The following is a 71084-nucleotide window of genomic DNA, read 5'->3' on the forward strand; positions in this document are numbered from 1 at the left end:
GGATAGGATAGGATAGGATAGGATAGGATAGGATAGGATAGGATAGGATAGGATAGGATAGGATAGGATAGTTCAGCTGGAAGGGACCTACAAAAATCATCAAGTCCAAGTGCAACTTCCCCTCTTCATTATAGTTTATATATCAAGCAAGCCCCATACTTCAGAATTATTGTGTTTTTCCCATTTGCTTTTCAAAATTTGCATAATTCATGAAATGTATGGCAATGTCATATCTGTTCTGAATAGGTCCTTGGTACCCAGATACCAGCACTGCTTAAGATGAGAAACACTGATCTGACCTAATTTCCTTTGTGAAAACATGTCAATCCTCATGCCTTCGGAAAGTGTGCAGGTCCTGGTTTTGTATTGATTAACTTATTTAGAAACAGGTCTACAGCCCTTTCCTTTGTTCTACAGCCCCAAGCTCCTTTCTTACATGAGTACATTCTTGTTGCATCTGATCATTTGTGTTAATCAGCACTGTCTGCTCACATTTGGTGCAGGAGCATCTCTGAAGGGTTCCAGCTCTCATAACACTTCTGTTTTCAACCTCTCCTTCAGAAATTCTGGAAATCTGGGGGTTAAGGTGTCATATTAGCTCTTTCTGTAGCTCTTCAGTATGCATCTTCACGTGCCCCTGTAGGTCTTGCATGCTTTCTATCCCCAGTTTTACTGTTTGACTGTAAAACAGAGGCTCTGGAAAGAAGTGCTGGGAGGCATCATGACTCCCTGCATTGCCCTTTACAGCTTAACACACTGCAAACTCCAGAAAGGACTTGGAATAAATTTCCAAAACACCTGCTCTGCCAGCCCCCATTACTCCTTTTAAAGTCAGCCTGGAAGTTTAACCAGCACGGAGGAATGCTGAGGGGCTGCTCCAGTGCATGCTCCCAGAGCTCGGGGTGAGCCTATGAGGGAAGAAGCCCCATCCCCAAGCATGCCCAACGTTGCTTGGTGCAGGGAACACAAGCACAAACACGAGCCCATGGCTGCTGGAGCTTTGGCTGCTCAAACTCCTTTGTAACCCCACCAGCACAGGTGCTTTTCCCTGTAAGTTCAGCTTTTTGGGTCTTGCAGTGAGATTCGGTCTGCAAATTGAGTTTGCTTTTGGACTGATGTCTGGGATTCTAACATGTACAAGAAAAAATAAAGGAGTGTAGAAGAGCCAAAATAATCATAGAATCAAGCCTGATGCTATTTGAATTTCTTGTATAAAAAGTCTCCATCTAACTTTCTGATGGTTCACTTGTACAGTAGATGCTTTGAAGGAACAAATACTTAGTTTGTCTAGACTTGTCTAAGTCATTTTGGTGGCTTCTTAGATCAATAAAACAAGCTCGGACTTTCATTGACAAGTTTACTTTACTTGCATTTTTAAAGGTAATCCTACCTGAAAATTAAAGAGGCCATTTCATTCCTGAGTCAAACAAGACCTGAGTGGCACTTGGGCTGACACCCATAGCTGTGCAGCTGCAGAAAGTGGGGTGGCCTCGGCGCTAAGAACAGCGTTTCAGATAAGATGGGATTTTTAGCAGGTCATGTCATCAATTCATTAAAACATATTTAATTTACTTAATTTCAAATTAACCAATCACATTATTTTTACCACAATTTGTAAAATAATATCTCACAGGTAATTTAAGATGACACGGGGAAATTAACTTCACAGATATACATGTCAACTTAAGGACAATTAGAAATAAATCTACTGGTGTTAACTAATTGCATGAGATTAATTAAACTAAACCATTCTGTTTTGGCCAGAAAACTTAATTAGAGCAACCCTGATTACTGAATCAGATACAAAGAAATATGGCATTCAAATGCTTTGTTTTTCCCTCATATATAAAATAGACAATTACTTGCTGCATTGCATCTTGGTGAGGAACTCTACAAAACATTTAGGAACGAGATTTTAAAAAGTCCACAGGGCTGTTTCTCTCTTTTGGCTTGTGCCCATTATGTGGGATTTTCATATTTTTTTTATGGGAGCCTTTTCCTATCAGAGGCTGTATTGAATGGTACTGCATGACAGATAGTATCAGAAGTGATGAGAGTCTGTCCGACATCATCTTCCCCGATGTCCACCTGAGGGTTACAATGATGTCTTATCAGTGTATTTATTCATACCGCTAGGTAACTTTGTATGTGGACTTTTCTCCTTCCAATTGAAGAAGTCTTGTTCTCAGCTTTGTTTGATGTACTTTCACAGATGGGAGAGGAGTTTCAAAGAGGGAAAGCAAAACCATCTGTTGCAAACCTGTAACCTAGAGAAGAAGGATACCGAGGAAGACAGAAGGAGAGAGGTAGACCCAGCTGATGCTCATTCTAACTGCGAGGGTGATGGAGAGGTTCCACTTCCAGGAGACTGAGATGGCACTAAAGTGGGGGGGACAGAAGAATTATCAAGCTTTTCTTAATGCAAACACTTGCTGGATGATTTTAGTATAGCTGCCACTCTCATGTGCTCTGATTACTATGAGGTTATTTTATAGTAGCAAGCACTGGGGCTAGATGCATTACATACAACTGCATATTTTAAGAAGCACTGCTATTCCGAGTAAAAATAGACAGGTTTTCCAAAGTGGGGAAGGTTACAAGGTTCACTTATACAAATTATCAAATATTCCTCAGGTGCTAGAAGTAATATACACTGTCTTTTTCTTGGCTATTTTATCTGCCTGCTTGCAACACAGAAACTTGCTATTGTAGACAAGCTGTGATCAGAAGATTACATGCACTAAGAAAAGAGCAAGGGACTGCCTGTAATCTCAGTCCAGTCATTGCAAAGCAAGTGAAGGTCTGCAAGTTTATCCTTTTTCCATTTCTTATTGTCGCTGCATTTTTGTTGCTGGTGGGATGTGAGAGGAGCTGCTTTCACTTCTCCAGTCTGGGGTTGTTGCATGCCTTAGATATGCTCATACAACTGGGGGTGAGATTGGTATTGTCATCTTTAGTGACCACAGGTGCTCTAAGACGACTGTGCGACCTGGGCTGCAGGCGAATCTGTCCCTCCTGGTGGCCGGGAGGAAACCACTAACTCACAAAGCTTTTCTGCAGATTCCTTGTACCACCTCTGCTCTGCCTCTCTTCCCCTCAGTGACCTAACAAGCCAAAGTTCTGCACTGCCAAACTGAATGTTATAGCTGAATATATAAGTGAGGGAAAGTGGGAAATCTACCGAGCATTCAGAGAGACAATAACGCTAGAGGTACCGGGGTGTGCTTTGGTCTGCATGAAATGGTTGCAGTTACTCTAAAATAAATTGCATGAAATAAGGCTGAAAAATAACTGTGCACAGGGGACCTTGCTCATAGAAAAGGCTGATAGAGATACTTCGTCTAGCCCGAAGCAGGTGGAAAGTCTTGATTTGCTTTGGTGAACTGCATTGCACAGGGTCCGTGTTCAGCCACAGTGGCTCTGTCATTGATAAATGGCTTCACTAAATTAGAGTTTTATGGGAACAGATATTCCAGGAAATACGTCACTGACATAAAAGTGAAAAAACATATGCCAGGGAGTAAATTACTTGTAGCAGTTGCAGGCATATACAAGTAATGGTCTCTGGAAAATTGATTTGTGGAGCCAGGTACTGGATATCAGAATGGAGCTGCTCAAGGACAGCCTTGCTCTGATCTAGAGAAATGTGTCAGTTACCTACAGTATTACATGCTGATTGTTTAAACGATATTTAGAAACCTTTTTTTTTTTTTTTTTTTTTTTTTTTCCTTACTATGACAAGAATAAGAGGCCAAAAATATTAAAGCCTTTGCAACATAGCTTTTCATGCCCACTGCCCAAATGTGTATTTAGACAGGCAGCATTAACGGAGTTTATTTTCTTACTGAAAGTCAGTAAATGAAGCCAAGCTGCCATTAGTTTTTAAGGTGATTATCTCTGAGCCTTTCTGGTTTGAAGAAACTGGTATTAATTCTGTTTTCCAGCACAATGACAATGGCTATGTCCTCCAAAAATGTATATATGTATCAAATTTGTTTTAAGGTAATTGCATTTTTCTCTAATCATGAGCTGAAGTAAGTAACCTGCAGGATGCAAGCAATGCTGTATATTTAATAAAGTCCGAAGGAATAAATAATAGACCTTTTATGAGAGGTTACTCTTGAGTAAAGAACAGATATTAAAATGATTTCTTTATTTAATTTCTAAACAAATGGTAGCTATTGAAAATGGAACACATCCTTTTAACCTAATGCATTTCGATACTTTACAAACAGGACAGTGTTATGTTTTCTACTGCCAGAGAGTGCTATATAATTGATGTAAAAACAATATGAAAGAGGCTTTAATAAAAAAATCTTTGATATAACCTGGGTCTTATTTATACAGTCTTTCTGGTATATTGTGGCTATTGTTCCTGCACCCAACCTCTTCAACTCAGATTTTCCATGGGAAATGGTGATTTATGTGATTATGAGAAACAATATTGTTTTAGTCTTTAATAGACATCTACCTTTTGGATGGCTCCAGGCAAGATTTACAGGCGTGCACAGCATACTGCTGTGTATTAGGATCCTTAATTGCACATACTTAAGCTGATATCAATATGCACTGGATATTAATCACTGGAAATTACAATTTTCTGACGATAACGTCTCATTCAGATAGACCAATTGAATTAAGTGGGATTAAAATCTGTGCCTCATGTTAAAAAGGCATTTACACCTGAATAGGGATGGACTGCAGCCTAACCATGTAACTATCTGATAGCCTTTCTTTCACCAGCCTGGACAAGCTTCCGCTGCACTGGTATGCATGAAGTCAGTTGTTCTGAACCAGCAATTTTCCAGATCATTAGACACTGAGCAGGCATCAATCTGAGTCTTTCAGAAGATTTATTTTTAAAGATTTTTCAAAGCAGCAAATTCAACTGCCTTTAGAAATAATATAAGAAGCAGTTATATTATATTGGAAAGCCTAATTTACAGTCTGTGGGAATTACATTGCAAACTTAGAGGTGTGAACAAGTTTTAAAGCAGATCTTTTAAGCAGATTTACAGGCATTCTTCACTTTTCTCCCCTGTACTGTGACAAGAAGCTTTTCTTCTAGTGAGGCACAAGAAGCTTCATGAAAACAGGACTGCCTTTACGGAGAAGGCCCTTGTAGACCAGGACTCACAGGAGAGATGCCTGTAATTATTATCTAGAGTGGCAGGGAGAAAAAGTCAAATAGTAACACTAATGGCATGACAGCAGGTGTTGAAGTCTACCTTTGTATGAATGAGATAAGTGAGAACAGCAACATAAAACTCTGAGAGGAAACATCTAACACTGACCCAACTGGCACCAAAGCCGTGCACAGTGAAATCAGTTATGCTCAGCTTACAAGTATGAAGTACTCTTGTCTTCTGTTCCTCACTTCAGAATGAACTTGTTTTCAAAAAATGAAAAGATTATTAAAAATATATATTTAATTTTTTAAAATGAAACCTGTTATTTAAAAGAAATCTTTTATTTTTTAAATGAAGCCTTCCACTTCGCTTCTTAGCAGGACAAACCCAAGGTAACACAGCATTGTTTGCAGCCTAAACACATCTAACATAAACAGTCAAAAAATTATAGTTCATTTGTGATTACACATCAATTGAATAGCACTGACACTTTCTACTTTACAGTACTGTAATGTACTGTATGAATTGTTATGGTCTTTCTAGAAAACAAGATGTTTCTGTCACAGCAAATTGTTTGGCTTTTAGTATTTTCCCTTAGTATTCATTATGCACTATAGTTGGTATTCATAAGTAGTTGTGATTACAGCTAATAAGCATCTTTGTATTGTGTGGGGGCAAATTAATTTGTTCTCTTTGTGCTGTACACTAAAATTATATAAAGATATCACATAGCAAGTAAAGTTTCAGTTAGATCACCTATGTGATATTTTAATCATGAGGCATGAGGATGATATCACCAAGTGATGTAATTACATCACTGAGGGTTGTGATGAAGGTAGGCATTGCTGCCTACCTAACCGTATGAGACAGGCACTCTTCTACTTTTTTTTTTTTCTTTCTTTCTTTTTTTTTTTTTTTTTTCCAAGTAGTGCTAGTGGTTTCCATGAGTTTTATTTATTTACCTTTTTTTTTTTTTTCTTTTTTTTTTCTTTTTTTTCTGTTTGACTGAAACCTGAGTCTAACCTTCCCTGTCAAGCACAGCGCCCTGGTGGGTTAAGGCAGCCTCTGATAACTTTCTTCACATGACAGAAATGTCTCCATCCGATAGGGTAAGAGCTTTCTGACTGAGGAAAAAAATGAGATTTTGGTTCTTTGAGAGCCAAAAATAAAAATAAATTTTTGCTCCTGCCTTCTCCTGGCAAGAAAATTTTGAGTGCAAATAAGCCAAGACATTGACAAAAATTGTGATTTTTGAGCAGGTAAGCCTTACCCCAACTGTCTCAAGATTTTTGGTCATTTGCAAAACATTAGAAGTCCAGAAAGAGCAACTTGGCTTGAAGGATTACATTATTTCTGGCTTAATTTGAACTCAGAAATTCAGGGATGGAAATATTTTGCAAGAAAAAAAAAAAAAGAATCCAACCCTTTCACACCTCAGAACAAGCTTGGACTGAATCGAAGTTAGATTATGTTGTCATTTCCATATCTGAAAAACTTTGTTCCTCTGGAAAAGTGGCATTGCAACTCTCCAGCTTTTATAAGGGTAGCTCCCAGCAGACAGAGTTGTGGCAACTGAGTGTGGGATGTGAAGGCCATGAAAAAGGAAGACAACTCCCTTTGGTGATGGAGTGGAGAATAATAACAAAGAGGTGGGATCTTAACCTCACTGCTGAACAACAAAGAGAAGATAACTATTGAAAAGACAGTAAGTTGTGTGCTGTAAGAGGTTATAAGAGTGTGTGTGCAGAGCCAATAGACCTGGGAGCAACCAAATGTGAGCATTCTGTGGAAAGGCAGAAATAAGACCTCTTCCCAGCTGTGTGCCAGAGCTGGATGTCGTAGCAGTGTCCTCAGTGTGGGCTGGGTTTTGGTTCCCATGGGTCCACAAAAACACTCAGTGCAATATCAGGACTGATATACAATGTGACAAGGTCATGTCTTGCCTTTTAAATCTTGCAGAAGTCACCCAAATTTAAAAGAACAAAACCAAAAACTTGATGAAAGGCTTCCGTTTTCAGAAAGTTTAGGAGAACAAAAACAATTTATATAAATCAAGAGAAAAAAAACCCCACTGTTTGAGAATATAATATGAGTTGTTCAGTACTATGCCATGCATTTTGACAAGAACAGATGTACACACTCAAATAAGATATTAAATAAAAAAGTTTCTCCTCAGCCACAAAGTGAGTTATTTACCTTCATATCTTTCTCAAGTTTCTAGTGTTTCTTAATGGCAATGAATTAACACTTCCTTGTCTTCAAAGGTTTGTAGATGAAGCCTTTAGATGGAAAAGAAAACCTGACAGAGGATATCTCCTTTGAAATGTGTTTCCATTTTATTATTTTTCTCCCACATTAGTTAAAGGAATGTAGATTTTTCTTTATATTTAACACAAATCTCTTGATAGCCTCTCATTCTTCACAATTTAAGCAAAGAATAAAAGGTTCCGAATTCTCCATTCTGCCTTGGAAATGTATTTCTCTTAATTTCCTTTATAAGCTGTGGAGTTTTACATCTCCTATGCCATAAATTAATGTCTTCCATAAAACATATTCAGTTGCAAAATACAAAACACTTGCCTTTTGTACAACTTTTGTTGTCTCATGTCTGGTTTTCTTGCTTGCCTTGATGAACATGAGAAATGTAACCATCTGCCATGATCTATTTTATTCTGTGAGGGAGTGGGGGAGGAAAGCAGAGAAAGTGAAGTGAGAGAAAAACAAAAATTGTCACTGACCTGTATTTTTTTTTTTTTGTATTAGTTTGAAAGCAGGATATATTTGAGACACATTAGGTTGGTTCCCATAACTAATAAATGTGTGACTGTGATCCAACTGGGGCCAGTCACTTTGTTGATATAAGCAGTTCTGGTGATCAGATACCACATCTCTGCCAGTTGGTTCTCCGCTGAAGTGTTGCACAGTATCTCTGAACACAGAAAAAGTCCAAGTAGTTAGAGCAAAAGTGCATAAACTTCATAGAGCCCTTAATTAGGGGCAAGTGTGGTGTCACCTGGCTTTCCCAAAGGGAATGGAAGACCTGAGCCTGTCCTTTCCTTTTGCATGGTCCCACTGGGAGGTTCTGTGCCCAAGGGATGCCTGCTGGGAGGAGGCAGGGCAGCTGAGCCCACTGCTCCCATGTGGCACAAACCAGTAGCCTAGAGTAGGACTAGACCCCTACAGGATGGGGGGACAAAGCCATGGACTGAAGAGCCAGAGCCAGAAGCTGATCTTCAGCACATGGAAAAAGACAGCGAGTTAATGAAGATGTCTGTTGTACTTTGGTATGCTGCCACTCAAGATTTTAATCAAGACCTCAATTACTTGTTAACATGGAAATTAACAAAGGCACACCTCTTGCAATCTAACTCCACAGTATAGTCTTGAACTCCTCTAACAAGGTGCTGGTGCTCTCTGGACAAAGCAGTTTTTTTCACTGTTTACTCCTGTATTGTTCAGCTGTCAGCCCCAAACAGCTCTAGACCCTCACTACTTGCAAAGTCCTGTTGCAAATGCTGCTTTTCAATGTCCCTTGTAATTTTATTTTCCAGATGGTTGCAGGACTCCCCGTGACACCCAAACCCTGTCTCGTGACAGTGGATAGAGCTGCAAGTACTTTACAATTAGAATATTATGGAAAATCTTTTCCATTTACAAGATGATGAGGCACCCACACTAAGAAGGAAATGGTTTGAAAAACACTACCGCAGTAGCAAAGCATACACTACAGGCAGCTGCTTTGCAGTGGAGAATCATGCAGGTTATGAAAAGGAGACAATTTTAGCCTTATGGACCTAACAATGGCAACAATTTCATACATTCCCAGCACTGAAGTTTATTATGCATGGGTTTAACAATGAGGGAGAAATGAAAGTAAAAGAGCTAGAGGAGTCATTAACAGATTCACAAGATGTTTAATATGATACAAAAACTGCTCAAGGTGTTGAGTACCCAGTCAGGTTTGATATTTCTTCCAGTGTTCTGATGAGCACGGCTTGGATCAGCAAAGTGCATTGGCTGAAATGGTTAAGTCAGGTCCATTCTGGACTTCAGTGGGACCAGGGTTCAGCTCAGTTTTCACCATTTTTTTTCCCCCTTAACTTTAAACTTTTTATATTTTCCCTTATTTTGTAAAACAGATCATAAATATTCTGCTCAAATAGCTTACTTCCATTAAGAAAGTACTGAGGTTGCGCTTTAATATAAATGCATAAGACTGTATTAATCCTCCACAAAGGTGGAAACTCCCCTGTTATGTGGCTTCCAGGAACTTCATTTATCTGCCTTAAAGAAGCTCCAAGGGAATGGAAGCTGCAGAGAACGAGAAAGTTTCTGAAGACAGTGAAGATGCTCATGGCTTTTTTGTCATCGTCTGTGTCTCGATACAGTTATTGAAATATGGATTTGTGAAATATACAAGGCTTGGATACATCCCACCAAGCCACAGGACTTGGTTGTGTCTCCCCTTATAATCCACTTGGGCAAGGATATTGGAAGGAATGCTATCATTGTGGTAACATGCCTCCGTTTTTAGGAAACAAAACCATAGAAATATTCAGATTATTTCTTCTGTTCCCTCTCTTTCTGACCAGACTTAATATTTCAGTGCCAACATGTGGTCCCCAGGTGACCATCCCTCCATGCAAGCAAGCTAAAGCCAGTAGGTGTAAAAATCTCAGTTCAGAGAAACATGGAGAGACGGAAAGCCTTGCGGTGGATTTGGTTTCCTTACTTGTCTCATGTGGTTGGATGGGTGGGGCCCAGAGAAGGATGCTGGATTCTGGCCAAGATGTATTTCAGTCATGACTCAGGGTGGTCCAAGCTCACCCAGTGCTGGTGGATGGATGTCGCTTATGGAGCCTGTGGTTAGTAGGTTTAAACACTGGGCTACAGGCAGTCGCAAAGCTCTTGTGTGGTTTTACCCGCTGATCTGACCGGTGAATCTCTTCTCCTCAGAGCAATGGGGTCATCATGGAGGGGCACCTTCCATGAGCTGGGTGAGGCCCACAGCATGCCTGTGAGACCACCTTAGTGTCTCACTTTCTTAAGGCAAAAATACGAACGTTTCCCAAGCCAGCCACAGCTCAGTAAGCTTCCCTACTAACACAGAATAAGTTACAATTTCTTGACTTTTAGCTTCTGCTCCTCCTCATTGCAAAGATCCCTCAAACTTTCCACCTGATCAGTCACCAGTCAAGTATCCAGTACCTGCTACATGCTTGAAGAACCCCAAACCTTCACAACTTTCTGGTGGGTTAAATTCTCTAAATTGCTGCAGCTGAAATGGAGGGAGGGTCATTTTTTGATAACAGTCATCTGCTGCTAAGGCGTGCCTCTAAATGGAGCCAAGTATCTTAACAAAGAGCCCTCAAAGCAGATCTGCAATTTCAATTACCACTCTTTTGTGGGAGTTTCACAGCGCGGTGAAATCTCATCTTCACAGTTTGCTGCCCTCTCCTAACAGCTTGTAGCAAAGCTCGGTCTAAAAAACTTCAGTCGCAATGAAACCAGTGCTGAATGCTGGCTGCTGTTATTCACTTCCATGTCAATGGGAGCTGCACAACCTTCTCTTGACTTCTGGAAAGGGGCGGCCGGTCCTGAATGACCTGATCCACCAGGATGTGCCAAAGTTACTTCTGCTTCTTATAAGCCTCACTGTGATTATACTGATGCTTTGAGGGAGCTGATGGTTTTTACTTTCAACACTAGCAACTTTTAGGAAGAGTTTTGTGGCCACGTGGTACTTGGGAAGAAGCAATATTACAGACAAGACAGATGGGATCAGAAGAGTTTAGGTGTTAGTTCGGGCCTGTGTGGGCACCTGAATTAACCTTCATTCCCCAGTTCATGTGTATGAATTACCCAAATGGGTAATTCATACCCAACACTGAACTGTCTGATCCAGGAGAGTAATAGTAACAAGGTTGGGTCCCTACAAACCCCTCTGATTTCCTTGTCAGAAAATGTGTGACTACCATACAGCTCCGGTACTCTGTGTCTTCCTCCTGGGTATAGGTATAGGATCATGTACCCAACCTTTAATCACATATATCAGTTTTTCAAATAAATATAGAAAAGTAGGAATTTTCAGGAACACATAGTTTAAAAAGGTATTCAGAAAACAAGGAAACAAACTAACAAAAACAGCTATATCTGTCTTCTTGGTAATTCTTTGTTCTCGTCTGCCGTCTTTTAAACCATGTTAAGTTCTCTCTGCACAGGATTACAAGAGACTGAAACCATGAGACCTACTGGAAAACTCTGCAGTTCATTTGCCATCGTAAGTCCCCAGAGGAAAAGGAAATAACCAAGAAAGTCCATGGGACAAAGCATTTTGTGAATATGACAGGGAAAAATGAACAGTGTTAAATACATAATGATTATTTTTGGCACTAGAAATTAAAATTTGGCTTTTAGAGTGGGAACAATGACAAGAGTTGAGAAATAAATTGATCTCATTAGCAATGCCTCTTACTAACCGAACAGCCTGTCTGGATTTGAGGGTACCAAGCACACTCTGAATAAATTGTAAACCACAGAGAGTTCTGTAATATATGTTATGAAAACAGGAAGAAGAGAACATAAAAATTCTAGTCCTTGATTTTTTTTTTTTCTTTTGGTGAAAATTCACATTATATCAATGTAAATGTGCATGAGATGGCTGAGGACTAGATTAGATTCATTAAACTGTCAGGTCTGAGCTGGGCAGTCTGGCTTTCAGCTCCCAGTCTCCATTCAGACTGCTGCCCAGCGTCATGATGCTCTGGTTGCACAGCTCATCACAGCAATTCCTGAGCAGCACCGGGAAGCAAAACTGGCACAGACTGCAGATCCAACAGGTCTAGACCAGATCCTGAATTATTGTGCTAAAGGGAAAAACTGGACTGCACCTATTCATGTTAAAAATGATTATGTCACGTCTGTGCACACTTTCAGCAATATGTTCCTACCTATCTATTGCTGATTTTATTCACTTTTGCCAACGTGCATTGCCTGTAAATTTCAAGTGACTTCTCATTGTCAGGAGTGCTTAGCATACATCTTTGTTGTTGTTGTTACCCGATGATGAATTATTTTATTGAAATGCAGAGATGTATCAAGAACGTGCAGACCCAATATGTTGTTTTGATCCAGGTGAAGCCAACATGGAGCATTTTTCCAAAGGTTTTGTCTGTGTCATGTGCTCTGATGATTTGTGTTCTTCACTGCCTCTGATATCTCTGCAGCAAACATTTTTCACATTTAAATGGCTCCTGTCTTGCAGCATGATTATTTGCATTTCAGAAGAATTTAATTGACATCCCTGAAGTAAAAGATGCAAGACTTAATGGAATCTACTTAATAATGTAAGTTAACAAAAATTCCCACTCATCTCCCAACTTCCCCATCATGTACACGGCTCAGTAAAAGGACGTCAACATTAAATTACAGAGCAGTGATTGGCTCAGTGCTTGGTGGCAGGAACGGAGGATGTATCCACAGAGAATAATATCTTTAAATAAATCCTTGAATAAACCATTTGGTGTTTTGGAGGAAAAAAAAAAAAAAAAAAGATGAAGAAGAAAAAGGAAAAGAAAAGAGGAGAAACAAGATGTCACAGTCAGGTTGCAATGGTCTGATCTGAAGATCTGATTTCAAGTCTCACCTGAATGCCCTGGGGGGCACATTCTGGCTTTTGGCTCTCAGTCCAGTTCAATGTCATTCATGACAGAATCCCTCACAGAGATTTAGAGAAAGACTCAGTCTTTGTTCACAAGAACTTGGTCCAGGAAAGGACCACACAGGGCATGGTGTCAACACGCCATGTAGTTAAAGTGAGGGACCGCACATCATGTCAGAAATGTCACTGTGACAGCAGAACGTCTGGCGTGTTGGGAGATGGAAACCGAGGGCATGCAGAAGGACTTGTGAGCCTGCTATCTGTGCTTCCATGGGCAGTGCTCATGCTTTGTTCCCTTTGATGGAGAATTCAGTCAACAAGTTTTCTAGTAACAGCAAGAAATACGTAAAAAAAATGCTCAGTGAAGCAGGTGCATAATCTCTAGGATGTGCCAGCACCCTGGGTTTATAGTAAAAAGAAACAAAAATATCCTCAAAGCTCCATACCTTTTTGTCCTTCCAGGGAGTTTTTCTTCCAGAAAAATTTATTTTGGTGATATATCCTTACCATCAGTTGTAATGTGGAAGCAATCAATCTAAAGATCCTACACAAACGGCCACAAGCTGTGGTGAAATAAAACTATATTTCAACACATTGAGTGATATTTTGAGATGGTCTCTTGGGGAGTACATTACTAGTGAGGTGAGTCCACAATGTTTACAATTAAAAATTTGTTTTCTGGAGCTCATCTGTTTCTGGTGAGGCTGCTACTCTGCTCTGAAGTATTATCAGAACGAAAAACTACCATACTTCATATTTTTAAACCTCCTAAGCAAGGTACTTCATCTTCTTGACTTGCATAAACACACTCAGTTTTCTAGTGCTTTGCATTTTAAGTAATTTAACAGGATAAATTTGATTTTAGTTTATAGAAAAAAAAACTTCCTAGGCATGTTTAAATTGGTAATTTCAGGCTACCAAACACCAGCACCAAGGGGAAGATATTTTTTCATGGAAGAATCTTGACATTTCTTTCTATACTATATATTCTAGTGTCTTCTGAGCTGAATAGCTTCCAAGGGAATAAGAAAGAGTTTAAAGTACCAAATTTAAAGGCACACAGGACTTTTATATGCCACACTGTGTATAGGAATGTGTTTTTATTTTGTAAAATATGCCTTGGATTTAGTGAATAAAGAATAATCCTCTAATAAATAAGGCTATAAGAGCTTTACTTTAGAAGTCACCTTCAGTGGTGTTTATATTTCCTTGAAAGATAGTGAAAAATTTCACTAAGTGGCAGAAATAATGGTAAATTGTATTCATGACATATTTATTAAATCTGGTTTACTTTCAAAAGGAAACATTCAGAGTCAAGCCCACCTGACTGGAGCATTAAACTTAGTCTAGCTATTAAATGTTACTGAAGAGGAGTCAAATTCCTTGGTTTCACAGCAAATATTTTAAATCTACCTTCCTGTCAAAATTCATTAGACCCCAATCCAGAGGTTAAGTATTAAATTGAAAAACACATATTTGTATTCAGAAACTGTATCAGCAAGAAAAAAATGTTAAAAGCCTCGTTTTTTCCACTTTGAAGGTGGAAAAATGTTGCTGTCATACAGCCAGGTTGGGCACTACAGCCCTCCTTGAACACTGCTGATTTGGGATCTCAAGGAGATCATCATGGACCCTGATGCCCCTAGTTACACTGCAAATTGGAGGCAGCATGTTGTGTATTCAGGCCTTTTATGAAACTTGTGGTTGAGAATCCCATCTAATGTCTGTGGTGTATGCGTGCCTGGGTAGGGCTCAGTTTGTAATACAGAGACACCTGTGCCAACTTTTTGACTCTGAGTTTGACTTCTGCCAGCTAGAGAGACTGCACTATTTTCAGCCTAAATTTTGTAAAAACCTTGGACTTCTTAAAGCAAAATGGAATCTTCTGATTAAAGAAAAAAAGAGTGACCAAAAGTCCATTGCTTTTACATATTTTACAGTGTATTAAAAGGTAAGTGTCCCTTGTCATCAAAGGAGAAGAGAGGCATTTTTATCCCTGCAAGGTGATCCAGTCACCTGTCACATACAGGCACAAATAATCCATCCTGTAACGAGTAAAAGGACAGATCTATCTGGAAGAAACAAGGGTTAATGTGAGCTTTTAGCCCACCCCACAGCCTTGCATCGAAGGTGTGTGATGAGTGACTCGAAGACACTGCCTTCAGAGTTTGAGAATATCCCACATTATTATCAGGAAAGTATTTTTAGTACATTTCCTGTAGGACATGCAGGGAAAGCCAATTAACCCTACTGGTTGATTATCAGAGTGCCACCTCATGTGTTTAATTCAGGCTAGTCTTAGAGAAGGTGTCTCTCCAGAGGTGCCACTGAAAAGCTTCCTCTGCACTAAAGTTAAATGCAGTAGAAACCTCACCCTGAGCGCACAGGCAGGCCAAAACAAGAGCTCAAAGCCAGCTGGGGCCAAACTTTCCTCCTCGGAGAGGGTCTCAGACCCACAGCCCTGGCAGGGTGAGCTCCTGCAGGCTGGGGGAACCCCTGCCCACAACAACCACAGCGATGTCTGGGGCCAGGGCAGCTCTGGTGCCACCGAGCTGCCCTATTCCTGGGTGGGGCAGTGGGGCAGGCACGGGATGCACATCGCTGTCCTCATCCTCCCAAGGGACCCCTGTGGCCCTGGACCCTAGGGAGGCCCCAGCCTGCATGGCACCCCAACACCCAAACCCTATTCCACATTGCCCATCTCCTTTTCTGCACTTTTTTTTTTTTTTTTTTTTAAATGTTGTAGAGTTATGATTCAGGACTTAGTATTAATAAATTCATGTGGGTAAATATTTGGTTCTCTTCAGCTCTGTGGAGAACAATTAGATGATGAACAGATTGTGACTAAGTACAATTAATAGTGCCAGAGCGTACCTTCACAGGGGAATAAATACAACAATTAGTGTCTTATATCATCGGTTCTGTAGGATTGTTTCTAGCTATAATGGCATTCACAGAGCAGGCTAAGACTGCATACAAAACACCATCTCCTCTGAAAATTCACAACTTCAAAAGAAAAATACCTACTTTGAAATCAAAACTTTTTTCTTGACTGGTGTAACCTCAGAGATGACCTTTGCTTTTTAGAAAGCTAGGGAATAGCTGATTAAGGAAAATTTTGAGCCCCAGTGTGCTCAAGCCACCGGGTTGTGCTGGGAACCAGGAGGTGCTTGAGAGAGCACTGTCCTGCCACCGCTGTGGCCTTCACACCAGCAGCTGGCTCTCATCTGCCTATCCATTTTTTCTAATTTTAAATTACAAGGTCACACCATACCCTTCTTATGAGATAACTTCTGTCAGCTGAAGCATTTTAACTTTGTCTGAACCTGAGCAGATCTTTTAGGAGATGGGAGGAGAGCTGACCTGGCTATGTATAATATCCACTCAAATTCCACAAGAAAAGTTGTCTGAATTATTAAGATGGGCAAATGAGCTCTGGGAAATAGTTATATCATTTTCATTATAAGTTCTCCCCTCCTCTTGCCTGCCTTGTAGCCTTTTAGGTGCAATAGTGTGTGTTTGGCTAAGATGTTGATGACTGAAACCAGACTCTTATACTGGAGGGTGCTGGAGAACCTCACAAGCATGTTTCTACCTACATCAGTAGGAACAAAGCTTATATTGGTCAATAATACTATATTAGCTCTTGACACCAGTAAACTGCTTTTTGTTTTTGGAAATCAAGGCTCTCCTGGCTCTTTATAGAGACAGAAAAGATAGGATCATTTCAGGGCTCTCCACAGCAACCTGACGCTGTCAGATGCACATGCTGCATTACTCAGTCTCAAATGGATCCACACTTTAATCACAGAAGTTGTGATCATTAAGTGATCTTGCACTTTCCTGTGCATTGTTAGAGCACTCAAGAAGTACTTCAATGGTGCTACTGTTTTTCTAAAACATATCTTGTTGTTAGCAGGAGAGCTGAGGTGTTCTATGAAAATGCTGTCTTTCAGCTTTTGCTTTACACTTAACAGGATTGTTTTGAACAAGGGGCAACCAGTACTTTACTAACCTAACTGCCGTTCACATGTGGATAAATCCAGTGTCTCAGGGGGCAGGAGTGCTTTCAGCTGGGGACCATTGATACAAGTAACCCCCAGCTGCAAAGGCAATGTCCCTGCCACATATCCTGGCAAAAACCAAGCAGAATTGCATGGACCTGACCCCTTCCACTGGCCACCACCACACTCTTGGTGATGATCCTTCTCTCCTTAGACACTGAATGTTGAAGTAGCACAGCTACTTCCCCAGCTGCAACGTGAGCAAATAATAGAAAAAGCAATTTAAACAAACAACAAAAAAGCAGATCTACCACCAGAAGCAGAAAGAGTATATATGTATATTTGCGTATATTTTCTATACAGCATAATGGTTCATGCTGCAGGACCCAGTGAAGACTTAACTAATTTTGGACCTTGCAAAAAAAAACACCCTTGAATTGTATGAAAGTCTATTGTAACAAAGGTGGTATTACAGACTGAAAGCTGTTGTTCAGCCAGAAAGGACCTTTTGTAATTTAAATTAGTCTGAATATGCTTGAAAAAAAGAGTATATTAAAAAAAAAAAAAAAAAAAGAGCATTTGGATTCTTTTCTTAAAGGCACACAAAACTTCAGCTGATTTAGTTTAAAAAATGCGGAGTTTTTTATGAGGCTAATTTTCATGGAGGCAATCTTTTACAACCCTCTTTCCTCCTCCAAATAAGCTTCTACAAATCTGCAGAATGGTTATTTTCAGCCCTGTTTTCTGAAGTCATTACACGTTTTCTTTTCCTTATGAAGACTTACAGAAGTTTCAAAGCAGTGCATTTCTTGAACCTAAATTGATATAAGGTTTTATATTTCAGAAGAAATCCTAATAAATGGTGAAGATCTTTTATTTCCCACAATAAAAGAATTTTCTGCTCTTTTCCTGAGGCAGCATGCACACTACCAGTGCTCTAGTCTTAAACCTTTTTGTCTATATCAATTTGCAAAATAACTTTGCATTCTGCTTCAGCTCTCATTGACCAGAAAAAAAGTAAAAAAATTGTCTGCTTCAATTGTTTTTCCTTTCATTGATTCCAGTGTGTTGATTAGATTTATAATGACCGCGATAACTCTATAGACTAAGAGTGAACTTAATCTTTGTAGAAAACTCAAACCAATACAGAATCTTATCACGAGCTAGTGTCTGTACCACTTTCCTGTCAATGTCCCCCCCCCCCAAAAGTAAAACAGCTATACTCCTTCCATCTGCCTTCAGCAAAGCAAGTCATCAACAGCCTGTAAGCAGATGCTTTATTAAACTTTACCCACAGAATGGAAGGAGCCTCCAAATTCTCCTTTCCTTCTTGCCACCTCAAGGTTTGCTGTGGTGGTTTCAGGTGTGTCTTGCATTTAGACATCTTTATTGGCTCAGGTAATGATAGAGCTAACTCACTTTAGTACAGACATAAAAAATGAAAATAAACAAAAGGTAGATGAGATCAAGATAGTTTTCTGAGCAGCCCTGCACCAAACACCCTGAATGCTTTGCCTGTTCGTGGTAACAATTCCCATTGCCACCTGGTGAACAGGTCTTTCTCTTGCCAGAAATGACTTTGTGCTGTTGACCCGATGTAGCTATGCATGAAATAATGAATTATTTCAGAGGTATTCTGCCCTGCCAGGGATTATAGAAGTAAACACTATAAAATTATAAGCTTCTGCTGATCTGCTATCCTCTATTGTCAAACAGCCTTGGACAGCCAAGATTCATTTCGTTCCCCCAGGAACTACTATTATGCCAGTATAAATTCATTTGACTTCAGTGAAGTTGCTCTTCACTTACACGGACAAGAGATCAGACTGGGCCAATTGTCTTTAGCAATGCTTTTCTTTGTTGCTGGATAGATAACATATCCAAAGTTTTATTTAATAAAACCAGCGTGCCTAACATAAACCAGATGGACTAAAGTTTGTTGACAAAATGGATAGGTTATTTTCAAGGACACTGATTCATGGTTTTCCAATGAAAAATAACATTTAACAGATTTATTGTTGTTGAAAAAGCAGCTGAGAATTGGGGGAAGGTAGATTTACCTAATGTTATTTTTATAATTTTAAAAGCCTGTTGCAGGGTAACAGAAAAACAGAAAACATTAGGCAAAAATCTTTCATTTTACTCTTTTTTTTTTTTTTTTTTTTTTTTTTTAAATCACACACTTGTGTAGGAAGGGAAGCCATTCCCTCCAATGCCCTGCTCCAAGTAAGTTCAAGGTTGTCTGGGTCATGTCTAGTTGGTCTTTGGATGTCTCCAAGGATGGAGACTCCACAATTGTGGACAATCCACTCCTGTTCTTGACCACCCTTGTAGTGAATTTGTTTTTCCTGTATGCAGCTGACTTTCCCTTTTCTTCAGCATATGGCTGTTGCCTCAACCATTTCTGAAAAATCTAGATTAGCAAATGTTGCCTTTGTTATTCACTGAAGAGAGAAGAAAGGGAGATGCTAAGACAGTCTTCCAAAGACAATGTGAGCTGAGGAGAAATAAATCTTTGGGTTGCCTGTGAGAAGGAAAGTTTCAGCTCCAAGCAATAGTTTTGGTTGAGTTCATCTCTGTCCTGAAGGTAGGACAGCTGAACTGCTGCGACTTCTTGCCGAGGGTGTTTTCCTCAGGGAACAGCAGAGAAGTCTAAGCTGGGAGGGAACCATATTTCCATTTGGTGGTATCTCTGCAGCTTTGTTCTGTCTTCAACAAACAAAGATATGAGATGAAGTAAAACGTAGGTTAAAATTTCTTGTGGAAGAAAATTCTGGAAAATTTTCATTTTAAGTCAGTCAGAAAAAAAATCCTCGGGGAAAAAAAAAAAAAAGTTAGCTTTCATTATTAGCTTTAGCTATGTTCCCAGACTGTGTACATTGAAATAAAATGGTACCACTTCAACAGCAGTGCCATTTTGGGGCAAAAGATGGGCAGGAGAGGTAATTGAAGTATCCTCCAATTTGTCACCAGACAAGGAGAAACAGCAGCTCTTCTCCCACCCTTGAGTGATGTCCCCCGTTGACAAGGCTGAAGAACATTTTTTTCTCCTGCTCAGTGATGCATCCTTTCCCCAGTGTGCTCCACCAGGCTCTCAGGGGCTGGGACTTGGCTTACTCATGGGTTCTTCTTTTAGAGGTTCTCCAAGGACTCTCCTTTGAGGGGGTTATACAGCTCTCTGCCTCTGTGAGCTGGGGCAGACAAAAAGAGGCTGGGATGCTGTGGAGTACCAAGGTATAGTGCACATCACATCACTTTGGCTTTGGCTGATGAGCCTGGCTATGGGCAGGGACACCTCTGGCAATGAGTTTTAAGAAGGCAAAATGGGGTCTTCCCACAGCAGAGGGCTTCATGAGCCAGGTACTGCATGGGTTGTATTCTGATGCCGACCGCTGTTAATACCCATGATGATTTTTGAAGCTAATATTGATTAGATCTCATTAGGTAAACAAAAACATGACATAGTACCTTTGCAGTAAAAGCTTGATATTCTTGAGAAAGGCAGGGCATTAGTATGTCTGTTGTTCTCCTCTGTTTGAATATGATCTCAGGGCACTGGCAACATTATCTGAATCTAATATCCAAGCAATTTTAGCAGTCGAGATACTCTAGTAGTTCCATCTATCTAGAAGACTTCCAAGGACTCCATTTGGGTTGGCAAAGCTGCCTCTGTACAGAGCAAGCAGTGTGCAGATATGAAATGTTACATTAAAATATCCTTTCCCTGCTCCGTTAAGGCAATTTCAGCCCTTGCACATCAAAGTTACATAAAGGAGCAGAGCTCCAGGCCCTAGATGAACTGAAATTACTTCCACCATAAATAACACGGTACCCATTGGGGAACATGTGCGTTCCTACAGACAGGTACTTTCCAGCTGTCACCATTTTGTCTCTCCTTTGCAGCACAGTACCCAGCAAATATTCACAACAGGAAATAAATACAAAATATGTTCTGCTTTTCTCAACATTAGTTCAGCCACTGCTGGGTGTGTTTTAGTCCAATGGCCCTGATTCCTCTTCCTCCTCCCTCCTCCTTTCCCTCACTATTACGCAGGCAGCTCTACTGATTTGGTGGACTGGAGTCCCAAATTCCGTCTGGTCAAACCTGCAGCAGAGGCAGGGCAAGACACTGATAAAAGGAGAGGGTGAAATGCCTGCCACGTGGGAGTGCTACGTTTTGTGCCAACTTGATCAAAAGCAAACTCCTCCTCTAAAACATTTAATAGTTATTAGAACACATTTTAATTACTTAGAAAGGGCTACAAAGGGCTTTTGCGAAACAGAAAGCGTACAGAGAGAAGTGCCAGTTTTTAGAAGCACTTAGTGCTCTTGGAAACCCACGCACTGCATGAATACTTTCAACACATGTACATATAGATATGTTAATAGACCCGGGAAAATTAGCATCTTTCCCACTCTGGGATTCTCACTATTACCTGTTTCCTGAACTTTGCCTGCAAGGTACCCTGACATGATGGGGACAGCACTACGAACAGAGCAGGGGCGGCTTGGCAGGTGAGGGGTTTGCTCGGCTGTGCACTGGGGGAGCCTCGCTGGGGCAGAGCAGCGAGGCAGCTGCCGTGCTGAGCACAGCACCACGCAGCTGAGCTGAAGGCAGCAGAGAGCTGGCAGAACAAAAGGTTGTGCTCAGGTAACTCACAGACCTGTCCTGATGTGTCTGAAGAAGCCCGGCTTTAAATGACTTGGGCATCCTGAGGCTGCTGTTCTCTAAGGTCTGTGTGATTTGCTGTACAGCTTGGGCAGTGTACTGCTCTCGGGGTAGATTTTTATGGACTTGGCCTTAATGCTAGATCCTAAACCTCTCCTGGGAATGCTTCGGAAAGCAGAGCAGAAAGCCTGGCCCAAGGTAGGCTGAAGAGGCAGCTGCATCAGCTTCTCCTACATGAGAACTAGCAGGAAGACATGGCTAAACAGGCATGCGTGCTGGGACTTTGAAAGAAGGTGAAAACAAATATAGGATATGGATCCACAGACTATCCCTTCTGACACAGCAGCATGCTTTTTTGTTTGTTTTGCTAGAGCACTCTATTGACCAAAAATGGAAATTTGATTAGGTTGAAAGCATTTGCAAATTCAGCTGGTATTTCTGACATTTTTGGAGACAGGAAAAAGAAAAAGAATCGAAAGAAAAGTAGGAAAAGACTGAACATCTGGTATTATTACTATTAGCATTGTTTATTATTATTATTATAAAATGATGTTGGTTATTTTTTACTTAAGGAAACAAGCACTGGAAAAGAAAAAGATTTTCTGGCTGCTGCTCCAGCCAGAATTCTTTCAGGTGGCATTCCCTCTCTGCAGCCTTGCTGCTGTTTTAGACTTCTTCAATGACAATAAAAAAGCAACTTACATAAAAGAAGTCATAATTTCTAAACTGCTAACACATTCTGCAGTGGGTTGTATAACATTGCCTATGAGTTAATATTAAAAGTGGGTTCATATTAGGTCAAATATGCATTCCCTGTTACTGTATGGAACAATACTTTCACCTGGGTATTGCAAGTGTTTATAGGGAACCTTCCTGTAGAAAGTTTCAGCACATTTTGGAACAAATTTAAGTTGTACCCTATGTTAAAACATGCTTTTTACCAGGTCATGTACCAGGAATACTGGTGCTTACAGAGGGACAAACAATGATGTTGGCAGTGAGAGCAGTGTTTTAGAAAAAAAAAAAAGTTTAGTTCACAAGCTGATAAAAACGCCTGTTTATGACCAATTTCAGCTTCAGAAGTATTCCTGAATTCATATCAAATCATACGTTGAAATGTGAGCAGCAGCAGTATAAAAGTCAAAGCATTTCTTTCATCATTTTTAAGTACGTCAGTTTGATTTTTTGTTCCCAAGGTATAAAAATTTATTTTTAAATTTCCACCTCAAAATTGAAACAAAGCATTACATTTGAGGTCGAACAAACTGTTTCTTCAACCTGAGCAAGCACTGTAGAGGCAGGGAGGGGGCTCCCTTTTGCACGACATAAAACTAAATTATTCATACAGTTTAAATACTACTTATCTATTATTTAGTGTAGCCCTGGTGTTTTGGTTTCACATTAGGCAGACGGCACAAAAGGGGGGAAAAAGAGCTGCATTTCTGTGAAGTGATCATACGGGTTTGTCGCGTTTGATATAATAATGAACAATATTTGTCTAATGACACGGTGTGTCATGGACCTGTAGAGGAGAGCCCAGGTAATTAAAAGTGCTACATGGGCAAACAGGAGAGCTCTGCCTTTTAATCATGGAGAAGGAGCACTTTGGAGTCCGTGAAGCTGGGAGCTGCTCTCTGTTATTTCTGCTGTCAGTCCCAGGCAGCTCTGCTGACAGGTGCCATTGATTTTTCTAAAATGCCAGAAGGCTGACTGCCGACTGCCTCGCCTCTGCTCCTCCAGAAAATGCATGGCACAGTCCTCAGGAGGAAAGGAGACAGCAGTCCAAAACACAGGGATTCAACGTGTCCACTACAGAGAAAATTCCCAAAAGCTTGCAGAAGAGGGGGACGCTTGTGGGGAAAACCTCAAAGAGATGTAAGCATAAACTGTTGGTATTCTGATTTCTGCAGTGAGTCAAAAGAAAGAGAAATTTTAAGCAATGATCTGCTGAGATTTGTTTTCCTCTGATTTACAGATTGGAGAAAACAACCTGTATCCTTCTAAAAGCTCCATTCCCCGTGGAAATACGTACCAATAGAAGGGGAACTGATCCCCGAATTCCCTGCCAATCTCTGTCTTTAATCCACAGATGCTTTATTATCTCTCTCACTTCTTCCACAGTTGAATTCAGCTCTCCATGAGTACTTTCATGCCAGGAAGCCAGGCGTATTCAGAACAGAAATGCCTCGTTACATATTTTATGAGGGTCCTTAACCACATGCGTGGAAAATGTTTATTTTATAAGTGTGGAATTGTCCCCTGGGGATGTTTTGCTTCACAAATGAGCCTAATGAGCATTAGAGGAGCAGTTTTCTTCAGGAAAGTGGTAGATTTTTTCTTCCTTTAATTTTTTAATTACAGCCCTCAACCTGAAGGACTGGCACGAAACCCTGAGCAGAGCGGAGTCACACGAGGCACACCTTTCCCACCAGCGCCACTGCAGCACATATTTGCTGCACACCACAGGGGTGGTGCAGGGTGAGCGCTGGGATGCTCGGTGTTGGCACAGAGCTTGCTGCTGCCCGCAGCATCCCCCATCCCCTCTGCTCCTTGCCAGGGACTGTGCAGGTGCAGGGGCATCAGCAGGCATCCCCTGACACGAGCCCCATGCTCTGGTGTGGGGCATATGGCAAAGGAGGGGTGTTGTGGCTCTTTGACTGCATCCTGGCACCCCGAGGAAGGGGATGAATGTATCATTCATGCAACAAAGCTCAAGGTTTTCTCACCAGGCAAGGTTATAAGCACAGATGTGCAGAGATGGGAAAAGATAAAACAGCAAAATGTGCACTTAAAGCTATATACTTCACAGAGGAAACAGCTGGCTGGCAGGCTGTGCCCGCTGCCAAAGGTTGTGACCGGTCCTCCCCTGCTCAGGAGGGAAGGAAACATTTCTTTTCCCTCTCTATTTGCCTTCATTTTGTTCCTTTTGATTAAACACAGGAACAGTGTCTTATTTTACCATAGGGGATTATATAATTTTCTTTCCTCCTCCTCCTCCTCCTCAAGATTATTTGATTAACATGCCTATAGTATACTATAGCTTTTCCTGATGATTAATATGCCTATAGTATATTATAGTTTTTCCTGGTGATACAGAAAGCTGATGAGCACCCAAAGGACAGCTGGCTCTTTGTCCTCAGAGAGTGGCACTTGCAGAGTGGTGAGATGGGGAGCATCACCACGAAACCCCCAAAAGCAGCCTGGCTCCTTTGGCCAGGCACCACCCATCTCTTCCAACAGAAACCTCAGAACAAACCTCGTGCTATACCTCTGAAAAAGAACAACATCTTCCTCTCACTTCTCCTATTCGTGCTGGGAGTGTTTTGGCACAGGCCATGTCACTCTTCAGTTTAGCTCGTCGGGGGAAGCTGGATAAAACTCTAAGCAAATGGCAACTACACTGGACTTTCCTATGTAACTCCAGGGTCTCCTATTGTCTCATACACATATATATGTTACCTCATATATATATTTTTTTCCCCAGACAAAGTTTCTGTAGCAACTAAGACTCGTTGGACTTAATAAAAAAAAATCTCTTAATTTATCTCTTTTTTTTTTTTTTTTATCCTTTTATTGCGAGTCACTGGTGCTTACAGTGGGTTTTCCTCATTGGTATTTTTTTTTTTTTTGTTACACAGATTTTTAGGAGATTATACCAATCTCTGTACCTATTGTTTTTAATGAAATTTTTATATAAATTATATATATTTTTATATAATTTTTATATAAAATTTGTATTTTTAAACATCTACTAAAATAGCTGCTATTACCGAACAATCAAGGCAAAACTGAAGAAAAAATATTGTTTTGAAAACTGTTCTTGGCTTTCATGTTTGATTTACTGTGCTAGAAATGTACCAAGTAAACCTGATATATAACAAATGAAGGGCCCAAAATCTCTGGTCATGTACGTGTGCGGATATCTATGTGCATCTCTGTTCATACACACACAGGGCCAGGATCATATGCAGCTGTAGCTGATGCTCTGCTTGTGTAACTGACTTGATTTTTTTATGTGGAACCGCTGAGACAAAAGTGGACAGAAGTGAGTTTGCTCAGATGGGGACTGGAGGCCTGGCTTTCAAAGTAATGAAGCTCTTCTGCCAGTAAGAGCATGGAAAAACAGCCCACGCCAGGAGGCAAGGATATGTGCACTGAACAAACAATCATCAGATTTTTGCCATGTAAGCCCATAAAAAGGCATTTTGAAAATGGAAAGCTGGATCCAAACACAATTGCAATTTTTGCTGATGCCTTGAGAGTCCTTTATACAATGTGTTTTTGAAAATTGCCCATTTTGTCCTAGTTGGAGAGTGTGTTGCCCTGTGCCGCCTTTGCTCAGTGCTGTTTGCAGAATGGATGCCTTTTTGTTTGGCAGTGGCTGGGAATACAGAGCACACAGAATGGTTTAAATCATGCCAGCTGCTAGCAGCAGCATGGTAATGCGAGTGCAGCTTACACCAGCAGAAGAAAAAAACCCCAGTGTTTCAAAGTGTTCCTATTTGCTTTTGTCCCATTCCCTTTTGTGAAGAAAGCATTGTATATTAGGTGTCATAGACGAAATGGAAAAAAAGTCTGATTTCTGGCATAGAAAACTTGGATTTCCAAGCTAAATATACCTGGCTGAAGTCTACAGAAGAGCACTTGGTGGGTCACGGAACCTCTGTGCAGACCCCATTTCCAGAAAGGCAGTTTATGTTGTGTCCATACCATTTTCCCAGCATTTTTTCTTCTTAATTGATACCGAGTGGGAGCATGAGTTTTCCTTGAAAAAAAAAAAAAAAAGGACATTACTTTCCATAACATGGTTCTTTCTTTGCTAGGAGGCAGTTGCTGGTAACATTTCAATAACTTTTTACCGTGCTGTCCTTTGGCATGTAGGTCTTGCTGGGCCCCTCTGTTGGTGAAGAAGGTACTTCTTTAATATCAGAGACGACATATTTGAAATAATACAGGCTATTAGGCATTAGGAATGAAGAGGAGACTTTTTTTTTTTTAAAGAACATTTGTTCCCCCATCTCAGAGGTAATTCATTTTTTCTTATAGGTGAAAATCCTTACAAAAAGGGCCATATATTAACAGTTCTATGTCTTAAGTGCCTGTTATCTTGCTTATACTTAAGCGATGGCAGGAACTTTCATTATTTCTAAGACCTCCCCTGCTGTGAAGCAGTTAATTTTGACATTGTCAAAGAGGTGACAACCCCTTTGAGCAATGAAAGACTTTTGATTCAGTGAAGCAATGGCATTACTTCGCTGCATAGCACCAAAGTGTGAATCTCAGGGTGAGACACATTTAACACAGCGGGAGCTCTTGATGGGATATTGGTTGGAAAAACTGTTTGCATTGTCTAGAGAAGAAAAGGATTTGGGGAAAAAAAAAAGTGAGGAGCATTAGGCAGTCAGGATTGCCTGTTACCTTCTGACCCCCTTGGTACTGTTTCTCCTGAGACCTGCAGTGACAGTGTAAGTGCAGAATCTTAAAAACATTTTCATGCCATCTCTAATTTTCTTCTCATAATGCTAAAATCACTAAAATTTTACAAACCTGTTTTGCTGACCATTTGTTTTCATTTTTACCAAATCTCCATCATTTTGTGACTTAAGAGTGTGGCAAATGCATGCTGTTGGTCTGTTAGCTGTAGAGAGGACTGCTTTGAGAAGACTTATGAAAATACCTTTCAAAGTCTGAAGGTTTGAAAGAGGCTGGTTTTCTCCAGTTTTCTCCCCCTTAATGAGATAAGTAGTTTTCTACCTTGCCATCTTATGTATTCCTACTGCCTTATTTTATTTTATTTTTTTTCCACTTGTACTAGTGCTTCTCAAGGGATGGACAGTCCCTTCCTCATGGCTGACCCAGACTTTCATCATCCTGCAGACATCCATGCCTCCAGAATGAAGCAGCAGAGCAAGAGCCCAAAGTCAGTGTTGCAAACTGTGAGTCTTCTTTTGACTTTGGTCTGAATTTCTCTTGCCTTATCACCACAAACTGGTACACTTTCCTGACAGGGGAGAGGTGGCCAGGGAGCTTGGAGGAACAACAGCAAAGAACATTGTGAACTGTGTGTTAACACCTTCTGTCTCCACCTTCTGTCTCTGTTTCTTAACGTAGGCTGTGACTTACAACAGAAAATAAGCAAAATAAACCTTGAGATTTCATCTTACCTTCATCAAGTCATCCACAGTATGCATGCTCAGCAAAATCAGCACAGAAACAAACATCAGTGACAACATCTAAGGACGGATGTGGTGTCTGTAAGGAACAGGAAAATGAAAATAGGCAAGAGGAGCAGTGGCAACCAGAACTGAGAAGTTTCAGTTCAATTGCCTGGATCCTGGGCATATGACATCTATACATCTGGTTACACCCCTCATCTTCTACAGTAGGTCCTAGCTGACCTACCTGCTCCTGCTGCTTTATTTCTGAGTCTGCTCCATTGCATCCGGGTGTTATTAAAGGCTCCAACCATGTGCACAAGGCTATGCACAGGAACAGAAGTGAGGACAAGCGCACACATACTGATAACAGTAGCTCCTCATGTTTCTTTTTCTGCAATCTGATGATTACAGAAGTAGAGGGTGTAGTGCTCTCCATTTTGTAGTTTCTTACCAGTTTTGCAGACTGACACCACGTGGCACTATTGAAATTTCAAAAGATTTCCAGAGCTTTGCAAAATTTCCCATCTGACAGGGAATAGCTAAGCATTAGCTACCTGTAGGGTCCCAGGCAGTGAGAACAGAAAAAGACCTGCTAAATATATGTAGCCTGCCTATCAACAGAGGATGTCCAAATATTACAGTCCTTGGATATCCTCTGCAGGGCTGGAGATGCCCTGGTGCAGGGATCAGGCTGTGGAGCATCACCAGCAGGGAGGCAACTGGAAGAGAAGGACCTGGTGTGGGGTAACAGGCTCTGCAGGGAGTTTCCCCTGGCATCAGCTGCACCGATCCAAGCACAGGTGATTCAGAGAGACCATTTTTCCATAAAGAGCTTGTGAGCATACTCATGGAAATGCATCCCTCTCCTTTCCCCTGGTACAGAGCACAAGTGCAGTCTGGGGCTCCCCCAAGTCTCACAAGGGCTTAGCTCTCGTCCTTCCCACTGCTCTGCAGTTCTGGTGGTCTCTTCCAAGGCAAGAAAAATAATGATTGATTGAATGCTTTGCTCTTTTTAGCCCATAAACACCTGAGTTCCATGAGTGGGAGTTACTCTTTTGAGGTTTCAGGTCCAAAAAGGAAGGCAGAGAAAACACTCTGAAAGTGAGCAATCCCTGGAGGGACCAGGTCTCTCTGACCTGTTCCCTTTGTTGATCCTGCTGGCACACAATTTTATAGAAAGGCACAAACGTGAACTGGACAGAACAGAAGCTGCATTTTCCGAACTTTCTGTGATGCTGGAGTTTTAGCTTAGCTTCCAGCTTTGGACACAGGGCAAGGACAGCCAGCTAGCAGTTAGGCAGGAAAAAGAGTGAGTCTCCAGGGACTACTTGCACCAACAGACAGCTCCTTTCCCACCCTCTATTTCACCTCTCAGATACAAATGCAAGGAGGCAGCAGGTCACAGCAGCTTCTCAGCACTTTAAGAAATCACAGGTTCTTGGTTAACTCTGAGCTCCCCATACATGTGGGGGTTTTGTGTCACATATGAGATCATGTGAGACAAGAGGGGTGAGTGCATTTTGTCCCATTTCCGCCCACTCTGCAGGAAGCAGAAAGGCAGGCGTGCCACTACAGTGATCACAGAATTAAGATAAAAACTGACACAGAACATAATTTTGTGCTCAGTTGCAAATAAAAGTGATTTGGCCTTTTCAGTGCAAAATATGGTTCCAGCAAATGTTGTGTTCAACAGTCGTGTGCATTCAGAAAAACAGTGAATTTGGCTCCAAAAGCTCAATATTCTGTGAATGCCAACCAAGTGGTGGAAAGCAAATGGCTTTGTTTCATGGAGCTGTAGGTGACCTCAGCCCCGCAAACAAGCTGCATCAGAGCTGTGTGCACTGACCATCTCTGACGTGCATTTGGAAAAGAAAATGCCATTTCCAGGTGAATAGGAGAGGCCGGCAGGATTATACTCACATCCCAAATGTGTTCCCAGGATTCCCCAGAGGGAACTGTGAGTGTCAGGATAACAATGACAGTAGATGACAGAAATTGCCACACTGGAGCACTGCCATTTGCATCCCTAGACACAATCCAGCTTCTCAAGTTTTCATCTGTAGACTGAGAAGAAACACCTAGAAACCAAACAAAACAAACTGAAGTTTTTCACTGGCATTGTGCTTGCTTTCTGTACTGTCCCTGTGCTAGGGGATGCACTTTAAGGCAAGAACAAAGCTGAGAGTAGCTGTGGCTAGTGTCCCTGGGCTCTCTGCCCTGGGTGCATGGGGTCTGTCTGGTGTATGCTGGTGAGCTGGGAGAGCTCAGAGAAGGTACAGCTGGATCTCACTGGAGGAGATGGGAGGAATAAAGCTGATTTACATCTGGGGGCAGCCCACACAACAGCGTGACAGGATGAATCTTCCCCACAACACTGAGATACCAGAGATTTAAGCATTGTGTGAAGCAGATTCACACACGATACTGACGACACACTGTAAGGATTAACAAAGGATCCAATCCATTCCTGGGTTTGTGGGCATGTATTGATACACATATATACAGTTATTGTTGTTACAACAATTTTGATCATTGTTATTATTTTGTTCTTACATTGGAAAATGGCATCCTCTGAGCTGGTGATGCTGAGCTTCTGATGAGCCTCAGCCCTGGTACACTGAAGAGTTTTTCAGAAAGAGCAGATCTTTAAACAAAAGTCAGGGTCAAGTATATAGCGTAATAATCTGCTTTTTTATTGTGTTTCCCTGATAAGCTGTTCCGTGCCTTCAAAAGCATCCTCCTGGCTGTATCTGCTTTGAAAGTCTTCCCCTTCATTTCATTTCTCAGCCTTTATATTTCAATACTTTGGAGCTGGTCCCACGTGGCGCTAGGCACTGCAACATGCTCAGCTAGTGAATGGCAAAGCACTTGAGTTCAATTCCGGGCAAAAGCAATGAGATTTCAGGCTGTTAGGGCATTTTGGCTCTTCGATATGTATTTCATAAAAAGCTGCACAGATTTGATTTCCTTTCCATTATTCATGTGCACTAGAGACATGCTGCCTGTAGAAGCTTATAGGACAAAACTGTTCCCCCCCGATGTGCACAGCATAGGAAGAGTCCCCAGAGTGGCAGAGGAATATGCAAGCAAAGGCTTGGCATTAACTTCAATTTTCTTTGTTTGTTCACACTAGAATAAATTGTGGCGGGTTAAGATGCTTTGGTGTTCACAGTTTTAGGGCATCCTGGTAGAATTACTCATTCTTTTTATTTTCATTTATATATGCATTATATTTAAATATTATATAAATATATAAAATATAAAATTTTATATAAACATTCATACACTACATATGTATACACAACATTTATTTATTTATTTATCTCTTTATCTATTGTTTGTTTGTTTGTTTGTTTGTTTCTCAGTAGAGACCCAGATCTCTTTATCTGGGCAACGAGGAAGCCGAAGAGATTTCTGTCCAGACAAGACAACTTAAGGGAGTGAAAAATACACATTGCTATGCTGGTTTCACAAATGTGAATGACAATGGCCTGACAATGGGTGTGCAGTCACCTAAAGTAGCAGCAGCTCTTGGGGTTAGGTTTGAGACAATTTCTCACAAGGCTTGCACTGGTTATTGCGAATCTCATGGGCCACATAGTCACCTGGGACTGCTTCCTGAACATTAAGGAGAACTTCAGAAGATCTTGCAAACCCTGTTATCAATGAGGATGGCTTTCTCACCACCTTTTTCCCTGTCTTTTTGCACAGACAAGAAGCATTTTCTCTTCAAGACACCTGAGGTTTATGCCTTAGGAAGGCAAAGAAGAGGTATGAAATAAAGCTGTGTGGTGATTCCTACAGCAATCACTGACGATGTGGAAAGGGGGCTTTAGAGTACAGTGAACCATAGCTGTTTCAATACATGCCAAAGCATCTATTTTCTCTTGCATAGCACATGGAGTCTATCCCTAGCTACCTACAAGAGTCACTCTGGGACATGGGTATGCCAGATCTTTTGTAGTTCAGAATAAGATCTCTAAATTTTGTGGCTTAAACATGGACTACACAGTTGAAATTTGTTACATATTTTTTAAACTTCCAGTTCACCAAATTCTCATTTCCTGCAGTTACCTGCAGCCCACTTTACTTGCAAAGTAATTCACATTCAGCAACATACTTGCAAAGTATTCATACTCAGCAGGTCTGAAATCCAGGCCACCGTTAATTAGAAGTCAATCAATAAGCCTAAGAGTAAGTGTTCAGTTCAGTTTATTAATATACAAAAGACAAACCTCTTCCTTGAAACCCCTGGTTGATAGCCAAATGTATCCTGCTCCACCCTTCTATATGGGGTTACAAATTGTAGATCTGTACGAAGGGAAAGTTCACCTGTAAAGCGTTCCTTTTCCAATATGAAAGTAAATGTGACAAGAGGAGTTATTATTTGCCACAGTTCCAGGAAAAGAAGATTTGCCTTGACTAACTTGAGCATGGGCATCTTCACATCCCAGTGAAGAGTGATGCACTCTCATGTTTATTACATTTTGTACAGGTATGACTATGTGACTAAGTACACAAACTTCTAAAAGTAAGTTAGAGAGTATTGTTAGCAAGTCGGTAGGAGCTGTCAACAAGATCTTGCCCAAGTTACACACAGATAAATATCCACCTTCTTCTCAGCTTCTGGACCTCAAAACAATATACCAAGTAATCTCTGTCATTATTTCCAATAACTTTATCTGCTCAATGCATTAGCATGACTTATCACACTGTGAAACACTTGTATAAAGAAACACCAGGTCTTCATTTTGCTTGTTAAAGCTTTCAGTGGCAACAAAAAAAATGTGGTTATACATTGCTTATAATGTGACCAAATTCTGTTCTCTGATGTGCATGTGAAATTACAGATGCAACTGTATTTACTATGTTCTGGCTTTACCATCTGCCACAGTGAAAATTTATTTCCTAAGCCAGTCCAGCTCTCTTCATTCAGTAAACGCTTAGTATTTTTAAGACGTGACACTTGAGTCACACAGTCAGCTAGCCCAAGCACTCAGCTCATGAGGAAAACAGAGGAGGTTCAAAGATGTAGGCTTCACAAAACCAGTAGGCTCTGTGTCTGTCCCAGAGATGATCTTGGCCTGTTATTTTAATCTTGGATGTTGAAGATTTCAACATATCTGGTGAAATTTGTAGATCTGTTTATTATCTGAGTCAGACACATTGATTCATTCATTCATACAAATTCCCCAAATACCAAATCACAGAGAACCAAAAATTTTAATAACTATAGCTACATGACATCTTTTGCTGCCTCAATGGCTGGTCAAAATCTATGCAAAGCATAAAAACAACAAAGACTGAATGTAAATCCTGCCATTTTCAAAAGAAACTGAAGTTTTTGTTGAGATAAAAGCTTTAGCAAGCTGAGGTGCAAAAGCAATGCCAAAGCTTCATCTAGAACAATTTGGAGTACCTGCAACAAAAGAAAATACATATCTAATCAGGTTAATCTACAGGAGTGGCAAGGCCTGGAAGCATTGTTCACATTAGAAGAAAATTACGTTAGGGACCACTCAAGCAAATTAGAGGTGCATGTGCTCATGTCATCTTCCAAGAATGCTGAAAGAACTGGCCAATGTCAACCCGAGACCTCTCTCTATCCTTTTTGAAAGGCTGTGATGTTCAGGAGAGGGTTCTGATGAGGAGGAGAAGGCAAATGCTACATCCAAGAAGGGCCAGAGGAGGGTTGGGGGATCTATAGACTTAACCCCAGCTTAATCTCAGGCTGTGGAGAGATATATCCAGGCACATGACAGACAAGAAAGTGATCAGGAATATCAACATTGATTTTACTAAGGACAAATCATCTCTGACCAACCTGATCTTGTTGGCTCTGTGGATGAGGGAAGAGCAGTAGATGATGTATACCTCAAACTTTACAAGAATTTTGACAGTTTCCCAAAATATCATCCAAGCCAAACTGGTGAAGTAAGGCCTGGATAATCAAATGGTTAATTGGGTGGTAAACAGATAGGACCCTCAGATTCAAAGAGTGGTGTTCAGCCATACGATGTCCACCCAACAGCCAGTGACTGGTGGCATCCATCAGGGACTGATACTGCAGTCACATTTCTTACTCAGGTACATGCATGGGTACAGCAATGCTGTACCAAATGGGCAGCATGGGTACAGCAATCTGTACTTTACCTCATATTTACTGTGGGCTTATATATATGTATATATACACAACATTTTACATAACAATTTTTTTATAAATCAATAATTTCACACTTGATTGAGAGATTTCCCCATACCAGAAGCCTTTCATCACTTCTCTATGCTGAAATTTCTCTTATTGCATAAACAAAAACAGGGTGGAAACAGCTAGTTACTGACAAATATTTATTTCCTGTTCATAATATCTGAAATTATTGCCATGTTCTCATGCATAAAATGAGTCAGCACTGTTTTGACACTCTCGTAAATATAAAGTATTATTTATTGACCATGCTAAGCAGGGACAGGATGTATCTTGAGTGCTCAGATAGTAATCTGATAAAGGGGAAGAATGCCTTTGTGTTCCTTGCTTATTCTTTCCTTGTTCTTTATTCCCGGGGGGGCAAGCGGTTATGATTCATGGTAAGCCATGGTAAAGCTACAATTCCTAGACAAAAGATCATTACCGTTAGCTGGCAAATACAAGATGAAATTTTCTCTGAAGACCAGAAGCTGCTGAGGTCTCTGCCTCCAGAGTTTTGCTGTGGTATTTTTGCTAATAGCTACACTTAACTTTTTTCAAGAAGGAAAGATATTTGTAGGTATCTGTAACTTTTTCACCTCTCATTCCAGTGTTTGTATCAGGTGCCTAATAAACTGCTACTGAAAGCACATTAAAGAAGAAGATCCATCCTCTGAAGTGATAATTTCTTTTTGCTTGAGTACCAATGGCAACTTTTAAGTCTTGCTCCCTGCACTAATACCTGATTCTCTGTACCACATTCATTTAATCAGGGACCTGAAACAGTGCAGGAAATCAGCTGAATGCTTCCAGGCAAAATTAGTGAGATATTTCAATTTTGCTGATGAATTCACAGGAAGGTCCTTATTGCTGGCTCACTATCCAGATAATTTTCAGCTGCATAACCATTTTCTTAGAGTAAGGCCAACACAACACTGAACAGGCTGCTTAGGCTGTAAGTCCCCATCACTGGAGATTTAACAATAGTTTCTCAGGGACCATTTAGCTTTGCTTTAAACTAGACTGAAAAATCTCTTAGGATCCTTTCAATCCTTTACCTTCATGAGTCTATTAAAAGATCTACCCCATTTACAACAAATGGTTTGGTCTAAGTCAGCAGAATAACCCAGATGGCAAAGGCCCAAATGCAGAGAAAAACGTGTCTTTCTGTCCAGTCAGCCATCTGTACTTGGTTCTAGTTTTCTCCATCCTCTCTGTCCTCTGTGTCCCCCAAATGCCACCCTTTCTGCACAGTTGATATTTTTACAATTGTTCAAAATAGGAAAAAAACACATAAAACTCAATTTGCAAAAGATTAGAAAAGCAGAAAACAAACTACTTTGCTCTCTTTATTTTATGATCTGCTAGAAGGTGTGGTATGGGAACTTAGAGCCATAGGATCACTAAGTAATATGCTGAGAGGAACCTGTAGGGATTTTCTTTTCTCTTACAAGGCATCATTTTTATCTGCTGTATTTTATATTATTACTCAGAAGCATTTGTTATTGGTCTCAAATAGGTACGACATGAGGCAGGTTTCCTGCTATGGAGGAAATTGTCCCAAGTGATGTTTTGTACATCTTCCTCATGTTATTGGGGCTAAATCAAATGCAGGCTCGGAAGGGAATTTTTCCATGTGTCAGACTGTTGGGAATCACTTGTGTGTATTCCTGAGCCCCCATTTCCACAGTGGAAACTGCAGTTTCACCAAACAAATTCCCTTATTTGGTGCCCTGGAGTGGTGCTACCTCTGTTGCTGAGCTCCCAGCTGTGCTCTCGAGGCTGCAGGCAGATGTGCCTGGATCCTGCGTGGACAAACCAGCTCTCCAGCACCAGCACGTGCTCTCAGCTGGAGTGATTCCCCATGCTCATGGTCCTGCCAGATGCAAGTGGACAGCCTAGCAATGCGTCTGCTGTTCTGAGTCACTCTGCCAGCACAGGTGGCATTGTGTCTTCCCAGGGAAAGATTTTAAATTAGTGGCAACCTGTAGTAATTCTATTTTCTCTTCCTCGTGCATGTAGCAAATATGCAGCAGGGTTCAAGGTCCACCCAGTAAGCAGGCACGTCTTCTCTTTTGCTACCATATACTCCAAAACCAGGAGAGGACTGGCCACAGAGGCAGGGCTTTATCAGATATGGCTTCCTCCCTCCTCTATACTGGGGGATATAACCCTGAAGGAAGGCAAGGATATGTCAAAGCAGGCATCAGAGCTCAGGAGGGGGACACAGAGGCTGGGGACAGGCAGTGCAGGCAGGGGTGCAGGCAGAAGGGGCTTTTGTGGCTGGTACAGACAGACCAGGCAAGGCTGCCTCCAGAACAGCCCTGTTAAGAGGTTGGAGTTTGTTGCATCTGCTTTGTGACAACTGTACCCCCTATTCATTGTTATACAGCAACAAATTTAATTCTTTCAGAGTATTTGCTAGTATTATTTGAAAGTCAGAACATGTTTTTTCTTTCCTCAGAAGTGTCTCAGAAGACTGCAAGACTGAGAATATATACCGTTGACTATTGGACAAATGGGTTATGGCCTGTTTGGTCATGTATGCAAGTTACTTGTCCTTTTCTTCCTCACTTTCTGTCTGTCTGTTTAGATTCTCAGCTCTCTACCAGGGATTATTCCAGCTACTGTAATGATTCAAGCCTTGCCCAGCCGAGCACTTTTGTATAAGAAAAATTCTCCTCCTCTTCCCCCTTATGACGAGGGCCACGATGAGCACTGGTGCAGTTCCTACTTGAGTCCTTTGGCCATTCCCTGGGGGCCTGGAGGGCTGCTGTCCTGCCCTCAGCCCTGCTGGTGCCAAGGGTGGCTTTGGGCCACACCAGACACATATGGAGCTCCAGCAGATTTCTGCACACATGCACCTCATGCTTCCCCGTGCAGAATAGAATGGTGGCGGTGTCCCCATCCTTGGAGAAGTTCAGAATATCACCCTGACAGGGTCCTGGGCAACCTGCTCCAGGAGGCCCTGCTTGAGGAATGGGCTGGACTACATGATCTCCAGAGGCCTCTTCCAAGCTCAGCCACTTTGTGACTCTGTGAGCCAGTAATAAGGAGAGACTTTTAGACTGTGAAATTGACTTAGGACTGGAACAGGTTGTCCAGGGAGGTGGCGGAGTCTCCATCCCTGGGGATATTCAAGCGTCATCGGGACATGGTCCTGGGCTGCCTTCTGGAGGGGAGCCTGCTGGAGTGTGGACATTTTCCAAGATGACCTCCAGAGGTTCCTTCCACTCTCAGCCATTCCGTCTTCTCAAGGGGTTTCCCTCTGCTTTTCCCAGCACTGAGTCCTTCTCCTCTGACAGCCCTTGGAGGGGCCTCTGAATCTGGGCACTGATGGGACTGAGGAGGTCAGCAGGGCTCCTTTGCCTCATTGCTTCCCTGCCCAGTGCGTGCTAGGCCTTTGTGCTCAGGGGGCACTGGTCTCTCACCAAAGGACCCAACAGGCCTGAAGATGAGAGAGTTGCCAAGAGGATGGCAATGTCCTTTGAGGCAGGCTTTCCCTCTTTGGGGAGTTTGCCATCGTTGCTGGGCAGCTTCAGCGGGCAGCCTCAGAGACCCCTGTGATGTCACCAGCGCTGATTGTGACTGCGTGTGACCTCTGTATATGGCAGAGGCCGCAGGCTCTGACCTCACTCACTTCGTCCAGGGCTCGTGCAGGCACACACGCAAGTTGTGCAGGCTCGAGCCGGACTGTGGGAGTGCTGGCCAACTGTTGGCTTTGCGGAGAGCGGCAGCTGTAGACGCTGAGCCAAGGCAGCCCTCTGCCGGTGCTGCTATCCCTGCTGCCTGGCTGTGGGGTGCAGAGGGTCCCACAGAGTGGCTGTCCCGTGGCTGTGGGCACGAGGAGTGCTGGAGCTGTGAGCAGTGCTGAAGGATACCAGTGCATTGCTGTGCCTTTCCTGATCACCTCCTTCAGGTACCCTGGGCTAACTCCAGCTTTGTTTGGGATGGATCTTTGGGACTCCGGGGTCCTGGGCATGCCAGCTAATCCCCCAGCGCTTGCTGACAGGATGCCAGAGCCCACCTTGGGCCTGAGCACTGGGCAAGTGAGGAGGACATCAGGGATTCCCTTCCTGCTCTTCCTCCTCTTCTGCCTCACACATCCAACAGGGTGCAGATGCACATCTCATCCTGCCCCACTTGTGTGTGCCCTTCCCCAGCTCCTGCCAAGCCCTAGCTGCAGCCTCTCAACCATGAGCTGCACATGCTCCCCCTGCCCAGGGCCCTTGCCCAAGGCTGCACTAAAGGCTGTCATCACTGCTTCTCAGCCCACCGGGAGCCCCCTGGGAAGCCCTTACCACCCCTCTCCCACCGTGTTCTTGGGTTCTCCTTGTTTTCCCACTGGTAGCACAGGGAATACTTGGCCACTCAGCACGTCTCTCTTGGCAGGACATGGCGTCGGGTGCTGAGGAACGCCTGGAGGAGAGCAGCCCTGCTGCGAGGGGCAGCAGCAGCCAGCTGCGGCAGGCGGGGCCAGCTGAGCTGTGCCCCATCTGCCTTGACACAATCACGGACGCAGCCTACGTGGACCGGTGCTTCCACCGCTTCTGCTCCACCTGCATCCGGCGCTGGCGCAGAGAGAACAACACCTGCCCACTCTGCAGGCAGCCGATTGAGCGGGTGGTGCGCAGGGTGCCAGAAGACCCCGAGGAGCACAGGGCCGGCTCGTCTGCCCACCGCAGGAGGAACGGAGCCAGAGAAAGGGTGCGCAGCAGATCCCCACCGCAGCGCTACATCTCACGTGGACGGCACACCAGCCGTGGCCCCTCAGCTGGGAGGAGAGGACCTGTGGGGCCCAACCCAGCATCCAGGGGTGACACAGCTGCGGGGCCTGCAAATGGCACCTCCTGGCAGGCTCGTGCACGCCGGGCTCCTCGGGGGCGTACCCCACGGCGTGCAGGGGGACACCCGGCCTGGCTTGTGGCTCCAGTCATCTTCCACCTCAGAATGGAAGCACCAGGAATTGTACACATTGAACTCTTTTACGTCCAATAAATGCCCTTATACTTATTTTTTTTTCTTTCTTTGTTGTTGTTGTTTTCAAAACCAAAGAGCTACCTCCTCTAAGGAAGACTTTCCAACTTTGTCTCCAGAGTGGAGGAAAGCCATAGGGGAGCATTTTGTCATGCATACAATGATTGCATTGAATGCATATGCCAACACAGAAGGCATGTCCATCATCCTCTTCCAGTCTCCCACTTCCCAGTACGAGCCCATGGCTGTCCAAGCCCTTTGGCCAGCATCCAGCCTGCCGGTCCTGAGGAAATGCATCTTGTGCAGTTGCCAGGAATGCAGGCCATGCTGACAGCCCCATCCCTGCTGTGCACCCCAGCCTGAGTGGTACTTGGACAGGTACTTCAACGCTGGTGAAGACAGGAGACAGGAGTATTAGGTCAAGGCATTTCTCTGTCTATGGAGGGACACTGCCAGAGCCTGAGGAGGGATAAAGGGACACTGCCAGAGCCTGAGGAGGGATAAAGTTTCTGGCAGATTCTTCCCCCTCTTTCTGGCATGCAGTTAGTTTATTATTAATAGAGGGCTTTTCTGTTTAATTAAACAGCAGCTAGATACAGAGGCATGGTGCCTCCTGGGCTGGCCTGCCCGGAAGCAGCCTGGTGCAGAGCGAGGGCAGGGCAGCGGCTGCAGGCCCTGCCACCACCAGGACATGGTGAAACCATGAGGAGAAACCAGCCTGAAAGTAGCAGCTGGAATGGGTGCCAGCACATCACCTGCTCTGAACCCTAAGATAATTAAAATTGAGAAATGAGGTTAATTTTCTAGGGAAATATCCGGCATTCAAGAATATGATGTTACTAAAAGAAGATGCTCATAGAGGCCTTGTGAGGGCACTGAATCAAGAAGGCACACTTCTGCAGAGGGATTGTACTTTTAGAAAACAATTCCTGCATTGAAGATGAGTGAAATTGGGATGACCCAACAATGGCCATCTGGGGAAAGCTCTGACGCATCTCTGGTGACACAGCTGTCCTACTGAATGAGTGAGCCCACGTGGGCCCAGGAGCTCCGCTGTGGTTCATGCCACCACCCCTGTGCACCTAGGCAGCCAGGCAGCTCCAGCAGGCCAGAGGAAGACAATGTGTCTGTCACTTCAAAATCCCAGCTATTAAATCTCTCAGGGTGCCACATGAAACCCGCCTGTAGGACAGAGTCTCAAGCCATGCACAAAACCCACCTGCAGGGACAGGCCAGGCATCAACAACAGTGCAGTGCTGAAACATCACTGTCACCAGCACAGGCATGCTCCAGGTGCCCAGGTCTTGCTCCAGCATGATGCTAGGAGGTACTGGGGTGCACCTACTGGTCTGGGTGCCCAGCAGTCATTGCACTGCCCTGAAATCAGGGTTAAACTGAGAGATGGGGGAGTTTTACCAAGTTTGCTGAACCCTAGTGCCCCACCAGCTTTCAACATGAGCTTCTCCCCAGCACATTCACAAGCCCCAGCTGATACGTACCTGCAAAAGCTTCTTTATACCTCAAGGAGTAACCTGGAAGGTGTCAATTTTGTATCGCTTCAGTAAAATAGCACCTTAACCATGTTAGGTAGGCATGAGAGGATGGTATCTCAGTTTACTCTGTGAGATAGTCAAGTTTTTGCAAACAATTTCTGGTTGTTTTCACAAGAAGATGCTTCTTAGGGGGGAGCTCCAAAAGCCTGTGTGCTATTGCTGAAGTATGTCTGAAAGGCTGGCTAATAGGATTTGAACAAGCTGCTGCTAAAGCAGCTGGGTCTGGTGGCTGACCCTTGCTGAAAGGCAATGCAGGCAAGTGAGGTGCCTGAAATAGATGCAGCAAGTTCTTCCTGAAAAAATACATATTTTTATGTAAAAAGCAGTATGAACATTGATATTTATGATGCATAAGCACAATTGACTACTCAGAAAAAAGGAAGGATCAATATTTAGGAAGAATAAACATACATTATTCAAAGTATTAAAAGCATAGTGGAAATACAGAAAAGCTCCAAGTCTTCATGGGGTTAAGGGTGGCTACACTGGAAAATAGAAAAGCCCAGAAAAAATAATAGATATAAGGATCTGTGCAGGGAATCAAAATACTAAAGAAAAAGAAAAAAAGTTACTTCTTCTGCTTTATTTAACTTTCAGTCTGAAACCCAAGGGTTTGCAGAGACACATCCATAATTCACAACTCACAAGGATTGTTCAGGGAAATTTTTATCTGTTCTTTGAGCAGAAAACATGATGCTAGTACAGGGTTACAAATAAGCCTATCAGATTGCTTCCTGACTTCCAGTCTGCCTTGTATGAACACATTTTTTCCAAGCTCTCCAAAGAATATTGGCTATTTTGAGAGATATTGTTTTTCACTCTGTATACCACTCAAAGGGATGAATACATTAAAGCAGTAGTACAGGATGGATGCTCAGAAAAAAAGTCCTTGAACACGTATTCCTATTCACTTTTGATATTGTCAGATGTGATCATCTTTAATTTTTCCAATATCCACAAGAGTTATTTTTTCTATGTTTGCACAAGACACATCCTTAGTGTTAGCTAGAACTAGAATTTTCACCTAGGCTCTCTGAATGATCAGTGGAGGAAGAAGAGTAATTTATCCCATTTGAAGTAGGATGAACAGCTTTGTGAAAATACTGCCTGCCTTCCAGGAGCCCAGGAGAGAGGACTGCCTTTCATTCTGGCAAGGGATGATGGCTTCTGGACAGCAGAAGCATCTCATAGTGGTGACTTCTGGACTCAGTACCAGCCCCTGCCCCCAGGTGCAGCTACATCATCCACATGGGACAGCTGTCATAGGGTCATTCGCAGATCCCCTTCCACCGTGCCCATGCTGGATTTCGGTGCCTGCTGAGGTATTACCAGGTCCAAGGTTCAAGAGGTCTGAGATTCAGATGGCCTGCTATGCAGAGCTGCCATGCTGTGCTTCCTAATACAAAAGCCTTACCTGCTAAATAAAAGAAAGGGTTTATCTTCTTTTTAGTCCTAGTTTCTAAGTAATCCACTATCTCACAGCATTAGATTTCAGACTAGATTTTCATTGTGTCTGTCAAGGGGTGTTCTCACTGCTCACCATGCCAGGACCATCAAACAAAATGATACCAGCAATACACATCCTAGGATTAAAAAAGTTCAGTGTTGTGCAGGGATTAAAACAAAGACTGAATATCATACTACTTTATGTAAAAGCCATAACCCAGACCCAGGCCTTTTTTTTTTTTTTTTTTTTTTCCTGGTAGCACATGCTGATGATCAATGTGACATCTGCTGCTTGTGGGTGTATTTACCTGGGAGAGGTGCGAGACACAGGTGGGATATTTCAAACAGATATCTAGATATCCAAGGATATTTGCCAGACACAGGTAGGCAAGGCTATTTGGAAGGTTATCCATATTTCACCAATATCCAGACAAAGGTCCAGAGCTGCCACCTCATGTAGGATCTTCCAGACCTGCTCTATTCCCATGCACCAAGAGCAGGACCGACCCTGCTGCAGCACTGCCAATGGCTTCCTGAGGTTCTTATCTCATTTGTGACAGGTGAGATCCTACTGTACAGAACAGGATGTAATGCTGCACAGTAATGCCATTTCCACCACCATAGAACAACCCTGCACTAAGTAGCTAGATGCACACAGATTTTGGTTTCGATCTGATAGGTCAAGCAGAAATTTGGTCTCATTAACTTTCAAAGAAGGTCTGAGGAAAAGCTACAGGAATGAATGAAATAACCTTTTACATAAACACATTTTCCACTTTTATGCTTTTTTTCACAGCACATTTCCACCTTCAAGAAGTTCCCAGAGACAGCTACATTAACTGAAGGCCAAGAAAAATCCATGCTGCTGCCCAGAGAAGCAATGCCTCCTTCATCCATGCAGAGGCAAAGCTTCACACCCAGAAAGCAAGGGCAGGAATAGCACTGATGCAGAAGACATCATAGAAAGTAGGTAAGCCCTGCAACCCTTTTACACCAGCAACCAGACTGATTTCTCATGTCCCTGTTGAGCAAAGACTGGTGTTGGCATTGAAAGACACTTCACAGGGGACATAGTGTTCAGCTGGAGACAGTGAACAACATCCCAGCGGCAGAAACAAAGAAGCCAGATGGAGACAGTGATGGCATCAACCCAAATAACTTCTACATTTCCTTACTGCTATTCATCTAAGTTCTGGTATGATATTACGGTAAGAAATATGCAATTAATCTCAGCTTTTGCCAGACAGACGTCTAAAGAACACTCTGGTAGCTGCATTAATTGATACGTCTAAACTTACTTATTAGATAGTTTCAGTGATGTAAAGGGATTAGATAGTTTCAGTGATGTATATCTGTAACGTGAAAATAATAGAACAGTTTATTTTCCCATGTTTACAAAATAGAAGATATTTGTGTCCCTCAAAGCCTATTTTATCATTGAGAATCAGCTTCTTTTGTTAACTCTTCTGTCAAAGGAATGCTTGCTCTAAAAATATTCTAATTACGTCTTTGTGATTAGGCTTGACTTAAACATACAAACTAACAGTAAGTACAGTGTGAAAAAGAAAACACAACAGATTCTCTCCCTGTTACCCTTTCAGTTCCACCACTTCACGACTTGTTCTGTCCTGTGGTTTCCAAACTACGCCACCAACACATTAATGTATTCAACGATTTTATGGCCACTCCAAAAGTACATGTCCAATATTGCACACATATTGTCCTTTATCTCCACTGAAAATGTTTAGCACATTTTCAGTCATTTTTCTTTTTTCTTCTCTGCTGCTCCTTGTGTTTGGGAGGAGCTCCTTCAGAATAACTGCAGAGCTGCTTCCTTCTTTTCCATGAAAGTCCTCCTTTATTAGGAGTTTTCCATAATGATGAAAAACATAAAACATCAAGATCGCCTTTGCAGGGATACTAATGTCTTCCACGAGGATAAGAGCTGCCCACCACTTTTTTGTCTCCGAGTTGTCTCAAGTCTTATGTTTTGGTCCTGGTTTCAAGGAACAGGGGTTAATTTTTTCTTCAATTTTTCTGCACAGAAAATCCTAAACTGAAATTTCTAAATGTAATGGTGATATGAATAATATGTATTGTGAATAGGCTAAGAAGACTTAAACTTTCACCAGTCACTGTACGTAATATCCACAAACATGAATGAATTTAAAATGTGATAGTTCCTTTAGCAACAGAATACTAAGAAACAGCTACTGACTTGTTTTTTTTCTTAATAATATTAAGTGTGAAGTGCTGTACCTACAAATAGCTATGCTTCTAAACTGCCAGCTTCACTGTAATGTGAGAGTTTACTCTTTAGGTTTCCAGTGCCCTCTTTTTGGTTAAATATGTTCATTTACATAATCACTTTTCCAACTCTGATGACATTTTGACTATTTCAGATATTATTATGACTGACAACTTATTTTGGAAGATTGTTTTCAACAGTCAGTAGATAATGTAACTGCCTTATTTTTGTGGCTTTCAGTATTTTGATTCAACTCTGGATAGTGTATGTATTATATACATTTTTTAAAAAATATATAAATATATATATATAAAATAATTTATTTTGATGCCTTAAAACACCTTTTAAAGTGCTCAGTTCTGCATCCTGCCTTTTATATCTGAACAGTTCATGTCCCAATTTTGCTGAAGGACTTCAGTCTAAAAGAACAACAAACCAAACCTAAGAGAAAGAAAATAGCACTGTAAAAAGCACAGAAACAACCATTATGTTTTAATGATGTAATGTTGGTCAAATGCTGTAGAGAAGAAAAGTAAAACAGAATACTCCTAATACTTTTTGTGCCTACAATTCATTTTAGCTGGGCAGATATGAAAAATCAATCTTGGCAGAAAGACCCAAGGTCAAAGATTGCCCAATTTATAGGCAGACATTATGTGACTGAAAAACATATTCCAGCTTTTGCCTAGGAACCTAGCTTTTGCTACCTCTGCTGTCTTTAAGCCAAATGGAAACTAGGTAAATGAACATCATTTTGAGACTAATGCTATTTCAGAAAAAGATATCATTTTATCTCATAATGAAATAGTTCACCATTTCTCACTAGCAAAAAATGTTATGAATTAATCAGAGAAATACACCTCCAATAGTCTAATAAAGTTTCAGTGTGCATGAGACATATGGGCTGGAAAAGCACTTTTCTTCATTAACATTTCCAGGAAAAGGGCAGTTTTTCCTCTAAAAACAAACATTCAAAAAAGGAGATTTTTTTTTTTTTTTTTTTTTTTTTTCCTCTCTACGGTACAGAAGCCTTACAGCTATTCACATTCTGCAATAACACTTATTGGATAGATTTTAATAGATGCTTTGATAAAAAGAGTCAAAGTGGGATTAAGCCATTTTCAGAAAAAAAAAAAGCAAAGAACTACTGTCAAGACAAATAAAAAAAATCGAATATCTTAATTGTAGCTTCACATTAAAAGATTAGTGTCTCTTTGAATACTTTATTATGTTTGATCTCATCAGTTTTAACAGAAAATTTAACCCTGAGGTTGAAACCTAGCATATTATTATCCTGTTTGTTAATCGAGCATAAACAATGTGAGGTTTCATGGGTCTCTTTTTCTCAGTCTGATTTTGAAATAATTATTTTTTTTAAAGAACAATAGCTACTAAAATATATGATATACATTTTTGGGAGAGAGATTGTTCAGACAGTTTTCCCACTATGTTTTAACTCTTCCCTAGTAACAAAGCATTTGGTCTTCTAGAGTTTCAATTTTTTTTCAAAGTCCTTTCCAATCAGAGCATTGTGTAGATTACACAATAAAATGTTTACTACCCATACTCCACAGCTCCTTGGCTTCCTTCTCTGGAAGGAAATCAGTCTCACCAAATGCCATATAAAACCAATGCAGACCAAAATGCACCCCATGGAGCTGTGAAGGACCCCTAATGTGGGGCCCTGCCCCAACCCCCTGTGAGATAGGAGGGGATTCTGTGGTGTTGCTCCATCGCCAGCACCCACCTGGGGCTGGATTTCCAGAAGGTGATGTTCCCTTTAAAGTGCACTTCCCAAATCTCCTCCCCTCTAGCCTGGGACCCTGCTGTTTACACCTTTCTCTCTGCAGAACCCAAGAGGCTGAGCTAGCTGTGCATGATTTTCTTTTATGTTCATCACCACAGATAAAGTTGCTGGCTTTGTTTTACTTGAGAGAGACCATCATGGCTTGCACAAGTATCAGGCACCTGTGAGTAAAATCTGCCGAAATGTAACAAAACTTTGCAGTTGCAGCATGGAAGGAAAAACATACTCCTTCTGCTTTGGAAGGATCAGGACATCGAAAACACAGCAGTTCCAGTGGGTGTAATGAAACACCTCAGGGGATTATCCGTATGACTTGACACCTAGAGGAAACGCTGGATAATTGCCACCTACAATTTTGAAACGATGGATGACTAACAAATCCAACTGCCAGTCAAGGAGACAGTTTTGTGGGAAGGATGATTCATAAGAGAACAATATCACTTTTTCTTTCCTTCTTTCTTTCTTTCTTTCCTTTTTTTTTTTTTTGGCCTACTAATGAAGGTGGCAAAACCAGGCAACCTAGTGGTTAGTAGCTGAAATAACCCTGAACTATAAAAGGCCATACATCTTTTCCTGGCTCTTGCTTCTTTACCCTCTCACCAGCAAGCACAGAAGCTTTGCACATCCTCAGTGGAGAGTACCACCAGCACTGTGCAAATACAAGGAGTGTTATGCCTCCCTGGTGTCTGGTGTTTTGCTTGGTCTCATAAGGACCCATATATATCGGGTTGCTGAAGAGCACCTGAGGAGGACCTGGGAATGTTTGCTGATGAGAAACTCAACATGAGCCAGCAACGTGCGCTTGCAGCCCAGAAAACCAACCGTATCCTGGGCTGCATCAAAAGAAGCATGGCTAGCAAGACGAGGGTGGGGATTCTTCCCCTCTGCTCTGCTCTCGTGAGACCCCACGTGGAACACTGAGTTCAGCTCTGGGGCCCCAGCACAGGAAGGACATGGGACTGTTGGAGCAGGTCGAGATGAGGGTCATGAGGATGATCAGAGGCTGGAGCACCTCTCCTATGAAGACAGGCTGAGGGAGTTGGGGTTGTTCAGCCTGGAGAAAAGAAGCTCCAGGGAGACCTTGTAGCAGCCTTCCAGTACCTAAAGGGGGCCTACAGGAAAGCTGGGGAGGGACTCTGTGTCAGGGGGTGTAGTGATAGGGCAAACAGTAATGACTTTATACCAAAAGAGGAGAGATTTAGATTAGATAGAATGAAGAAATTCTTCACTCAGAGGACTGTGAGGCAAGGGAAAAGGTTGCCCAGAGAGGCTGTGGATGCCCCATCCCTGGAGGTGTTCAAGGCCAGGCTGGATGGAACCAGGTAATGTTTAAGATCCCTTCCAACTCAAACCATTCTATGATTCTGTGATATAGTTTTGGGATTCTATGATGCCCACATTTCTAAATGATTGCCCACATTTCTAAATATTAGAGTCAAAAGATGGAAACCTAAATCCGTGCTTAATGCTGCCGTAAATTATACCCTGTACTGCTGAGGGGACTTTCACCCAGAAAATCAAGCCACTTTTCAGAAGCAAGAAAATATCCCCCAAATTTAGCAAGCTATAAACGAGGTCTCTAATCTACGCTAATTGTCCAGGTGGGAGAGCTGGCTCTTGGGGTGCCTATTTCTGCCTTGACTGCAGAGAATTTGCATGAGAAGTTACATTAAACATCTACCCTGTAGCAGAGAGAAATCATACTCTCTGGCTCCCTTGTAGGCCTCGGGATACTGAAAGTGTTGGATAGTACATTGAGCTGCTCCTGAGCATTAATGAGCAGCAATATATTTTAACACATTTGGTGTGAAGTATCACGTTGCAACAACAATATTCCATCTGGTTTATGGTCACAGCCACAAGACCAGCTGTATTTTTGATCCCTTGCTGTAGTCTCATTCAAAATATCATTTTCAGGTGACAATCTGCCCTTCTGGCAATGCAGGATACTAAACTGTGCCTCTGCTAGCACACACCAACAGGGCTGATGCTTGTAAGGGACTTCTCTTTAGGATCCATGGTTGATAAAAAATGCTGTAAGACTTAATATGAGAAATATGTTCAGAAGGTCCTAAGAGTCACAGAAGATTGATAAAATGGGAAAGGGCCTATACAACTCTGTTTTGCCTAACTCATGTCATGTCCTTAAGGTTAAAGTAGGTCACACTTTTCCCAAGCATTGTCAGTCATGAGACACAGAGTTCTGCCCGCTTTCTTGCACAACAATTGCTGGTCTTTAGGACATAGGGATATAGGCTTTCTTGGTGTCTGTGTCCACTGTCTGTGATGGCCTCATACTTTTATCCACACATCAGAAGGAAGATTAAACCAGGGCTGAAGGGCAGCACTTAAGAGACCCTGACACCCGTGGACTCTGGGAAGCATCAGATTCCTGAGTATGCTTAAAATTATCTAAGACTAACTTAATTGTTAGAAGGCCCTTAATGCTGACACATTAAGAGGAAAAAATCTCACCCATATGATTTCATTGATCATAAGTATAATAGAATATCTCCTACACTTTTAATGATGTTTTTTTCCTAGTCTCAGATCCCAAATTCCAGTATTTACCGCCCCTCCTCCAAGTTAAATATGCAATCATCTCATAATTCAATGAGGGAATGTGATTAGAATGGGAGACTGAGAACTTCGTTTCTACTGATTTTCAGTTATCTCTGGTACACAACCAGATGCACACAACCTGTTATTGAATATAAACTCTCTATTCATTTCCCTCTGCCAAAATTATTTGCATATCAGAAACAAGAAATCATATAGGAAAGTGGATCTCCTAAATAGACGTTTTAGTTTTCATTTTGATGAAAAGCATTGAAGAACAACCAGAATTGAAACTGTCAGCACTAAACAAAATAGAGGATCTTGTTTGGAAGTTTCTATATTTTTAGTAAAGTAGGGAAAAATTTAATCAAATTCACATTAGCATAAATTGCTTGCTGATCAGATTATTACTCACTCCTGATGCAGAAACACAGATTCTCTGCAATTAACAATAAAATGTTTAAGAATATGGTTAAAATCAAATTCTTGGATTATATCCACATAAAGCATGGAGTAAGAAAATGTTTTCAGCATTTAAGCATGGAGTAAATGTTATGCTGCTTCAAAACCTGAAATTAAGATTTAACACAGTGATTTTGAAGCTAGCTATAGTTCATGCTTTATTAACGTTTTTACTCCTAGTGTATTTAAGCTTATTTCTGTGAGTCTCAAACCATAACATTTCATTCTCGTATGCATGTTATTTTCAGCTAATTGTTTCTTGTTATGCACACACAAGAACCATTCAAATATATGGATAAATTTGTGGTTAGCCCCCATCTATTTCAAGCAGCCCATATGCAAGGCCCACCCACCTGTTTGGCAGCGCGATCTGTTTTGTAAATTCAGTGTGATGTGATATGGCAATTGCATAACCAGGAGTCAAGCTAGCACAACTGTCAGGATGGTGGGAGACGAGGGAGGAATGACAGAGTTACAAATAGCTGTCCTCGGTGTGGGGTTTTTTGGTTATTTCACTCTATTTTAAATCCTTCAAACCTGAAGTGCAGTGAAAAGGTGACACAGCCAAGATGGGAAAACCTCTTTTAACTTTACTGTATCAAAGCTTGAAAGGTCCCTGGCATTCAGTCTAATGCACTTGAAGGAAACTGCAGCTCAAGGAAAATTTGAGTGTTTATCCTGTCTAAATTTAATCCAGTTAGTGCAAATCATACACATTTTTTAAAGTGGCATAGAAAATATTTCAGGATCTAACTACGGACATTTTCTGTTGCCATATTTTTCTTTCTTTTATTTATTTCAGTGCTTGAAGTAAAATTATCAGCTGAATGGACCATTTACCAGGTCATTTCCATGGTAATGTTGTCATTCTTAATACAAAGTGGGAGACATTGTACCGTTTCCTGCATCTACGAACTGATGACAGGAAAGAAGGAGATGAGTGATTTAGCTCCAAAGCAGGGCACTTTCACTTGGAAGGGACCCTCAATAATGAAATGCTTGCATTTGCCTATTAAAATCAGACAGACTCTTTATACCATTTTTCCCATCCTTGTCATAAAAACAAGGATATTCTGCTTCTACTGAGGTGCACTTGGAGCCTAGCACAAGCACCATTAACCCTCTGGCTGCCTACACCACACACCAGACTTTGGCAGTACAGCAAAAAGAGCTTTATATCCCAGTCCCTATAAATTGCCTAGCTCAGAACTTCTCAGTCACCTGATGTAGGAGAAGCAGGTGTAAGGATTGTGGCAGGACATGCATTTTTACACCTTTTAGTGAACTGTGGATAAAATCTAATGTTTTGGAATACAGGACTGAGGTGTACTGCTAGCCTTTCCAGATGCTTGAGAGCTACCAGATTCTTTCTGGTACTGGGCTGTTCTCTCAAGGGAGCGCACATCTCATCCCTTCTCCTCGCCCCTGTGTCGTGGTGATGTTGGAACCAGCAAACGTGTATAAAACAAGGAAAGCCTCTGGCTTTTCTTGAATTTGAATACAAGTGAAGAGGAAGGATGCGGGCTCTACCCCTGGTAGCTTTAACTTCTGTTTTCCTCCCTTGGGTTGTATGCAGTGATTCTGACTGATACTAACCTACTGGGGGAATCTATCCCAGGCTCTGCTCCCTGTCTGGAAACCAGCGGAGCTCTGCAAGAGGTCAGCACTATCTTGTGCACTGCTTGCATTTGTGGTCTGAAGATAATAAAGCTGTTTCCTTGCTGTACTGCTCTGAACAACTTCTTAGAGAGTATCTTCAGTGTGGTGGGAGCCAGCTGGCTGGTGCATCGTAATGGCATGGCACAGAGGAAAATGCTCAATGTGAAAGTGTGCATCTGGGTGCACTCTGTACGGAGCAAAACACGGCCATCCAGCAAAAGGCACCATCAGACAGAAATGTTTTGCAGATATAATCTGTTAGGGTTTAAGAATCTGTCCATTAACTTCAGTATCTGACCACACAATGCCCCAGATGGTTTTATGTCCTTTCTAAATTGCTTTCGGCACTTTCCCTGGTAGTTATTGTATTTCCCAGACTGAATTATATTACACCAGTCATTGATTACTTGGGAGCTTTTTACCCCTTGGGGAAAATCTGTTTGAACAGCTTCAATACTTAAAAATTAAAGTGAAGTTGAATGGTACATCTTTTATTAAAACATGTGATTTAAAAAACAACACCTATGGATTTGGTTAAAATAAATTAACATGTGATTTCCAGAAGTGTTGTCAAGTGGAGGTTGGTACAGAACAGTATGACTTTTTCATTTCATTAAGGGCTTATAGCTTTGCCAAAACGTGGGTAAAGTTTGTGAACTTCTGATTTGTACAAGTTTCAGTCAAAATTCTCAGTTCTGATTTTGTTTGACAGGTCTTCTTTTGACAGGCAAAAGATAGGAAAGTATGGGGATCACACACTTTCATTTAGTATTTTAATTGCTGAGTCTAAATTTGGCAGTGTCTCCACCTTAATGGAACTTAATGGTACTGTAATTGCTCCGTGGTGTCACGGAGAATCGATTCCTGATTATGTTCAGGAATAGCACTTTCCTGTCTCAACTGAATTCAAACACAGAGACGTTCCTGCCAGAAGAGAAATGTGCCACAAAACACCTCTTCATCATCCCTGATGATAAACATCGGCACTAATGTCTTGATAATAACTTTTTGTATTTTGCAACAAATATTTTCTTTATATTTTAGCACATTTGATTAAACTGCTCTCTGGAGCCTGAGAAGCAATTTTATATTTCTATTACTGTAATTAGTCTGCATATAATGTTAAAAATTATCTGTGCTAGAGAAATTTTTATCTTTGTAATGTTGTATGTAAATCATGTTTTGCTCTTATTTATTTATTTTTATTTTAGCTGGAGAGATTGCCTATAAAACCAGCTCTTCTAAATTAGCATCATTGTTTATAAAGGAATTGTCCCACAACAAATGCACTGGGGTTTGTTCTACAATCAAGGGGAGCAGCAAATGTTAAAGTTCATAGCTACCAAAAGGAGACCCCTGACTCAGAAAAGCCCTAAAGTGTTGTTTACAAACATAGCAGACATTGGGTGGCCTGCCTGGGGGCATTGTGCTGAATCAAAACATCAGTCAGAAAAGGACTCAAGCACCTGAAAGCATCTCGAAATGAGAATGGTGTAGCATCGGTGGTGCCCTTGGTGTTGCACTATTTGTGAATCTGCCTTCACTGGCTGCTGGGACATGAAGATCCAGGTAAAGGTGGCAAGGCTGGAGGATAAAACACCCAGACCCTTGGCTAGGAGTAAAATGGTACCAGAGCACACTGAAGCTGGCCATCATGTGTGTGAAGTACTTCACATCCTGCAGTGATCTAGAGATGTGTTGGTTCATTTCGATAAGCCTAGTGACTGAGCTCAGCCTCGTGTGTTGAGCAAATGAGCTAGAGCAGATCAAATACTCCAGGCTGAAATTGTCACTTGTGATGAAGCTAGCTGACAAAGATCCATTCTGGTGTGATGATCTGGGAGTCTTTTAGCACTCCCTGCTGTTTGACTTCTTGTTGAAGTATCTTTATTGTCTTATCTTTCCAAAATGAAGCTTTTTGTTCTCTCACAGGATCTTACCTGTCAATCATGTGAATTCTGTGCTGCTCTGGTGATTAGCTAGTTTTTGATCAGAACCCAAGAAATAAAAAGGCAACCCAAGAAATAAAAAGGCAAGCCCTGCCATGAACTGAAAAGAGGAGGCTCAGTTGGAATTATAGGTGAACATTGTAGATGTGACTCTCAGCCACCCATGGCTTCATTGCTAAAGGGCATTTTCAGCATATGGTGACCAGGAGCCTGTCACTAAGCTGGGGCAGAAAGGATGAGGGGAAAACACATGGGAGCTAATTTTTTCTCCTGGTTTAAGAAGCACCACAGACCATCATTTAGAAGTTTTCTAAAGATCTAGAAGACACATATGACTTTGCAAAATTCATTGGCTCCTTAGCACAAACATGGTTTTCTACCTCTGACTACCTTGTCTCTGACATCTTTGCTCTAATGCCTCAGGATATCTAATCCTGTTGCAACCCAGGCATAAAAACTACAGTGTGACGTCTAGACTCTGCCCTGTTAGGCATGACTTTGCGCTAAACAAGGGAGGATATTCATACAAATGAAGCAAATGGGATTAATCGTGTTACATGAAAGCAGTTGAACACTCTTATCTAAGCCTAAGGCTTTCAATCACTAATTTAGCTGTATCATTGAGAAATCAGAGTTTCTGGATCCGCAGGGATCTGGGGGTTACTGTCATGTGCCAATTGACTTTATTGAATTTCCAGGGCCAAACTTAGTCTTGGCCAAAATAGACGTAATTGGAGAGTCTTAAAAGAATGAAGGAAGAACAATGTATTTTAAATCAAATTTTAGAAGAGAATTAAGACAGATCAGTTCTAGTTCTATAACATGCAGATATAGAACAGTATGCAGGGCATTTTCACTTTTCACAACTATTTCAGTTTGTTCAGTGTTCTAGGTGAGTGGCAAACAAGTGAGCTGATGGTTAGTTATTGCCTCTACAAGTATTAATACAAAACATCACAATAAACTGTACATTTATAATGATTCTACCACCCACATTTCGATAGAGAAGGAACTCCTTCCCAGTAAAGTTTCCCAGGGATTCATCAGTTGGATGACCCCCAGTCCAACCACCTGGAATTCACATCCGGGAGATGCAATACTTTGCAGATAGTGACTCACAATGACAGCTGTGGCCTTTTTTATTACTTTTACGGTATGTAATGAGAACACCATGACCTAGAGAATGTGAGTCCCATGGGACCCTCCTGCCTGGGTTTCTCTTCCTTAGGGCAGAGTGGAAAGTCCATCCATTGCCTCACAGCGCATTTCTAGTGTGTGGCCGTTTGAAGTGGAGGACAGTTCATTGGTACATTCTTGGACTGCAGTGCATTCGTTGTAGTAGTTATCTCTCCTTCTTCTTACAGCAGAATTGAATCTTGTAAGAGGTAATTAAACCCCCTGAAGCAGATCCTCTTATTCACAGATCACAGCTGCTTCTCACATTAGTTATGGAACGGCTCCTGCAGCAGCTAATAGTGAAGTAAAGATAAGCCTACATTGGCACTCAGCTCGACTCGACTCTACTCTTCACCCCTTTGACACATTTCAGGTATGAGGCAATAGTCAGTGGCATGGAATTCAACAAGGGCAAATGCCGGGTGCTGCAGCTGGGACGAGCAATGCCAGGCCCAGGCCCAGGCTGGGGAGCAGCTCAGCAGAAAGGGACCTGGGGGTGCCGGTGACAGCAGGCACCGTGTGAGCCAGCAGCGTGCCCTGGCAGCCAGGAGGGCAAACCCCATTTTGGGGTGCCCTGAGCACAACACAGCCAGCCAGAAGAGGCAATCCTCCCTCCTGCTGTAATTGGCATTGGTGTGCAGTTGGATATTGTGTGCAGTTCTGTGCTGTACATTATAAAAATTATGTTCAGGTCCTTGAAAGCTTCCAGAGGAGGGGAACAAAGATGGTAAAAGACCTGGAAGGCCTGTACTGTGAGCAGAGGCTGAGGACACCTGGGTTGTTTCATCTGGAGAGGAGGAAATTGAGATAAGGTTGAGGTTATTGCTTTCTACAACTTCCAGAGGAGAAGTGGAGAGTGATGGTCCAGTCTTTTTTCCCTCGTTACTGATGACAAGGTGCACGGGAACAGCACAAAGCAACACCAAGGGAGGTTCAGCCTGGACATAAGGAAAAAAAATCTTTACCCTTAGCATGATCAAATACTGGAACAGGCTTCCTAGAGAGGTAGTTAATGCCTCATGCCTCTTAGCATTCAAGAGGTGTTTGGACAGTGCCCTCAACAATATGTTTTATTTATTGGTTAGCCCTGAAGCGATCAGGCAGTTGGACTAGATGACTTTTGAAAGTCCTTTTCAACTTTTCTCCCTTCCCTTCCCTTCATCTGAACCCATTCTCAGCTTGAGATAGGTACCAGATCTACCTCTCCATTTTTTTTCCCTCCATAATTTAGCCTATGTGTGCATGAATCTAAGAATGCGAATAGTAATGAACCTTTTTCTCATTATAAATTATTTTATTTCTCACCAATGGAATGGTCCTCACCATTGGAAAGAAACTAACCGTATGCAAACATATCTGTAGATGATCTGTCAGTCTGACTGGTTTGTAGCAGACGGGTAAGGGTTAGTATAGTCAAATCCTTTCTATAGGCCTTGTAAGTCTTTGAGGGAGTGAACTGTAAAGCACCTGAATTGTCAATACAAGATTGCCTCCATTCTTGCTTTTAAAAGTTCTCACATGAATGGCGTGCTTCATAATGAAATAGGATGTTGTAAATAGTGCACAGCTTCTCCTGTTTCTGCACTGTAACATAATAATTGAAAGAACCAAAGCATTGCTTGCAGTGACTTTGACAAAGACAAGTCAATCTGGGGGGAATGTTCCTGTGGGGTTGTGCTTGTCATCATTTACAAGAGGTGCATTGCAAACATTCAGCCAAATGCTCTTTTATTCTCTTACATTTGTATTGCCACAAGCCATAGAAATTTCCTCGGAATCAGTAAACCCAGAAAAATAATGTTGTACCTCACATGATTCTCTCTCTGGGCTTGGTCATTTCTGATAATTTAACAAGGTGAAACACTGCTTTGAAATTATTATTCAATGGAGCCTGGACCTACATTTTAATCACAAAAATAAAATAAAAATTAGAAGTACACACGTATTTTACAACAACTTTTATGTGATTAATATTTCTGTAGAACTTCTTGACATAGCTGCAAAGTGCCAAAGATACCAAATAGTTTTATTTATGTATAGTCATTAAACAAACAGGACTTGCTCCACTGAAGGTGAATTTCCTTACAATTTCTGCCATTTGGATATAGCTTCTGTCTAAAAATAATTTTTAGTAATACATCTTCTGCAATAAATGTTACTGAGATTTGATCTTTATGAAAGTTTCTTGATGTTAGTCTTGGGAACAGATTGAAAAAGAGCAATGTACAGCAAAAGAAAAAAGTATGTCAGTACTCACTTAGATGAATAGATTACAAGCTATGGATTGACAATTTGTGGACAACCCATCAAATATGCATTATAAATCCATTTCCTTGGATTTTGCCATAGTTGAAGAAATATATAATTCAGTCATTGCCTGACTTTAGGTATAATAAAGGTACTTCCAACTCCGAATTAGTGATATTTTTGCTTTGGCTGGACAAAAAGCCTACAGTCACATTGTTGGATTTTCTCTGTGTAGATTATTTAGTCTAATAATCTACAATCCTGGTACAATAAGTTGTACTACAAGTCCAAAATCAGAGCTGAATGGAAATCTGATTATTCATTTCATAATAATAATTCCATGGTTTGGAAATGCTTCCATTCTGAAAAACACCTAAGTAAAGGAATGTTCCCCAGTGAAATGGAGAGCTGAACAAACAGTAGTGGAGGCCAGACTAAATCCTTCCCTTGATAGGATCAAAACTATTAATTCCAACTTTAATTTATATGCTGCACTGTAAATTAATAGACTCTGAAGATACAAAATGGCCTGTTGTTTTAAACAGAGTATTTAACTTCTTCAGAATTGTTGATTTCCTTATGTTCCTAAAGGGAAATTTGGCAAAAACTAAGTTGTTTATGCAAAATTTTTTGCTTTCAGCAGAAGGTATTTTTCCAATGGAAAACCTAAACTTTTTTATTCAGTTAGTTAAAAACTCTGTTACAAAGAATGTAGTCTAGGAAAAAGAATACTTTATGTAAATTGCATTCATGTAAAATTTACCACATTATACAGCGAGATGGTACATTTTATTTTATCTTTTGCTATGTTAAGTGATTTACCATACTTTTATTGTGAGATTTTCTAAGGCTGATTTCTAAAGATTTTTGTTTTAAGACTAGTTTTCTGGTAAAAAGCTAACCAGAAGGAGACAGAAGATCTGGGCATAATATTCATATAATTGCATTGTTTTCAATGTTGTTATTTCTGTTGATATTTCCCATATTATTATTAATATTATTATAATAAGATAAACATAATAACAGCAATTAAATGTATTTGACATTTGGCAAATTCAATCTACTCCATACAAAGTGATTTTTAAGTAATAATGAGATGGACAAAAGAATCATTTAGAAGACCATCTGTTTATTTCAAATATTATCCAGACCACTTGACTCATCAAAATTGGTTTGGAAATATTATCAGAAAATACCCTGTTGTGCAATTTGCAGTCAGTCCTGAATGTGGCATCACCAGTAATTTAAGAACTTTCTTAAGATTGCATAGTACTTCTGTTTCTGAGAATGCCAAGGAAGTTAGAAAAGCTTTTTGTAATTTAATGTTTCAAGTATGTGAAACTTTCATATTTTAATAAATGACTTGGGGGAAAAAAGGCTCTTATTTTCTAAAAATTCAAATTTCTTTAATAACAATTACTTTGTAACAATTGATCAATATTGTTAATTTTACTAAAAACACTTTAAAATGTATTTTTTTTTCAAATAAATTTAAGAGAAGAAGTGATGCTTAGGAAACCTTACTTGGTTTATTGGTTTCAAATTTGATTTTTAGAAAACTTTTCCTTCTTATACTTTTCTCTGTTTTTCCAGTAAGAAAAGTGATAGTTCATAACGTAGAAAAAATATCCCTGTTTTTTGATTTTCAGCGTTTTGATTCTTAAATTTTTTTAAAAATATATATATTTTTTCCCCCAAAATAAAAAGATGTATATCCAGAGACAAATAAGTAAATATAGCCATATATCTTAAGAAGTCAGTATAGAGACATCCAGTAAAGTAGACCAGCACTGAAATGCAGACTCCTAGGAGGAAAAATATTAACAATAACCTTGTTATCTTTGTTTGCCTGAATGAGAAATACTCCCCATGCTTTACTTTAATTGGTCTCAGAGCATACATTTTCAGTAGAGAAACAACAAAATAATGTATATTTGATTTAAGAATTAATAAACCTATATTAGATGAGGAAAAAAATTAAAGCCTTTCATCAATAACAAGGAAAGTTAAGGAATCAAGCTTAGCTTTGTGCTTGTAAAAGCTCTGTTATCATTAGGAGAACAAATTTATTAAAAACATATACCTTTGTTATACTTGTCTTTTCTTTCCATAAAGCCCTCTCATCTTTTCAGGCCCCCTCTGCAGGCTCAGCTAAAACTGCATGGCTGTGCCACTGCCTTTAGCATTCCTCCCAGAAACAGACTGGGGACAGGCAAAAAAACCAAACAAACAAAAAAAAAAACAAGTTATTTGATGGTGTCTCTTGTGCTGGGTTCCTGGTCAGATAATGAAGTGCAGCTGAAATAATCTGATCCCTTTGCTGAGTCACTGCTGAGCCTTGCCTGGAGCTGAGGTGCTCGCCCAGAAGCTGTCTGAAATAACCCAGCAGGAGCAAGCCAAGCTGTTACATCCATCAGGATGGAGGCTTGGGAGCTGTCAAGGGACTACAAGGCACTGTGTCAGGGCAGGATGCATACACTTCTCTAGCCTGAGTACCACTAGGTTTGCAATGTCTGTTTAATTACTCACAAAGATACCCTTCTGTGTGACAGCCTGAAGTCTCTCCTCTTCCCTGGGACTAATGAAATTTTCTGCATTTAGAAGGTTATTCATCTGCAAACGGGATGGTGGGAAACTTGCCATGCACTTATTACTGTGGCTTAGTGCAAGTGTGTGATGGTAAAAATGTTAAAAGCCTGCAGAGGTCAGCCAGTACATTGCCTCCGCTGCCCTCCAGCCTGGGCAAGCCTCTGCTGTCACCCAGGCTGGCACCAAGCCCAGAAGAGATGTTTGGGGAAAATCCTAGCAGAAGGTGAGTCAAGGACGGAGGCAGTTTCTAGAGGCTGAGAAATGGGAGGATCGATGCCATCTTCAGCACTTTTGTGACTTGTCTCAATATTTGTTTACTGCATTTTAACTGTTACCTCACAGCAACTCAGCTGGAACGGATGTGCACAAATATTCAAAAGTCAGCCTCTTGGAACAACATATTAAATAGAAAAAGGCCTTTATTAGAACATCTTTGATAAAGTTTTAATTCTTTAATTTGTTAGAGTTATGTAGGAAGTTTAACTTTGAGTAAGATGAAAATTAAACAACTTCAGCATTAAACAGATTAAGACAGAATTTGGAAGAATGACCACATGGGAGTTAATCTCCAGGTTACATCTTTCTCCATGTTCTTATTTATCCTCCCTGGCTACATCACCAGTATATTTAACTTTCTACAACACCCTGTTTTCCATATTATTATTGTCTGACACATACCCGAAGAGTATAACACAACAGAGAGGAGAGCTCACAAGCCTTATGCCTGATTCTTAGGATTTCCCTTTTTCCTACCAAGAGTATTAGGAATACTTTAAAACACACATAGCACATACACACTTCTTTCTCTGTGCTTTAATTCATTCCTCCTCAGTTACAAGCTTCCCCATCATGTGCAATCTGGAAAAATGTTCCTTGTTCTTCAGACTTCCTTTGCTGTCAGAAAGGCTTCTCCATGATCATCTCCTCTGTGTGGGGCAAGCAGGAGCTCACGGTGACTTGCAGGAAAGAAAGGGAAAGACCAAGGACTTACAGAAGCATTGTGTGAAAGCAAAAACAGGTCCTGGTAGAAGCCACATCTCACCAGCACCTTACTCCACAGAACAGTCAGGCAGTCAGAAATGCCTTAGCCAGGTACCACAGCTTGCCATGCGTGCTGCATTGTCCTGAGTGCCAAATAATAGCAGCTAATGGGAGAGCACACGGCCTTTCCTCCTGCTCAGTCTGAGTCCTGCTCAGATGAGGCAGAAAATGGACAGCAAAAAATGTCTGCCAGCCTTGATGCTCAAAGCCCTGCCACCTGCCCGTCCTTGTCCCACTTTATTATCACTTGTTCCTTATTTTCTTTTTAAGTCCAAATCATTTATTTTTTCCCCCCACAATTTCTCCTTGTCCATGAGTTTGAGTCTGTACTTTTGAAAAGAATAAATCCACTAACGGCTTTATTTCAGCTGTCAGAGCTTTTATTGTGAAATATAAATAAAAAGTTCCAGAAGAGCACATTTTTACTTCTTTATAATGTGAGACAAAGCTGGAGTGAAAGAGATCTCACCCACTGGAAGGCAGAGCCCACACACTCATAATGATTCATTAAATCATCCATCGCACTTTCCTGAGAGAGTCCACAAAAAGTTATACAAAACAAACTGAAACCGCTGTTCCCACTGAGCTGAGAAGCCAGTGTCTGGCCAGATGTCCCTCCTGCCTGTCCCTCAGCCAGCATCTCACTGGCTGCTCCTGCTCGCCTCAGATCTGGCTGCTCACCGGCACAGGACACATCCCCACTGCCTGCCTTCCAGCTGCCCCAGTGTGCCCCCAGCTCTCGGTGCCTGTCGCCCAGTTAAGGTCTCCTTCACAGCTTCACAGAGCAATTTGGGTTGGAAGGGACACCAAGGTTGACTGGGACAACCCCTTGTTCTTTGCCCAAAAAAAAGGCTTTTGGTGTGCGAGCAGCAGAGGATAATAAGGTCTTCTGAAGCAGAAGGGGTCTGTCAGCACCACCGGTGGTCATACTGACCCTGGGAGCAAGCTGTGCTCCTGCAATTGCACGGAAGACACATAAAGTCAATATCAAAGAAAATACATCAAGAAGGATCTACAACCAGAACTCAGATTGCAGGAAATAACACTCTTCCTCTGTATTCTGTTGCAAATATAAAATGCCACAGAGCCAGGATCCTTCAAGCTGTCCTACCTTTGCTCTGTCTCCCCGGGCCTGCCCGTTGCCAATGTCACCGCCACCCCTGTACGTGGCTGTCACCTACTCCCACCATCTCAGGACCACATCAAGTGTCCTTTCCTTCTCAGGATGTTAATGGCTTTGTGAGGGTTGTCTCATTCCATCCCAGGCTGAGGCATTTACTCAGGTCATCACAGAGGTGTGGGAGAAGGCTGAACCTGGTGGATTCAACTACCAGCTGCTGCAAGCTGGCACAGACCCAGCTGAGGATCCAAGCCTGAAGAGAAAATTGTACGTATTGGCAGTGGGACATTGCTTGAGTAGAGCTCATGTGGCTGTGAGACAAATCACAAAAGAAGCAGACCAAGGAGACAATAAATCTTTTAAGCTACTTACTCTAAGGCAAAACAAATATTTATTCAGTTTGAATGACCTGGTTTTGCTCCAGCAATCAAATGAGCCACACATTGTCACTATGTTACTGGACAGATACAGTCATCATGCTGACTCCTCTTTTATTTTCTTTTATAAGACCACAATTAAGCTCCCTGGCTTTCAGAGCTGGACAGCATTCAGGGATCTTGTGATAAGAAGAAGGAAAGCCATAAGAGAATTGATGGAGTTCTTCGCTCACATCCACAGCCACAATGTTCCTCCATGCCAGCTAATCTGAACACAACTTCTTGCAGTAGATAATGTCACCGATACAATTACAGACAGAAAGTCTGCTTTTAGTACCAAGCAAAGACACCACCTTCTTTCCCTGGCCTTGAAGCTTATGAAGACCTTGTCTCTCCTGTTGAAACTCACAGAGCCCGCCGTGTCAGTATTTCAGCAGTGAAGCTATTATAGAGGACAAATGAGTGTTTCCACCCAAGCTGCATGGATTTCATTTAGCTATATTGTACAGTACATATTCCCATACAGCTCTGCAGGCTCCTGCAAAGTCTTTAGGACTGATCCTGCTGGTAAGCCTTTCCTCCAGCAGCCCAAGCACACCAACAGTGGGCAGCCGTACGAGCTCACTGATGGCAGTGAGCAGTACACTGGCATGCTCAGAAAGTTTTCATATGACAGAAACCCCTGTGTGAGGGTGTACGAATGATTCCCCTGAGACCAGAGGATCAGCTCACCCTGATGTAGCTCAGTTGATGCTGACATTTCCTTTTTCTTCAGGATTATCTAGCTGGCATCCACAATTTCTTCTCCTGGACAGTTAACAGACAGTCTGTCTCCATATGACCTTTAAGGAGTGCAAGCATCTTTTTAAGTAATATTTTAAGAGCACAGACTTGCAGGCAGGAGCAGGCTTGACTTTTACAGAGAGATATCAAGCAAGTGGTTAAACTGGCTGGCTGGAACACAATAATGACACATCAGGGAAAATTTTGCTGAAATTTGATTTGCCAAAGCTGCTCACCAAAACATTTCAGCTTGTCCAAATTTTCTCTCTCCCCCCTAGACCACTTTCTGGTTTTAAACTCTTTTCCTTTGTGCCTCCAGCCAAGGCAGAGGTGTGCAGAAGGGGCCGGGTCTGAGGGGTTCCAGGAGGACCCCGATAGCCCTTGCTGCCTCCTGCTATCCCCAGCTGCCTGGCACCTGCCTTGGGAAAGGAGGGGCAGCAGTTCTGGTGGAAAAGGAGGGGTGGAAGTGTCAGCGTGGACCTTGGGTGGACCAGGTATCACTATCTGGTCCTTTACTATCAACAGCAAAGCAGGAAAAGATGTGTTGGCACGACATGATTTTTCCTTTGGTTTTCATTTTTTGTTAAAAGTTGAGGAACATTAACAAAAACTCAGTTTTTACAAAAAAGAAAACCAAAAAATATTAATAACAAATAAAAAACACCAACCCTCCCACGACCACTTCATTTTTAAAACACAAAGTTCTGACCAGTTCTCCAAGATGGATTAGGTTAATATGCAGCATCTGAGGGCCCACTAAAGGAAATGAGAGATGTCTGAGTGGATTTTTTCTGATTCCTCATCCTTCTTCTATGTGCTTTTGTGCTAAGTGGTGGTGCACTGAGCAGGAACAAGAAAGGCATTAGAACAACTTTTGTAAAAGTCATGTTGTCCCATTGGGACGCAGATAAGGAGCAGGATGAAAAGCAACACTCAGATCAATGTAAATTTAGAACCTGACCTGACATTCAATTGAAATGGAAGCTTGGATGCTGAGCAGGAGTTACTGAATGTGCTTTCAAGTGTCCCGTCACAACAGCACAGGATGTAAACTCTGAAAAGAAGAAAACTACCTTTAGGCTTTAATTGCAATAAAATATTTGGAGAAGCATATCAATGGTGAATGTTGAGTTTAAAAAAAAAAAAAAAAAAAAAAGAGCTCTTGAAAAATGGCTGTCAGAGAAAATAATTTATAATTTTGGAGTCACAGACAGTCCCTTGAAGCCTGAGCACACAGGACTGGGGAGTGCAGTCTGTACCTCAGAAAGTAGGTATGTTTGTACTGAACGTGTTGATAGCTTCGTGGGTGGATACTTGGAGAGGTATTTGTGCCCTTATGCAAGATGTTCATAACCCCAGCAGGCAAGGCAGTTACCAAACACCGATAATTATTGAAGTTATTGAAAACTGCTAAAGTTACTGAAGAGAACAGTTAAAACCAGGCCTAGCTGCAGGAAGAGAGGGAAGAAGGGACGGGAGAAGAAATAGATGCTCTTTGCTGGTGAGGATGGACAACCACCTCCTGGGTTGGCAGGGAGGGCACCAGCACCCAAGGGAGAAAGGCAGCTGCATGGGACAGGACCTGGGTGCTGTGGCCATAGAGGGTGGAGGTCAGGGCCTGTGGATTTCCCTGAGGATGGTGGGATTATGGCCAGGTGTAAGAGCTCGTGGATGGAGGTGTCTGTCAGGCTACATCAGCACACATTTTATCAGAGGTGTCTTAATAAGTGCCTGAGAACCCCTGACAGATTTTTGTGATGTTTTAGCTGCAGAGAGGGAAAGAAAAGGCAGAAAATGTAACTTTATTTTTCCTACTCAGAAATTAAGCTGCCCATGGAATTGACTTCTGAACAACAAAAATTGTTTGCAGTTTCACAAGATCAGCACCAAGCAGCTCCAGACATACCCACTTAACACAAGCTCTGTGTCCACCTCCCATCAGGACACTTGACAACTTCTATGTACAGTGTGTCCTGTTAAATTATGTTACAAACTGGGAGGTAAGGCAACTCTACCACAGGTAATAAATGATTCCCATCTAAGGAAGCAACTGGATTTTCTCAGCGTTTCACTGGCTTTTGAAGTAAGGATTATTTCAGGGCAGAAATATCCAAGAGGACCTGTCCTATCCATGCCAGCCAGTTATCTCAGCTCTCCCTAATGTGCAGGGTCAGAGTCACAGGGTGTTCCTGAGGCAGGCCCATATCTGACCTGGCCCCTACACATATATCTCAGTATGGAGCTGAGTGGAAAATGAGGTAGATTTCCCCACAAAAAAAAAAAAAAAAAAAAAAAAAGCCTCAGTTGCTTTGGGCAACCATCCCCACAGACAGCTGTCCAATGGTTTTAGAAGCAGAACTGCAGCTTCTAGTCTCTCAGCTCCTCTCCATTAATCTTGATTTCCTTCAGTGTTAAATCAATGATAAAATGTTTTAGGTGGGATCTAAATCTACTGAAGTAAAAGGAAAAACTAATTTTGATGACTTTTGGCTAAGCTCTGCTCTTTGCTCACATGCCAGTTCTGTTGTTACTTTTTTATAAGATGCTTTCAGTGCAAATATTTTTGAAAGATTCATAGCCCCTTTTTGGCAATGATGTTGCCCATAAATTGTATTGACATGATGGAGAGTGTGAGACAGGGGAACATTTACTTTTATGGCAATTTCACTTACTAATTTATATACAAAAGCAGTGAATAAAGTTCCACTTCTTTTATGTGTAAAAAAGGGAAACTATTTTAAGACAATTAACAAAAAATATTCTATTTATTTAACACCCTTCAGAGCTGCTGTTTGTATGCCTTTTCAATCCAAATTTAAATATGAGTTGACTTGCCTAAAATATTAATGTGATCTACAGCAATGAACAGGATAAATACTTTGGGGGATATTAAACCTGAACTAGCAATTTGATGACTCTTTGTAGTAGTTTTGAAAAATGTGGAACATGTAAAAATATCACAGGTGTAATTTTTTGTCCTGAGGCACCATCAATATCTCCGCCTGAGACTTGTTAAATTGTGCTCTATACAAATACAGTGAAAGAAAGACCTTACCCTGGACTATAAGTAACCTAAACTAGACAAAAAAAGGCATTTAATATCTGTGCATTGTTATCTTCATTTTTTTCCAAATAAGGAATTAAGACAAAGGGATATTAAGAAGCAGAATAATCAGTGTAGTTAGTGACTAGTCTGCTAAATGTAATCACGACAATATCTTTACAAAGTTCAGTTCATAAAGGATTTGTCCAAGGTTATACAGGAAGTCTGTGACCATGGGTTATGAATACAGATTTACTGGAATACATAAAGCACATAATTTTGAAAGACAGATACTGACAAATCACAGAAAACAGTGATTCAGCACAGAGGATGCAGCTAAAAGTTTGTGGCATCCAGCCTTGGATGTTGGAGAGCACTGAAGAAGAGATTGGTTGTTATTTGCAAGTGTTCATCTCTGGAATAATGAAAGGCAAAGGGCAAGGTGTATGGACCCTTGGAAAGTCCCTGATAAGCTTTAGTCCTGCAGTGTAAACCGAAACATCTTTGTTCTTCAAAAGAAGAGGAGGACAATTTTAATAAACTATGCAAATGAAACTATGCAAATGCAAACTGCACAACATCTCCTGCTTACTTGTTGTTTCCTGGCCCATTTATTGCCTGAGTTGTTGGAATTGCCTCCTCCCAGAAGGAGGGCACTCTGGGACTTGAAAGGAGGGAATATGTAGCATTTGGCTACAGGGAAATTAGTCCGGGATTTAGGGACAAGTAGATCTTGGGGCTAAGACTGCCTTTATTAAGGAGACTACTTCTGGAAACCACTGAGCACCTCTCCTAACATGCTGGGAACAAGCAGTTTCACTGATATTCCCAGAAGTTTTATGGGAATTGAAGCTTTCATCATCTTGCACTGGATCTCAAGCCATTCAGAGTTTAATGCTACAAAGAGAAATTAAAGACAAGTTATGACTCTTCATCAGTGCTCCAATGACTGACACTGCTGCCTTAGTGCACAGGCTGGCATAGTCCAGGGTGAGTAATGCTCAAGAGCAGTTTGTCTTCTCAGCCCATGGCTAGGACTTCTGGAAGCAGCTGCCCTTTGCATGGAGATCAGCTGAGCTGCTTTATTTTTCCTTCAAAGGCTCATGACTGCCCATCCTGCTTAGGATGCATGGTGTTGAGGGAAGCTGCCAGAATGCCATCACTGAGTGGCACGTTTATCTTGCATCCTCCAGGCAGTAAGAGAGCTGTCAGCCTCAAGCACACTCAGCAGGGCTTGAGTGTTATAACGAGTGGAGAAGTCCCACTGAATGTGAGTCAGTTTGTAAGCAAAGTTAAGAGGAGAGCTAAGGACAAACAGAACACTGAAGAGACACCATTGTGCGTGACACTGGAGGCAGGCTGCTACCTTGTTGCTGTTGTCTGCAGAGCTCTCAGGGGAACGAGGCATAACTCATTCTGTTGGAAGGTGAACAAGAGGCCCATTGTTTAAAGGATACAGAACATTGCATCCACCTATGTTCAAAATGGCCATGCTCTGGCTACAGCTGCCCTGCAAGACCAGGGGTGATCAATCTGGAGACATCCGTGACTGACGCCAGTCTGGGCACAGTTCCTCTGGCACGGTTGCCTATGGCACCTCAACCAGCAGAGAGCTCGCTCCTTCACTAGAAATGCCCTCAGAATATCATAATCCAATAACAAGTAAGTAAAGGCTACTTTTTTGTCTTGCTTTCACTCCACAAACCTGGTCCTGATGGACCTTCAGTCCACAACTTCTCCAGGACACTGGTCTGCAGGAGACAGTGCCCCAGATTCAGTGTTAAAACGCCAAGGAGGTCCTGGTTTTTAACTCTATAACAAATGTAGATGGAACTTCACATGTGGAGTCTGATGACCTCTGGATAGTGTGTTTCTGAGGGTACAAAGCTGTGGAACTTCCTCGGTTAAGTATCATTTAAACTGTATCCCGATTTTCAGAATATTTGGCATTGGCATGAACTGACTTCTCTTATTTCATTTATTTTTTTCATATTTTCTTACACACTTGGATGCATGCAACATACCAAATGGAGGGGACAATCATTTACACTCATATATCAGGAGCCCTATCACATAAAAGAGCAGATTGACATGGATTTTCTATTTTTACTGCTAGTAAAACAGGATTTTGAAGCAGTCTCAGGTCATCTTGATCATTCATTTGTTGCTTCATTCTCCACTGTCCCCCTCCAAGAAACCAAAGTAAATAAAAGTCAAGGGTCCAGAGTTCTGGAAAGCATTTTTACTATGGAGCCACATCTCCACTGCTGACGCATCCCTTTTCCATCCCCCAGGACTGCCGGGTACTGAAGGCTCCTCTTCCTTCTGAATTTTGTTCTATCTCATTCTATTAGTTCTGCCAGAAGAAAATATCCAGAAATGACAAAAAGAACAGAGCTATGTCATACTGAAGGAAAGAAACAACAACAACAAAACCACAACAGAACAACAACAACAAAAAACAACAGAAATTGTCTTAGCAGACATTGCAGAATTTGTCTAAAAAGTTGAAGGGACATTAATTCTGACTCACTGTTCAAACCATTAGGATTTTTCTTATGAAAGAAATACGATATTACATTAAGACAAAGAGAGCAATTTTAATTTTACTTTTAGTGCAGCCAATTGTACAACATGACATTTAGGTCCGGCTGCATAGTATTGCTGGATTTACAGCTTCACCTTTACGCATAGACTTTCTGCTTAATTTATATAAATGCAGACATAGCAGCTGTGAGAGCAGTGCTGCTTTCAAAATAGTTACCTAAAGGAAGCAGGAATGCAATTTCTTTTTTCCTATGAATTGAGTGAGGCTCATTTGATCACCTTGAGAAGTGAGAATTTAGGAAAGGTCATGGAGCCATAGTACTGATGGGACATCTTGGCCCTGAAACAAAAGCCCCATGACAAGAACCTCGCCATGCTATCTGCCTTCTTTCTGAGTGATTGCAGGGAAATGTTTTTATTTTTTTTTTCTTCACCAATTTCTTCCTTTTCTAATTTATTTATTTATTTTTCTTTTCTTTCCAGATTCCCATTCTTTCAGTACTATTAGGTATCATACAGGTAGGACTCTCTGGGAAATAGAAGTGTCTACTTATAGATACTTTTTACAGAACAAAGAGAAATTCCACTTTTTCTTTGCAATTATTTAACGTATGATTTCTGTTATCAGTTGAGCAGGCAGGCTGCACTAATCCTTGTGTATATAGAAAGCCCAAGCTTAGCTTAACTATGTGTTACAGATAAATTAAAAGTAACATATCTGGAAACAAAAAATTGAAATGTGCAGTTTGTTAGTTAAATAAATCATTTACATTTGTTCATTTTTACTAATGCTTTGCTGTGGCAAGATTTAGTCTGTCAAAGTGTATGATATATTTCAGCAAGCCAGGACTCACATTTAAAATTAAGATTAGGCTAGATTGCTTTGCTGCCTTGTGAAGAATATTAAAATAAACTAAAAATCATATTTTAGTGTTTTATTATGTGCTCTTAACATAATTATTATAAACATATATATTTCATATTATGAAATTTACGATTCAGAACCAAAGTTATATCTTCTGCCTGCTAAGGTACAGGGGACTAAGAAGTCTCAACCCACAGTTATCAGTCTATTGATGATAGAAAAAACGTGGTCATATATTCTAGCCTCCCCCCACCCAAAAAAAAACAACAAACAAACAACAACACAAACAACACACTAACTGACCTCTATTTCTTCAAAATTCATTTTGCTAATGGCTGAAATAGTATATAATTGTTACAGTATATAATACAGCAGGAGACAGAACATTTAAAAGTTTTAGTATCAGCTGAAGAAGTTCATGGAAATTCTGAAAAGGTGTATAATCTCATAAATGTATATATATATATATATGTATATATATATATATCTTTTTTCTTAGATGGCTGTACAGGTATTTCTATCCCTTTTTTGGGGGTGAAGGATATTCTGGAATGGAGAATTTTCACTGGGACTATATTATTCTTGTCTGCCAGTTTTAAGGGTTAAATTCACACCTGTTTCTCCTTCCTGGCTGGTGCCCTTGCCCCAAGGAGCAATGCAATCTGCTCAGCTTCCTTGCTCAGAGAGCTTACGCCCGCTTACGGGACTCTGGTGATTGGATTCCTGGGTCTCTTGGGCGTTTCTGATGAATTTACTGCAGACAGGAGAGGGAGACAGGGCAGTTTGTGAACAGCAAGCTCGGTGCATTGCTGTGGCGGTGATGTACTGCTGGTGAGGAGCAGATGTACCCAGAGCCTTGAGAACTCCACATAATTGGATCTGGTTTTCCAGAACATCAGTTTCTGTATTGATCTTGGTAGTTCTCATTGTCAAACCATTTTAACATCACCTTTTAATGCATATTAACAATCAAATTTCCTGTACAGACAATCCTAGCAGAGACCATCCATTCTTCCACTGCTGGGGAAGACAGCACAGTCTTCTTCTGATTATATTTTCCTGATGGAAATGCAAAGGCACTGGCTTTGAAGAGTACGTGATTTGACACACCATGGGTTTTGCCATGGACCTGGACAAGCTCTCAGCTGTGAAACATTGTCAACTTTTTTTTTTTTTTTTTTTTCTTTCTTTTAATATTATTTTTATTTTGTGGATAAAATACAAAACCTTCTCAACTTTTTTTAAATTAGTATTTATTATTATTATTTTTATTTTCCCTCAGTTGTTTTACTAAAGGACAAACTGAAGAAAGAATTTGTTTGGAAATCTTTATTTCTGATCAGCTCAGGCAGCAGCACACAGCCTTTGGGTCACTCTGGAAGTAGATTCTGCATTTCACATGGCAGGCAGGTCTAATGCAGACAGGTAAGAAAGCTGCTGTTCACAGTTGCCATTACTTAGAGCTGACTGTGCTCTTTATCACATGTAACAGGAGCGACAAAATTGCTGCAGCGATGCTCCCCTTTGCTGATCCAAGACATTCAGGTCTGAAATGTCAACACTCTGAAGTAAGCTGTCCTTAAGCACAAATCTCACAGGTTGTTTCACAAGGCTCAGTGTTTTGCAATACCAAGTTCTAAAAAATTGAGATTTTAAATAAGGAAAAAATTACAATTCCAGGAACCTCTTTTACAGTACAATATCCTCCAAGCTGAGCCCAGCTAGACTGCAGGAATGAGATCTACGGGTATCATCTCTTGGTTTCTCTCTCGTTTCTGAATCCCAGAATGCCTGCTGTCACCATCAATGAAACAGAAAGAGGATATCCAAGTTTCCCTGAATTTTTAAACACTGTTAAGCATCTAAACCTACTGCCAAGAACTTTGAATTTGCTGATAGATGCCAATGAGAGGAGCTGTTGGGAACATATTACAACAGATGTACAGGACCTTTGCAAAGTGTAGCATAGAAAATTATTGCTGGACTTCAGATTTTACATTGTAATAATTACAAGAAAATACTACTTTTTTAACAACAACAACAAAATTCTTTATCATCTTCACAGAAAAAACATCAACAGAAAAAAGTATTAACAGTAAGACATCTGATATCATTAGAGACTTTGGAAAAATTTAGAATGAAGAGTTTATGTCCCTTTGAGAAAAGAATTCAGAATTAAATAAAGTTTATTTGATTTGTTCCTTTTGTGTGTTTGTTTTTGTGTGTGTGTGTGTTTTTACTTGTAAGAGTGAGTGTGGGAAAATACATTGTCTATAAGCTGTCTCATAGCAAAGATATCTGATAGTCATTCAGAAAATCATAACATTAGATTTATAATCATCAGTACACTATAAAGGTTAGCAAGTAAGCAGCAGACCTTTAAGAGCACAATAATTGCATGAATTCTAATTAATTTATTCATGTAAAATCAAATAGAAGAATCCTTTATGAGCAGATCCTTTTTCTCCAGTCACATGCCATTCTGCCTGTGTTTTCCTTTTGCAACATATATTTGTTTTAGTGACCCCACCAAGCAACCTTCCAAAATTAATTACAGCACTCAAAATAACACAATACATTTGTCTAAAGGTAGGCTGTAGCCTTCCAGTAGGCTTAATTCATGTTTGATTTCATTAAAAGTAATAGATGCATCAATCAGTTGACAGGTTATGAATGTTATTCTGTTTACATTTTTAATCTAAGAATATTTGACTGAAGCTTGTATTACCCTTCCCCACGCGCCCCTCCGGGGCCGGCCACAGATCGGTTCGGGGGCGGGGCCGAGCCCCCGCCACACGCCCGGGCACCAAAGCGACACGACACCCAATAGGA

General features: G+C 41.3%; 1 long non-coding RNA gene across 1 annotated transcript; it reads right to left on the bottom strand.

Annotated features, from left to right (window-relative positions):
- Positions 1 to 25548: 25548 nt before the first annotated feature.
- On the bottom strand, positions 25549 to 28371 carry LOC118162756. The gene is made up of 3 exons (XR_004748609.1): positions 27865 to 28371; positions 27627 to 27714; positions 25549 to 26359 (listed from the first exon to the last, which is right to left on the bottom strand). It is a non-coding gene; the product is annotated as an uncharacterized LOC118162756 (long non-coding RNA).
- Between the last annotated feature and the right edge of the window lie 42713 nt (positions 28372 to 71084).

This window comes from Oxyura jamaicensis, chromosome 2 (assembly GCF_011077185.1).
Source record: "Oxyura jamaicensis isolate SHBP4307 breed ruddy duck chromosome 2, BPBGC_Ojam_1.0, whole genome shotgun sequence".
Lineage (NCBI taxonomy): Eukaryota > Metazoa > Chordata > Aves > Anseriformes > Anatidae > Oxyura > Oxyura jamaicensis.